Source organism: Triticum dicoccoides, chromosome 2B, assembly GCF_002162155.2.
Source record: "Triticum dicoccoides isolate Atlit2015 ecotype Zavitan chromosome 2B, WEW_v2.0, whole genome shotgun sequence".
NCBI classification, from domain to species: domain Eukaryota; kingdom Viridiplantae; phylum Streptophyta; class Magnoliopsida; order Poales; family Poaceae; genus Triticum; species Triticum dicoccoides.
In genome coordinates, this window is record NC_041383.1 from 51,351,831 (window position 1) to 51,423,919 (window position 72,089).

At 46.7% G+C, this 72,089-nt stretch overlaps 2 protein-coding genes and 1 long non-coding RNA gene across 4 annotated transcripts; 2 read left to right on the forward strand and 1 right to left on the reverse strand.

Annotated features, from left to right (window-relative positions):
* The first annotated feature begins 21,707 nt into the window (after positions 1-21,707).
* Positions 21,708-24,028, forward strand: LOC119362071. 2 transcript variants are annotated; one of them, XR_005173106.1, is made up of 4 exons: positions 21,708-22,043; positions 22,622-22,895; positions 22,972-23,566; positions 23,640-24,028. It is a non-coding gene; the product is annotated as an uncharacterized LOC119362071 (long non-coding RNA). The 2 variants fall into 2 exon arrangements; XR_005173105.1 differs by having other exon boundaries at positions 22,622-23,566.
* A 14,356-nt stretch (positions 24,029-38,384) lies between these two features.
* On the forward strand, positions 38,385-39,528 carry LOC119362072 (expansin-A1-like). Its single transcript, XM_037627242.1, has 2 exons — positions 38,385-38,576; positions 38,654-39,528. The coding sequence occupies exons 1-2, from the start codon at positions 38,420-38,422 to the stop codon at positions 39,283-39,285; spliced, it is 789 nt and encodes a 262-aa protein (XP_037483139.1). The 5' UTR covers positions 38,385-38,419; the 3' UTR covers positions 39,286-39,528.
* A 30,447-nt stretch (positions 39,529-69,975) lies between these two features.
* On the reverse strand, positions 69,976-70,879 carry LOC119362073 (ribulose bisphosphate carboxylase small chain PWS4.3, chloroplastic-like). Its single transcript, XM_037627243.1, has 2 exons — positions 70,684-70,879; positions 69,976-70,576 (listed from the first exon to the last, which is right to left on the reverse strand). Exons 1-2 carry the CDS (start codon positions 70,825-70,827, stop codon positions 70,196-70,198), a joined length of 525 nt encoding a protein of 174 aa, XP_037483140.1. The 5' UTR covers positions 70,828-70,879; the 3' UTR covers positions 69,976-70,195.
* Positions 70,880-72,089: the final 1,210 nt, after the last annotated feature.

The following is a 72,089-nucleotide window of genomic DNA, read 5'->3' on the forward strand; positions in this document are numbered from 1 at the left end:
AGATATTCATGAGAATAACCATCAACATGTGATTTAGAGGTGAGTCTAAAATTATTAAAATTGGGATGCCACTCAATCTACTAGAAACTGCTCATTTCTAGCATTTGTCCAATGAATATATATTTTCCATACCACCATCATAAAAAAATTATTCTAATCTTTGTTTATATTAGAATACCTTTGTAGGTCATAAAAACTGATGGATTTGATTGTGCTTCGGAGATGTCGACTGACAAAGACCCTGATGTAACGATGATGGAGGGGGCTAAGAATTCAACGAGTTTTACACAACCAAAAGAGGTGCATGCAAATAATTGTTCTTCTTTGTATGTATGTTGCACATGATATAATACTCAAAAGGTATATTTCTATATATATTTAATTTGGTAGAATATGAGAGAGATGAAGATGGATTATGTCGGGATTAAAAAAACCATTCAGAGGGTTTTTGGGGCGACCTCATTGGAAGGGGACAAAAATTCACCATGTTTTATACAACAAAAAGATGTGCAAGTGATGATATCTCACAACAACGACGCACTCAAAATAAAGCAAACCGGCTGGAATTACAAAATGTTTATGACAACATTTATTCCCAACTGGTATTCCGATGAGTAAATATTTCAAAAGCCCGTAGCAACGCACGGGCATTCTACTAGTATGGATAAAAATCAGCATAGTATCTAGCTCTAGTTTTGACAACATGGCAAACCGATCTACCAAGAAAATAAATATCACAGGGTGAATTTTTCCTTGCAGCGGCGTCGTCTTTTTTTTTGAAAGAAAAAATTCATTGCTTAATCATGATGATTACAATCGTTTTGAGTCAGCACACATGAATTTCTTGAGGAACATACCTCCACCAAACAGCAGTGTGAGTAGAATTATGCCCCATTTGAGCTAAGCTATGCGCGAACGAATTGCGAGAGCGACGTATCACGGATATGACGTGCTCCCTGCCATGTTCAGTTGGCATTTAATCTCCTCAACCAAGGCTGCCCCTGGCGAACGATCCTTCTCCGTTTGCATAATCACCTGTGCAGCAACTGCGCAGTCAGTCTCAAGAATAAAAGGCATGGAACTCCACTCGAGGGCAAGAGCAATGCCCTCCTGGCACACGGCAAGCTCTGCCTCCCACGCGTTGTGGAATGTGTGCATGTTGCTGGTTAAGATGACGGCGGGTAGTCGAGAAAGTAGTGGATCAAGACGAAATCATGGAAGAAGGGTGGCGCAATCGTGCGAGCATTTCACAAAAAAAAGCATCTGGTTACCTGTGCAGGTCGCCGATCGCAGGGGTACGTTCAAAGAATGTTGTTGTATTGGCGCCCCCTTGGACGGTAGGAAGAGGAGAGGCGAGACTAGGTGGCGGTAGGTATTGACGAGAACTAAAGGATGATGTTTCAAGTGGCGCCTCTAGAGAGAGAGACACCTCCCTCTTATAAGGTTGTATCGATAACTCCTAGGCACAACAACTGCTTTCTCGATGTGATTTTTGGCCGAATAAGTTAGAGCCCTCTCACCAAAGGCAAGGACAACATTGCGAGGGACAATGAGGCGTGCCGTCGCGGTCGAAGAAGAGGAAGGGAGGCCAGAAGGTTGAAGTGGAGAGGCAGAGCGGCTGGAGGATGAAGAAATCTGTCGGCTGGAGGAAGAAGACGACGTGTGAGCGATGGATTTTAATCCAACGGTTCGTAGATTCAACTGACCCTGAATAAACATGCTTCCAAAACATAGTTTTTCAAGTACACCCTACAATGTTTTACCTAATAAATCATGAATATTTTTCAAAATTTTGTGAAGACTTTGCAAAAAAAAAATCATGAATACTTTATTTAGTTACATGACCATTTCTTGAAAATGTGTGAACATTTTTTAAGACTTCATCCATTTTTCGGGAAAAATGCGGAAACACTTTCCATTTAGATAGATAGAGGCATGTAGGTCAAACACGCGTTGCACTGGTGTAGATGGATGTTCTCTTGGCTTGATGATGGGATCTCCTATTCTACGCTCTAAGCGAAGTATCTGCGGTGAAACACACACCCACGCTATATGGGTTGGGCCCAATACTTCCTCAGCCATTGTTTTGCACCGGTTTTTGTACGGTCTTTAAAATCTACACTTTTCATGTTTGGATTTTATATCTTTTTATTTAGGGGATTTAAACAAAATTATAATTATTTTTTTTCAAAATTTCAAAAATGTTGATAAGAAATAATATAACATTTACAAAATTAAATTTCTTGTGGATTACTTAAAAATACTTATGATTTTAAAAACATTTCACGTATTTAAAAAATGTTCATATTTGTTTATAAATATTCATGAAAGTTCTAAATTAAACATGAAGCTAAACTAGAAAATAACTAAGAAATCGATGAAAAAACAGAAATGAAGAAAAATATAAGATAGAAAGGTGGAAAACAAGCTGAAGCTAGAAATTCTACATGTAGCGAAAACTGCCACTAGTAAAGGAAAATTACCCTATAACTGGCCGATGCGAAGCTGATAGAGAGTGCACGAAACCTACTAATATAGGGTGAAGGAGAATTACCCTATAACTGGCCGATGCGAAAATTACCCTACACACACACACACACCACTATACAGTGTGTCAGTAACTTCAAATATTAGTCACTGGATATGCCCATCCAACAATCATGAGATGGTAGATCTGGACATTATCATCCATTGGATAACGTTTTCAACGCATAGTATTCTGCCACGTGGCCTTCTAATTGAACCCCCAACTTGGTTCTTACTCTCTAGAATCCAGGTTGGATCTTGTCCAATACGATTCTAAAAAAGAAAATCCTATTCAAATGTGTTTTCACATGCTTTTTATATATATTTAAATGATGTGGAAAGCACCTACAATTCACTAGTCTCACATAGTGTGAGTACTACTTAGGGGTCATCCGGAGTCTTTCACAGGGCAGCCTGCCGAGCGTGCATTTTTCTGTGGTTTCTTCCCGGCTTTATGTGATTTTTCTCAGAATCCAGTTATAGTGATGTTTTTGTATGGTTTTCTCGGGATTCGGTTCTTTTGGTTGGTTTTGTTCCAGTTTTGATAACTCATTTTCAGTGTTTTTGTTTCTTTTTTCCTGTTTCTTTTCTTATTTCAATATTTCTTTTCTTTATATTATTAGAAGCGGTGAACACCTCTCAAACTAAATGAATAATTTTAAAAAATCATCAATATTTCAGACGTATTCATTTCATTTTTTAAAAATCATCAAGTTTTTAGAAGTAATATTCATGAATACCTTGTGTAACTACATAACCATTTCAAAAAAACGTGTGAACATTTTATAATTTACATGAATATAGCATGAATATCTTTAGTTACATTTAATACCTCACTTAATTACATGAACATTTCTTGAAAATATATTAATTACATATTTTCACAAAAAATGCATGAACACTTTAATTACTTGAATATTTTTGGAAATGCATGTATCCTCTAATTATATGAACATTTCATGCAAGTACTTGTTTCTTTGTATGTGTGAGTATATTTCATAACACACTTTTTAGTGATTTATTTATTAAATTAATTACGTATAAATTAGTGACATGTTTATATTCAAGATCTATATTAAAAAGAATAAGATAATAATAATAGTTGTTCATGGGCTACAACGAGGCCGTGTCAACTCGTGTCTCCAGGAGACGTTCTGCTCGCGCTATAACAAGTTATAAGGGCACATCTAGTAGATTCCTTATTCTAGAAGTCCAAAACATATCCCTTATCCCATTTCTATAATGTTAAGGCATTAAAATTTTCTTCATACTGCAAATCCCCTGAACTTAATCCCCCAAACCAACTCGACCCCACATCAAAGTCTCGCTTCATTTTCTTCTTCCCTCTTTTTCTTTCACGTGGCAAATGACGACTTCTCGCCACGAGACGATGTCCATGAGCTATTTAGGGCTTAGGATAGATGATCAACAAAATTAATTTGATAAAGGATCACCGAGCACAACATACGAAACCCTAAAAAGACATATGTTTTCCCTAATCAGTTGTAGCAAATAGTTAAAATTTGTGTCTAAATTTGTGCAGATTAGTGGAGTGTTCATCTATCTGCATGCCGATTTAAGCTACACATATCAAATCCCCTATGTTTTTGCTATGCATGTGTGTATGTGATGTCTTGTTGCCATGCTTACAACTAGATAATTGCATTGTACAATTTCATGCCAGACCACTTAGATTTGGTTGAGTGCATAAACGAAGAAAATAAAATAAGGAAGAGGAAAATAATTGTTTGACAAAATTGTTTGTTGAAACATGTGCCCTTGCATTATATCTTTTACTACACATGTTATGATCAATTGCGTTTTACTAAACAGAACATCCATGACCTATGCACCATGTTATGAGAGTGATGTGGAATCCATTATAGTGTATATGTAACTGTGGAACAGAAGGTTGCAATGTTCTTGCTTGTAGTTGGTCATAGGGCCGGCCCTGAGCATGCATATGCATCAGGTCCTGCCACACAGGGCCCAGGATGGTTAGGCCCCCCCAGCCAGGTAATATATGTTTGCAAGGTATAGGCTCATTCTCATAGAAAAAACAAACCCTTCCATTTGCACTACATTTATGTCATTTGTTGTGTCACTACTCAGTTTTGCACTAGGAATTTCAACTGCTAAAAAATGCCATCGCTTCGTTAGGCACATGCTCGAAAATGCCACTGGACACCATTATTGTCAGCTCAAATCCTATTTGCCATGTCATAATGACCAAAATACCTATATAACAACATGTCAGCTCTCCCTCTAGCTCACTACAATAACGTGTGGGTTCCACTTGATCCTAATAGCATTCTTATTTTCTCTATAATTATTCACTTGCTTACTCCTGACAAATGCGGTCCAAACTTATCATTGTGAGATAGAGAGAACTGACATGTGGGTATAGGGGTATTTTCATCATATAACATGGTCAACGAGTTTGACCTGAAAATAACGATGTCTAATGGCATTTCTGAGCAAACATCTAATGGGACGATGGCATTTCTGAGATATCTAATGACATTTTTGAGCAAACAGCTCATGAAGCGACGACATTTTTGAGTAGTAGCAATTTCTAATGGCAAAACTGAGTAGTGGGACACAATTAATGGCATAGATGATAAAAACCATTAGAAAAAATATACCTGCTAGGGTGAATCAATTAAGCAATTGGGACTGTACACTTACGACCATTACTTGACCGAGCCAGGAGCTACATGTGGACTAGAACCCAACAATTACACTCCTAGCCCGGCATCAGACACGGAATTTGGGACGGCGCCACCACTGTAGGGGACCCACCCCTGTGACTCAGTCAGTCCTGGTGACCCGAGGGGGGCACAACCCCGTGACTCCTGATGGCCATCATCGAGCACCCTCGCACGACGCCATGTCTGTGGCCCTTGACGCCACACAACTTGATAATGAACGATGTCCTGACCACCACCGACATCTACCATTCCCGCAGCGGGAGGGACCTCATCACCCACGAAAACAACCCATATCGAGCCCAATCTCACCTACCCGAAGCCGCAACTCCGACTCACCTTGGGTCCCCAACAGATCCAGCCGAGTGCGAGCGCCCGATCGCTGCCATGTCATCGGCATAGACCGAGGAGATGAGAGACCGCTACCACCACTCTGCTTTGCCGGTGAAGCAAGACTGCCAAAGAACGGCACCGCCCCCACAGACCCGCACCGCCCACATCCTCGACAGCTCGACACCACGACCTCCACCGTCATCCATGTCGCACCACCACACCGGACCCACACAAAATGCCCACAGCCACCGGAGATGACCAGCCCGCGCCACCACAACCCATGCCACCCGCGAAATGGTGGCCAGAGGAGCCACTTCATACCAGATCAGATTTGGCAGCCCCTCGCCTTCGTCCCGAGCATACTCCGTTGCCACAGCACATCGCCAGTCCTCCCACACCGCAAGCATGACCCACCTCGTCACCAAGGAAGCCGAGGTACCACCGAGCCGCCCCTGGTCCAGCACCGTGCCTCCACGTAAGGTCGCTGGCCCGCGTCGAACTACACCGCGCCAGGGAGAGATAGGACTGTCGGTGTCAAAACCGGCGGATCTCGGGTAGGGGGTCTCGAACTATGCGTCTAAGGCTAATGGTAATAGGAGGCTAGGGACACAATGTTTACCCAGGTTCGGGCCCTCTCGATGGAGGTAATACCCTATTTCCTGCTTGATTGATCTTGATGATATGAGTATTACAAGAGTTGATCTACCACGAGATCGTAGAGGCTAAACCCTAGAAGCTAGCCTATGATTATGATTGTTGTTATCCTACGGGCTAAACCCTCCGGTTTATATAGACACCAGAGGGGGCTAGGGTTACACAGAGTCGGTTATAAAGAAGGAGATCTACATATCCGAATCGCCAAGCTTGCCTTCCACGCAACGGAGAGTCCCATCCGGACACGGGACGAAGTCTTCAATCTTGTATCTTCATAGTCCAACAGTCCGACCAAAGTATATAGTCTGGCTGTCCGGATACCCCCTAATCCAGGACTCCCTCTGTAGCCCTTGAACCAGGCTTCAATGACGATGAGTCCGACACGCAGATTGTCTTCGGCGTTGCAAGGCAGGTTCCTCCTCCGAATACTCCATAGAAGATTTTGAACACAAGGATCGTGTCCGGCTCTGCAAAACAAATTCCACATACCACCGTAGAGAGAACAATATTCCACAAATCTAATCCGCTGATAACTTTTTGTAGAGTGACATCACGCCACGGCCCAGTCATTATTCGAACCGTTTTTCACAACCTTTCACCGCACATATCACGAGGCAGTTTTATCGGCACGTCTTGTCGAAGCAGAGATCATGTCCCCTTATCACGGGATTCTCATCAATACGGGTGTGAGTAACCCAACCGTGCCATCAATCGTAGCGTTTGGAGAATAAGCGAATTTACCGGGCAAGTGGGGAGGTGCAGGATCCCCGCTGCCTTTATAAGGGGATAAGAACTCCCTTTTTCACCCACGCCCTCTTCTTCCTCTGCTCATCCATTCCTTTTCGCTCGAGCCTTAGTGCCTAAGCGTTCATCTTCTCTGCCCACAAAGGCTTCCCGAAAATGTCCGGATCCGGAGCAGGAGGCAAGTGGATGGCCTCTACCGTCCGGGAGAAGGATATCAAAAGGCTTTGGGGGGCCGGGTATTTGGCCAAGAGAATTGGCCACCGCCTTCCGACGGTGGGACAGATCATCCCCACTCCGGAACCCCATGAGAGGGTGGTATTCCTCCCTCATTTTGTCTGTGGGCTAGGGTTTCCCCTTTACCCATTTGTTCGTGGCATCATGTATTATTAAGGGATTGATTTTCATGATCTATCCCCAAATTCCTTCCTCAACATCTCGACATTCATCGTCGTGTGTGAGGCTTTTCTCCGCATCCCGCCACACTTTGGCTTATGGCTGAAGGTGTTTAACGTGAAGCCCAAGGTGGTGAGCAGTGAGCACGCCGAGTGCGGAGGCGCCATGGTGAGCAGGATGCCCAACGTTACATGGCCAGCAAGTACTTTCAATGGTTCCGTCAAGGAGTGGCAGCAGCAGTGGTTTTACGTCACTAAGCCGCGTGGCAAAGAATGGCCCGCTACTCCGGAATTCAGATCTGGAGCCCCTCTGCGCCTCACGTCCTGGCCCAAGAAGGGCTTGGAGTGGGCTTCGTCTAACAAACTATCAACGCTGCAAACGCGCGTTCAAGATATGGAAGACAAGAGCATCAAGCTCGTAAATGTAGTCCAGGTGATGTTGATTCGTCGGATTCTACCTTGTCAACATCGGGCTTGCAATTTGATTATGGGAGTTCGACCCGGCCAAGCACCAGACCCTGCTAGAGCTCTTCGGATCCTCGCACGAGGGCATCTGGAAGGTGCTTTTCAAGTCCGACAAATCGTGGCCGGACTTTGCCGAGGACCGCGGGTACCAACTGTCCTGCCCTGCAAGTTCGGTAAGTAATCGTACGTTGACAATTCATATGTTGTATTGGCATATCCTTAGCAAAATGCCTAATGTATTTCCCACAACTTTCCAAGGGTTGGACGAAGAAGGCGGGGTGGATCTACTATCCGGCCCCGCTGCCAGAAGAACCGGCCGGCCCACTTCTGACGAAGATGCTGGTCCCGGCGCCTTACAAGGCACCGAAGAAGAAGACCGAAGAAGAGGTCAAGAAGACCAGGGGCGGCCTTCGTCGCCGTGGCGCCTCAGACACAAAATTCGAAGACTCCAATGCCCATACTTCCTCCGAAGAGGAGGAGGAGGAGGAGGAGGAAGACGAATCCCCCGTGGGGGGAAGAGAGAAAAGGACGGCCTCCACATACTTGGAGGCCGAGTCTCCCAAGAGGGGAAAAACTCCTCTTCCAGAGGAGTCCACTGCCGCCGCCGATAGCAGCCCAGAGTGGGATCCCAGGGCCCAGCCCCTGGTGAACTCGTGAGTATAAAATCCAAACACGCTTATGCATCCAGACTTGTCGTGGCATAATATTTTAATCTGGGCCATAATTTTTACAGTCCTGTAAGGTCCCGTGCTGAACAATCCTCGTCGGAGGATTCGCTGGGTTCGGATGCTATGGAGAGCGGGACACCCCCGAAGGCCCCTTCCCCCAGTCATGCGAATGACATCGAGGTTTCGTCCTAGAAGGACCCGGGCCACGGAGGAGGGGAGAAGATCGCAAAAGCGACGTCAGGAGGTCAAACTTCGAGGTCGGCACACTCGGGAGAGAAGACTCCCGTGGACGTCGATGGCGGGGGCCATCTTAAATCCGGCCCCCAGCCGGACACGATCCCGGAGATCAATAAGGCCCTAGAATCAGGCAGGCGGCCTCCATTGGTTGGAGGGGGTGTGTCTGTTCCGTCGGCAGCCTCGGTCCAACCAGAGGTACCAGATGCTTTATTGGCGGCGCTAAAGGGCGCCTCCATCATTGATGAACACCATGCCCTTATGGGTGCGGTGATTGAGAAGATTCAGTCTGCTGAGAGTGGACTGAATGAATCCTATGTCAGCCTTATAAAAGGCTTCGAGGTATGTTTTATGAGATTTGGAAGAGTGTCATGGTATAGATAGCAGCTCCTGATACACTGTTCGGTGAAAAGAAGAACCAGACAGAGGATCAAATTTATGTTCGTAGGAGACTCACTTAATGACATCCATCTCTTTGAATAAGCAGGCGTCTGTAGCGACTGCCGCCTCTCATGCTGCAGAAGTATCCGGACTGAGGTGTAGTCTGGAGCAGGCCAAAGAAGAACTTGGCCAAGTGAAGAAACAGCTGGAGTATAACCAAGGTATGCAGAAGCCTTGTTCATTTAGCACAAATGATTAAGTGTGCATGATGAGAATATTTATGATGCTCTCTAGGGGTGACAACCGAAATTGAGGCTCTTAAGAAGGCTGTGGCCGAAGCTGGGAAGAAGGCAGCCTCAGAGCAGGCTCTTTTTGAAAAGCACGAGGCCCGAGCTATTAAAGCTGAGCGAGAGCTTCAAGAGGCCGTGATGAAATGCGAGACCTGGAGTAGAGTTTATCAGGGAAAGAATCCGAACTCTCCCAGGCTCGCCAAGCCGCAAGTGATGCCCGGGGGGAAGCCCAAGGTGCTCTGAAGGAAATCCAGGAAGCGAGGAAGATTGCGGCTGGTAAGGCTTTTTCTATACAAAGTGGGTATTTTGAAAGGAGGAAATCAAGTTTGATAATTCGAATTCTGATTTATCCAGGGGTGTTTGCGGAGTTGCCGCGCAGCATATCTGATGCCGCCCAATTCTACCGAGCCGAAGAAAGGAATACTGCGGATAAGCTCTTCTAGATACAGTATCTGGCGCCAAATTATCTGGTGCCTTTCTCCGATCAACTGAAGCAGCTGAGCAAACTGTATAAGGCGGCCGAAGTAGCCATGAAGGACGTAATTATCTGGCTGTGGCCCGCCGAGCCGATTCCAAGCAGTTACTTCGGGCTCGTGAAGTGGCTTGTGAGTGCCTGCCCTCAACTCGAAGTCATCAAGCGGTCGGTCTGTATAGAGGGTGCGCGAATGGCCTTCGCCCGTGCAAAAGTGCATTGGGGGAAGATGGATGAGGAAAAGCTGATGATCGAGGGACCGCCAGAGGGAAAGGAGCACCGCACCCCTGAAATGTATTATGAAGGTGTCTCGAAAGGAGCCCGCCTTGCAGCGGAGCAATGCACCCATGACATTATATTTCCATGAATACGGTCATGTTTGTCCGTTGTAATGTTTGAACAAGGTCATTTCTATTATTTATTGCATGTCATTTGAAAGTTTTTCCTCTTGTGTGGACGTTTTATATTTTAATCCTGAGAGTTGGCCAGTCGTCGGCTTCCGCCCCCATGCAGTGAGTACCGGAGTGTTCGGGATAAACCTGAGCATTCTTTATCCCAGTTTTGGGTCCTCGAAGGAGGTGTTCAGCACAGCAAACCAGGCAATCAGACTATAGGGCTTTATCACTCTCACTTAGCCATAGGAATTTAAAAGTATGGTAGGCGCAGCCCTGATAAGTCTCCGTCGTATCTATAATTTTTGATTGTTCCATGCCAATATTCTACAACTTTCATATTCCTTTGGCAACTTTTTATACTATTTTTTGGGACTAACATATTGATCCAGTGCCCATTGCCAGTTCCTGTCTGTTGCATGTTTTATGTTTCGCAGAAACCCCATATCAAACGGAGTCCAAACAGGATAAAAACGGACAAAGAATTATTTTGGAACATTTGTGATTTTTGGGTGGAAGAATCAACGCGAGACGATGCCCGACGTGGCCACGAGATATGGGCCCACGCCCACTTAAAGTGGGCGCGCCCCCAGCCTCGTGGGCCACCCGCAAGGAGGTTGATGCCCTTATTTGGCCGCAAGAAAGCTAATTTTTGGAAAACAAGCTGGGCAAAGGTTTCAATCCAATCAGAGTTACGGATCTTCAGATATAAAGGAAATGGTGCCAGGGCAGAATTCTAGAACGCAGAAACAGAGATATAGATCCAATCTCGAAGGGGCTCTCGCCCCTCCCAAGCCATGGGAGCCAAGGACCAGAGGGGAAACCCTTCTCCCATCTAGGGAGGAGGTCAAGGAAGAAGAAGAAGAAGGGGGCCTCTCTCCCCCTTGCTTCCGGTGGCGCCGGAGGGCTGCCGGGGTCCATCATCATCGCCACGATCTTCACCAACACCTCCATCATCTTCACCAACATCTCCATCACCTTCCCCCATCTATATCCAGCGGTCCACTCTCCCGCAATCCGCCGTACCCTCTACTTGAACATGGTGCTTTATGCTTCATATTATTATCCAATGATGTGTTGCCATCCTATGATGTTTGAGTAGATTTTCGTTGTCCTAACGGTGATTGATGAATTGCTATGATTGGTTTAATTTGCTTGTGGTTATGTTGCTGTCCTATTGTGCCCTCCGTGTCGCGCAAGCGTGAGGGATTCCCACTGCAGGGTGTTGCAATACGTTCATGATTCGGTTATAGTGGGTTGCTTGAGTGACAGAAGCATAAACCCGAATAAGGGGATTGTTGCGTATGGGATAAAGGGGACTTGATGCTTTAATGCTATGGTTGGGTTTTACCTTAATGAATCTTTAGTAGTTGCGGACGCTTGCTAGAGTTCCAATCATAAGTGCATATGATCCAAGAAGAGAAAGTATGTTAGCTTATGCCTCTCCCACATAAAACTTGCTATCGATGTAGTAACGTAGTCAATCTCTTAGGGACAATTTCACAACTCCTACCACCACTTTTCCACACTCGCTATATTTACTTTATTGCTTCTTTATCTAAACAACCCCTAGCTTTTATTTACGTGCTCTTTATTATCTTGCAAACCTATCCAACAACATCTACAAAGTACTTCTAGTTCCATACTTGTTCTAGGTAAAGCGAACGTCAAGCGTACGTAGAGTCGTATCAGTGGCCGATAGGACTTGAGAGAGTATTTGTTCTACCTTTAGCTCCTCATTGGGTTCGACACTCTTACTTATCAAAAGAGGCTACAACTATCCCGTATACTTGCGGGTCATCAAGACCTGTTTCTGGCGCCGTTGCCGGGGAGTGATAGCGTGGGGTGAATATTCTCGTGTGTGCTTGTTTGCTTTATCAATAAGTAATTTTTATTTGCTGTTCTTAGTTGTTTTCTATCTTTAGTTATGGGTAGGAAACGCAAAATACCAAAAAATTAGTTGTACCTACTACACCAATGGTTGAAGAACCACTCAAAATCTATCACACTCCTGAAGCTTTTTACTTGGATCATCTTCGATCCATATGTGCTCGTGCTGAAACCCGAACTAGCTTAGTTGAGGGCAAATCTTTAGATGAGCATGCTTGTTATGTGCGACACCGTATATCTGAAAAAGGGAAACTTTTACTGGATCAAATTCATCGTTTGCAATGCTATGCTTGGAATTTATGTGAAATATATGATATCACTTGTTGTTCTGAAAACCCTAAGAAACACCTTCCCTACCAATGTGAGTTTATTGATAATGGGATCGTATATTCGTATGCTAAGGGTGTTTATAATTACTATGATGTTCAACAAATTGAAGAATTTGTTGCTTTCAAGGGTGCTTATGAAATTGCTTCTTTGATTGATAAGTATGATGCTACTCTCTTCAAATCTGAAAAAATTTCCATACTTGAATATTGTTATGATAATTATGCTTCTAATGCCTATGTTAAACTATATATTGAGAAATTCTCCGCTGTCCAAGAAGAGACTAATATTTTGCAGGAAGCTATGGAAGAAGAAATTGATGAAACTGTGAGCTCATTGGATGAAAAAGATGATGAGGAGGGCGAAGAACAAAAGGAGGAAGCGCGAATTGATCACCCATGCCCACCTTCTAATGAGAGTAACTCTTCAACTCATACATTGTTTAATTCCCCTTTGTGCTTACCGAAGGATGATTGTTATGATGATTGCTATGATCCCGTTGATTCTCTTGAAATATCCCTTTTTGATGATGCGTGCTATGCTTGTGGACAAGATGCCAATATGAATTATGCTTATGGAGATGAACTTGCTATAGTTCCTTACGTTAAACATGAAATTGTTGCTATTGCACCCACGCATGATAGTCCTATTATCTTTTTGAATTCTCCCGACTACACTATATCGGAGAAGTTTGTGCTTATTAATGATTATATTGATGGGTTGCCTTTTACCGTTGCACATGATGATTTTGATAGATATAATATGCATGTGCTTGCTTCTCCTACTTGCAATTATTATGAGAGAGGAACTATATCTCCACCTCTCTATGTTTCCAATACGATAGAATTGCAAGAAACTGTTTATACTATGCATTGGCCTTTACTATGTGTGCATGAATTGTTCTTTTATGACATGCCGATGCATAGGAAGAGAGTTAGAATTCGTCATTGCTTGATATATGTTACTTTGTGCTCACTACTAAATTACAAATCATTGTTAAATAAAATTGGCTTTGATATACCTTGGGATCCGGGTGGATTCATTACTTGAGCACTAAATGCCTAGCTTAATGGCTTTAAAGAAAGCGCTGCCAGGGAGACAAGCCGGAAGTAATAGAGAGTCATTTATTTCTGTTGTGTGCTTTTATATAGTTTAAAAACAAAAAAAATAAACAGGGGAACCTAAAAACTTTTCAAAAAGGAAAGTGAAAGTGAGAAAGACAAGCATTGTTGAAGTGGGAGAGCTCCTTGAACTTAGTTCATGCTCACGGAAACTTTGTGAATCTTGATTACAAAAACTTTTCATCAAAAATAATTATCCCCTTGTACAATCCCATTGTATTAAAAAAATAATGTGCCAAGGTTTGCCTTTAGGATGTTTACAATGCTTGTTGGTTTGTACGGTGCAGGACAGAAACTTTGGCTGTAGTGCACGATTTTACATTTTTAACTGGAACCTCAATTGGTTCTGATTATTTTTGCACTGTCTTTATATACAACTTTTTTATTTTTACTAATTGTTGTATAATTTTTGGGGTACCAGAAGTATGGTGAATGTTCATATTGCTACAGACTGTTCTGTTTTTGACAGATTCTGTTTTTGATGCATAGTTTACTTGCTTTGATGAATCTATCAATTTATATTAGTGGATTAAGCCATGGAAAAGTTATATTACTGTAGACACAATGCAAAAACAAAATATGAATTGGTTTGCAATAGTACTTAGAGTGGTGATTTGCTTTATTATACTAACGGATCTTACCGAGTTTTCTGTTGAAGTTTTGTGTGGATGAATTGTCTAAACGAGGAGATCTCGATATGAGGAAAAGGAAGAGAGGAAAGAGCTCAAGCTTGGGGATTCCCGAGGCACCCAAAGTAAATATTCAAGGAGACTCAAGCGTCTAAGCTTGGGGATGCCCCGGAAGGCATCCCCTCTTTCTTCAACAAGTATCGTATGTCTTCGTATTCGTTTCGTTCGTGCGATATGTGCAAGTCTTGGAGCGTCTTTTGCATTTAGTTTTCACTTTTATTTTATGCACCATGCTGGTATGAGATAGTCCTTGGTTGATTTATAGAATGCTCATTGCACTTCACTTATATCTTTTGAGTATGGCTTTATAGAATGCTTCATGTGCTTCACTTATATCATTTGAAGTTTGGATTGCCTGTTTCTCTTCACGTAGAAAAACGCCATTTGTAGAATGCTCTTTTGCTTCACTTATATTTGTTAGAGCGGGGGCATATCTTTTGTAGAAAGAATTAAACTCTCTTGCTTCACTTATATCTATTTAGAGAGATGATAGGAATTGCTCATTCACATGGTTAGTCATAAAATCCTACATAAACTTGTAGATCACTGAATATGATATGTTTGATTCCTTGCAATAGTTTTGTGATATAAAGGTGGTGATATTAGAGTCGTGCTAGTTGAGTAATTGTGAAATTGAGAAATACTTGTGTTGAGGTTTGCAAGTCCCGTAGCATGCACGTATGGTGAACCGTTATGTAACGAAGTTGGAGCATGAAGTGTTTTTTGATTGTCTTCCTTATGAGTGGCAGTCGGGGACGAGCGATGGTCTTTTCCTACCAATCTATCCCCCTAGGGGCATGCATAGTAGTACTTTGCTTCGAGGGCTAAGTAGACTTTTGCAATAAGTATATGAGTTCTTTATGACTAATGTGAGTCCATGGATATGCGCACACTCACCCTTCCACTTTGCTAGCCTCTATTGTGCCGTGCAACTTTCGCCGGTATCATGAACCCATTATTTACCTTCCTCGAAACATCCACCATACCTACCTATTATGGCATTTCCATAGCCATTCCGAGATATATTGCCATGCAACTTTCCACCGTTCTGTTATTATGACATGTTCCATCATTGTCATATTGCTTTGCATGATCGTAAGATAGCTAGCATGATGTTTTCATGGCTTGTCCGTTTTTGATGTCATTGCTATGCTAGATCATTGCACATCCCGGCACACCGCCGGAAGCATTCATATAGAGTCATATCTTTGTTCGAGATATCGAGTTGTAAGTAAATAAAAGTGTGATGATCATCATTATTAGAGCATTGCCCCAGTGAGGAAAGGATGAAGGAGACTATGATTCCCCCACAAGTCGGGATGAGACTCCGGACTTTATGAAAAATAAAAGAGGCCAAAGAAGCCCAAATAAAAAAAGAGGCCAAAGAAGCCCACCAGAAAAAATAAGAGAAAAAGAGAGAAGGGGCAATGTTACTATCCTTTTACCATACTTGTGCTTCAGAGTAGCACCATGTTCTTCATAGAGAGAGTCTCCTATGCTTTCACTTTCATATACTAGTGGGAATTTTTCATTTTAGAACTTGGCTTGTATATTCCAATGATGGGCTTCCTCAAAATGCCCTAGGTCTTCGTGAGCAAGCAAGTTGGATGCACACCCACTTAGTTTCTTTTGTTGAGCTTTCATATATTTACTCTAGTGCATCCGTTGCATGTCAATCCCTACTCACTCACATTGATATCTATTGATGGGCATCTCCATAGCCCGTTGATACGCCTAGTTGATGTGAGACTATCTTCTCCCTTTTTGTCCTCACAACCACCACCATATACCACGATAGTGCCATGTCCATGGCTTGCGCTCATGTATTGCGTAAGAGTTGAAAAAGCTGAAGGACGTTAAAAAGTATGAACCAATTGCTCGACTCGTCATCGGGGTTGTGCATGATTTGAATGCTTTGTGTGATGAAGATGGAGCATAGCCAGACTATATGATTTTGTAGGGATGAGTTTTCTTTGGCTATGTTATTTCGATAAGACATAATTGCTTGGTTGGTATGCTTCAAGTATTATTGATTTTATGTCAAATGATAGACTTTTGCTTTGAATCACTCGTATCTTAATATTCATGCCATGATTAGACACATGATCAAGATTATGCTAGGTAGCATTCCACATAAAAAATATCTTTTTTATCATTTACCTACTCAAGGACGAGCAAGAATTAAGCTTGGGGATGCTGATAGTCTCCGTCGTATCTATAATTTTTGATTGTTCCATGCCAATATTCTACAACTTTCATATTCCTTTGGCAACTTTTTATACTATTTTTTGGGACTAACATATTGATCCAGTGCCCAGTGCCAGTTCCTGTCTGTTGCATGTTTTATGTTTCGCAGAAACCCCATATCAAACGGAGTCCAAACGGGATAAAAACGGACAAAGAATTATTTTGGAACATTTGTGATTTTTGGGTGGAAGAATCAACGCGAGACGATGCCCGACGTGGCCACGAGATATGGGCCCACGCCCACTTAAAGTGGGCGCGCTCCCAGCCTCGCGGGCCACCCGCAAGGAGGTTGATTCCCTTATTTGGCCGCAAGAAAGCTAATTTTTGGAAAACGATCTGCGCAAAGGTTTCAATCCAATCGGAGTTACGGATCTTCAGATATAAAGGAAACGGTGCCAGGGCAGAATTCCAGAACGCAGAAACAGAGAGATAGATCCAATCTCGGAGGGGCTCTCGCCCCTCCCAAGCCATGGGAGCCAAGGACTAGAGGGGAAACCCTTCTCCCATCTAGGGAGGAGGTCAAGGAAGAAGAAGAAGAAGAAGGGGGCCTCTCTCCCCCTTGCTTCCGGTGGCTCCGGAGGGCTGTCGGGGGCCATCATCATCGCCACGATCTTCACCAACACCTCCATCATCTTCACCAACATCTCCATCATCTTCCCCCATCTATATCCAGCGGTCCACTCTCCCGCAATCCGCTGTACCCTCTACTTGAACATGGTGCTTTATGCTTCATATTATTATCCAATGATGTGTTGCCATCCTATGATGTCTGAGTAGATTTTCGTTGTCCTATCGGTGATTGATGAATTGCTATGATTGGTTTAATTTGCTTGTGGTTATGTTGCTGTCCTATTGTGCCCTCTGTGTCGCGCAAGCGTGAGGGATTCCCGCTGTAGGGTGTTGCAATACGTTCATGATTCGCTTATAGTGGGTTGCTTGAGTGACAGAAGCATAAACCCGAGTAAGGGGATTGTTACGTATGGGATAAAGGGGACTTGATGCTTTAATGCTATGGTTGGGTTTTACCTTAATGAATCTTTAGTAGTTGCGGACGCTTGCTAGAGTTCCAATCATAAGTGCATACTAGATCATGATTGGCGCGCGTTGCTGCGCCCATTTAATTTTCAATAGAGTGATAGTAATTTTACAAATAGATAGACATGGAAAAATTGATTTCCTATTTTTAGTGAAAGAACTTATATGCCTATGCTAATATTTATTATTTTATATAGCTATCATCTTGTATATTTTCCGGTCATATTTACCATCCTCTTAGTTCCATGTACAAGTTTTTCCTAGCATCTCATGAATTGGATCATAAATATACAACATAGGCATTTCATGACCATGAATGTTCCAAGAGGTGACCGTACAAGGAAAGTGAACAAATGGCATTCCATAAAACTGATCACTATACTAATCTTGGCAAAGCTTCTCAGCGAAACACGTCGAAATAGTAATAGTGTGACATCCTTACAAAGTGCTAATTTCTCTTAGTTACATATATGTAAGTGACATTGGCAATACAATTAAAGGATGAAGTATCTGATGCAACTAAAGTAGACGTGGATACTGCAATGCTCTCAGTGGATGGATGAGCTCCTTCAACTGTTGGTGCATTCAATACTCCCAATGCTTGTGCCCTGTATATTTGTAGAGGAAAAAAGATCAGTGGAAGTACTACACATACAGATCCAAAATGCAACCGTGACCTTTCTGTTCAGATCAATACAAATGAAATTTTTTATAAATAACAGTGCAAGACAATACAAATACTATTTGGTGAGAAATGTGGCCCCATTTGGTCATGTACATTACAAACTTAACTATATACAAACTATGCAAAGATGAGCGCACATTATTCTTACCAAGGAAGAAGCTACATAATCAATGTCAGCTTTAGTTGGTTCAGTATATGTACAGAAATCACCAGCACTTAGGGTCGCAGCAGCATTGGTCTCGAGTAAAGAATAATATAAATATTTAATAAAAATAAACCCAGTGATGCTCAACCGATCTGTGGATGAATTTATTTGGCTGACATCTAGTAACTACTGTTATTAGCATATACTATCTCCATTGCTAAATATATGACGTTTTGGCAGTTTAAATTAAAATGCCCAAATGTCTTATGTTTAGGAGTTGAGGTAGTACATAGTTAGACACGGTAAATAATAATGAAGCCATTTGTTGTTACTCATATAATTGGAATCACATTTAATAATAGTTCTTTATTTGAGCAAAGGTTAAATGCAAATTATATAAAAAATTCTTAACAACCTTCATCATCTGCGCTGGTTCCACAACATTCTACAAAACACCTATGCTAATTTCTAGGGATGAAAATGCAGCGGAAACGGACAGAACTGAGTGCTACCACATTTGTTTTCATATTCTTTTGCAGAAGCGGAAACGAATACAGAAACCCCGGAAATGAATGCGGAAACAGATACTACCATAAACGGACACGGAGCGAATACAAAGCAGACACGAAAACATAAGTGGGTGTTGACCGGAACTTAAAACCCCTTTGAATCATAGAGAAATACACACAAACACAAACAAATTTACTGAATTGTTAATTAACATGGCTACAAAATAATATCATTGTGTTAACAACTTATGTAGTATTGTAGTAGTACTGGACAATTGCACATAGGATCAAGCTGAGTACATGTGTGGTGGAAGAAGTTGGGCCTCAAATGATCCATTCTACTCATTGTGTCATTGTGTGTTTTTGGTGTGGTTGGGCTACAAAGCAGCCACAGGTCTATGATCAAAACGGAAATTCCATATTCACGGAAACGAAAAGTTCCGTTTCTATGCATGTTCCACCGGAAAACACCGTTCCATTTTTGTTTCCGTTTCCGCATAAAAACATTCCATTTCCACTTCCGTTTTGCAAATTTCCATTTCCGTTTCCATATTTTCCCTCTGTTTCCATTTTTCCTTCGGAAAAACGGAATGTTTCCACTCCACTTTCATCCCTACTAATTTCTTCAAACACGACTAAGATAATCAACTTAGAAGTGAGGCTGTGAGAGGCATGGTTCACCTCGATCGTCCAACATGAGGAAGCCAGGGAGGCGACCACAATCTGGTTGCATGATCATAGTGAAGCACCAGTCACCATGGTGAGTTGTAGCACAAGAGCAGCTGCAGTTACCTATCCACACAAATTTCATACTATATATTGAATTAATCACAGAAAGTTATTTTAATTGTCCAGGCCCAACAGAAATTCATATAGTTTACGTGTCAAAATGGCACACGGCATATGGTAGAAGACACTATGTTACATGGCAATACATGGATCATCATCTCCCTCACATTTGTTTGTAACACTGAAAAACAAATATATATGATTAGCAGTGAGCCAATGACAAGAAATTTATACACACCTAATCATTTTAGGTGGCCATAAGCGCAATAACTAAAGATATGTAATGTATGTGTGCCACTGGAGAAAACACATCCTTACATGCATGGTTAGTACACACATTATAAGACAAAGATATACTTGTGCACTTAAATTACTGTTGTGCTCTTATCTTAGACCATGTGGTTCTGTCAAACTTTCTATATGCTCATAGTGAATTTGCAAAGATAATCCTCGCTGAATTTTGTGTTTTCTTCCTTTATCAATAAATGTCTTATATTAGTCTGCAGACAGTTGTGTTTTGCCATTAGATAGTATTTATGTCTAACAAAATTGGAGAAGCCACACCAAAAGTGAGATAAGAACGTTACCTTCGAACATTTGACTCGGCAACGGGATAGTATCAGTGCAGGTGTTTCAAGCATGCATGAAGTAGTGAGCGAGCAACAACAGCCTCTTCAAACTTTCTTGCGTGAAATTATTCATAATGTAATGAAGGCACTATAATACCGCACAAAAAAATCTTATACAAGATTAAAGGAAAAATTGGGTGAGAGGCTGATAAATGAAACGTCTTAAATTTGATTGCATGGTAATTTCACCATTCAATTTTCACATACAGTAATGTTTTACTTACATATCTAACATGGACAGGATCAAATATGCCAAAAGCAACACCCACTGCCTTGTGAGTGACCTGCAAAGTGGTGCAGAACCTAATTAGTACTCCACTATCTATAAGCACAAGAAGTGCCAAAAGGAACATCCACTGTCTATAAGCAGGTTTGTCTATTAGGAATATATGGCATTAACAGTAGTTACCGTTAACTTGGCCTTATAGACAAACCTGCTTATAATCTCCTACAGAAAATCATTGTTTTGTGTTTGTAGTGGCGCCTCCGATTTCACTGACATATATCAGCAACCCAAGAAGTCAACACTTTCAGAAAGTACAATTTTGAAAGTTACGATCCTAACCTGCAGATTTATAGTACAATGTAAATAGCTACCGTGCATGTAACAACTTCAATCATATACATGGAACCCAGAATTTACCTTCTAAGTGTCATGTGAACTAATGGAAACAGGAGAAGGATAAATTCAGGGAAGATCAATAAAAATGCGGCCAAATCCTGTCAACCAGTGAAAAATCATGAAGTTAATAATTGCTGCAAATGGAAATTGTATAACAAATAGAACAACCTTAATTTAACAACAGAAAAAACGATGCGATGAGCAATAAATCTGTACTCGTAGAGGCGCTAGCAGAGGAGATCCAAAAGAGGGGATTTTCAAAGGAGGGGAGATTGGCAGAATTTAGACAACGAAGGAGATCAGAGCTGAGGAGGAAGACAGACGCACCTGCTCAACGCGCTCCATGGGCGTCAACTCGGGATGCCGCGTTGCGCGTGCGTCCCCGCCGTCGTCGATGCCGGCCAGTGGGCGCATGTCCAGTGGCCCGTCCGCCCGCCCCCGTGCCCCAGGCTCGTCGAATCGAACCCCCTCCGCAACCCAGCACGCACAAATCCCCTCCCTCACTCCCCAGCCTGGCCAGTTCCTCTGTATCGAGCGAAGAGATTTTTTCTGCGGAGACGAAAGGCTTGGGTTGCCATGGGGCACGGTGCAGAGGGGCGGAGGAGATCGTCGCCATTGTTAATGAGCGAGCAAGAGGAGGTAAGGACGCCGCTGCCTGAGGGACTGGGATCAGGTGACATGCCTACGCTGCAACATGCGGCCTCCCATCCGCCCTCCAATCTTCATCCAACGACCCACAGCGATCCAAGGCAAAAAAAATCCTTGGCGATCAGACTTGGACCAAGTCGCGGTGGTTCTGCCCGCTCGGAACCAATTTGTGGCGGAGAAAGGGGAGATTGGCGCCGAGAGTTGCCGCCGCAAAGGATAGGTAGGGTCGCGCCGCCGCCGAGGAGGACCCGCAGGGTCGCGCTGCCGCCGCCCCAGTGAAGCGCTCCGCCTCGCCGCGGCGGTAATCAGCGCCGCCGAGCCCCCGCGGGAACCAGCTCCGCCGAGTCGCCGGGGAACTAGAAGAGCGTCGCTGTGCGCCGGGTAGCAGCAACTTGCCGCCGCGGTCCACGGAGGAGCGCCACCCTGACCACCACGTCCGGTTTCCCAGGTTGTCTCTCCTCTTCCTTCACATCAGTTTGATGCCTGTGTAGTTTGGGTTCAGAGTTAGCACGGTTTGGGTTAGTTTCGTTTCAGAATTAACTGATGATATGTGTAGTTCTATGACTTTGCATCAATATCACCGCTGCACCAAAACAAGTTAAATTACGTGTGCCCTCTCCTAGTATACTGCAGATTACTCCGTAGATTGGAAACACTACACCTTTTTGTGCCCTCTCCTGGACATAGTTGACTGAAGCCTTGGTGTAGCGTCCACTGTAATTAAATCTATCCCTCGGTCTCTTTATTTGTGAAGGAAAAATATATATGTGATATCTGTTTAGCAACGCCACAACAAAAGTTTAAGGATGGATAAACTCTGGATCCATCATTTTTCCTATGTAAACTAGATGGCATACTGAATCATCATATTCAGTGTGAGTGTGAGTAATTTATCTTTTATACATGAGTTGTTGTACCATCCTGACATGTATATACAGATATGTCTTGACATGTTGTACCATCCTTGCTACCGGAACCGATAAGATTGCAGTCCACTAATTTATATACTTTGTTTTCGTTTGGCAGAATTAAGTGTTGTGCAATGGCAGAAATTGGAAAGAGGACACCCAAAGTTGGTATGAGGTTCAGAGAATCGGAAGAGGCTTGGGAGTTTTGGGTAGATTATGGGGGGTCACATCGGCTTTGATGTGAGGAAAAGATCCACAATCAAAAGCAGATGTGATGGTGTGATTACTTCACGCTGGTTTGTTTGTTCCAATGAAGGCCATCGAAGGAAAAACTCCTATGTTGGTGGAAGCAAGCGAAGTATACACTCCGATTATTTTTGAGGCTTTCCAAGGTGAGTATGAAAGATCAACGGCTGCATGTTGTAGAGTATTGGATGGAAATAACAGATTTGTTGTTGCTATTGCGAGGTTGCATGGAGATTTACAGTTTGAGGAGGAGCGCATAGTGGTAGGTGATCCTTTGACCAAAACGGTTTCATGTAGTTGTGGGATGTTCAATAGAACAGGAATCTTGTGTGCACATGGTCTAAAAGTGCTTGATTTGATGAACATAAAGACATTGCCGGCACATTATGTCTTGAAGAGGTGGACTAGAGAAGCTCGCAATGGAAGTATTCAAGATAGACAAGGAAGGAATGTGGTAGAAAATCCAAAAATGGAAGCTGAACTTCGATACAAGGATTTGTCTCATAAATTTCACAAAATGGCACAAAAAGCAGCCAACTCTCCACAATGTTGTATTCTATTGGATAATGCACTTGATTCCGCCGCTCCGCATATACATGATTTACTCAATGCATCCACTAGTGCCATGAATGAACTATGTAAAGACAAAGAGAATGTTGACCCAAATGTGCAGTAAGTAGATGAGTTGCTTAGATCTGCACGGCTGAACAAAAAAGAGGTTCAGTCAAAGAACTTAAGGAGAAAGAAAAATTGGCTTGACAAGTTACTCAAGGGGAAGCACAGAGTAACTAAAGGACCAACAAAACAGGGAGAAAAGGTAAGTTGCAATTGGTACATGATATGTTGTTATTGCTCATTTGTTATCTAATTACAGTGATTTTTGTTCTTAGCCACAAAGGAAGAAGGATGACAACAAAAGAAAAAAGATGGTGTGCAGCCTCAAGTAGAAGTGGAGAAGTATGACAACAACAAAGAAGTAAATTTGGTGCTTCAAGAGTGCAATAATATTATGAGTTTCACCCAACTCTTGACGGCTGACCATGATAATCTGTTCTAGCATGGAAGCTCCTTAGATAATATTTTGTACATGGTGGTGATGATGATGATTATCTGTTCTAGCATGGAACTTGTTAGATACAGTAGTATTTTGGACATGGTTAACTATAGTAGTATGGGGTTAACTATATTATTTTGTAGCCTAAGTGTACAAGCAAGTGGTACTGAATTTGAATGTATTGACCTTTTGAATTACAAGCAAGTGGCACTGAATTTCAATCAAGTGGTACTTAGTTTGTATTGTTAAATTACTGCTGTTTTTGTTGCTATATGACCGTTGTTTGCATACAGTTTTTTTTGTATAGCTAAGTTTGAAATTTAATACTGAATTTCAATCAAGTGGTACTGAATTTGTATTGTTAAATTACTGTTGTTTTTGTTGCTATATTACTGCTGTTTGCATACAGTTTTTTTTGTTTTTTATAGCTAAGTTTGAAATTTAATACTGAATTTCAATCAAGTGGTACTTAATTTGTATTGTTAAATTACTGCTGTTTTTGTTGCTATATAACTGCTGTTTGCATACAATTTTTTTTTGTTTTTTTGTATATCTAAGTTTGAAATTTAATTTATGCAAATTCGGTAAAAAAATATAGCTGCTGTTTTGTAATGTACAATGACTGAAAAGTTGGTGATTCTATTGAACAAACTCTAAAAACAGTAGTTTGATGCATTTCCCCTGTGTAATCTGATCGTCAGGGATTTTTTTTTGCCTTGGATCGCTGTGGAACATTGGACGGAGATTGGAGGGCGGATGGGAGGCCGCATGTTGCAGCGTGACATGCTGTAGGCATGTCACCTGATCCCAGTCCCTGCCTGAGATCCCTTCAGCGGCAGCGGTGTTGGGGAAGGGGACGAGGCGCTGCAAGAATGGGCTGGAAGCCTTTAATGCGGAATGGGTGGAAGCCCAGTTAATCACAGACTTCAGATATTTCTTCCGGAGTAGCTGCCCTTAAGGACGAGTGGCCCAGTTCGCAAAGTTGAGTTGATCGAATGGCCAGAAATGTCCGAACGGCGAGATCTAAAGGCCAAAATCATTGACTACGGAGACGAAAGGCTTGGGTTGCCATGGGGCGCGGTGCAGAGGGGCGGAGGAGATCGTCGCCGGGTTCCGATTGTTAATGAGCGAGCAAGAGGAGGGAAGGGCACTGCTGCCTGAGATCCCTTCAACGGCGACGGTGTCGGGGAAGGGGACGAGACGCTGCGAGAATGGGCTGGAAGCCTGCAATGCGGAATGGGTGGAGGCCCAGTTAACCACAGACTTCAGATATTTCTCCCGGAGTAGCTGCCCTTAAGGACGAGTGGCCCAGTTCACAAAGTTGAGTTGGTCGAACGGCCAGAAATGTCCGAACGGCGAGATCTAAAGGCCAAAATCGTTGACGGCCTGAGCGGGCTGGAAAAGTGCTTAGTTTTAATGTATTTAAATGATACAAGAAGAGAAAGTATATTAGCTTATGCCTCTCCCACATAAAACTTGCTATCGGTATAGTAACGTAGTCAATTTCTTAGGGACAATTTCACAACTCCTACCACCACTTTTCCACACTCGCTATATTTACTTTATTGCTTCTTTATCTAAACAGCCCCTAGCTTTTATTTACGTGCTCTTTATTATCTTGCAAACCTATCCAACAACACCTACAAAGTACTTCTAGTTTCATACTTGTTCTAGGTAAAGCGAACGTCAAGCGTGCATAGAGTCGTATCAGTGGCCCATAGGACTTGAGAGAGTATTTGTTCTACCTTTAGCTCCTCGTTGGGTTCGACACTCTTACTTATCGAAAGAGGCTACAACTATCACGTATACTTGCAGGTCATCAAGCCCCTGGTGTTCGGAAGACCGCACGAGGGGCTCTATAAGTTCCTGATCGAAAGAAAACCCGATCCTTCGCACGCTGCATTGGTTATAGCAATATGCGGAAGAAATCCTTAAAGAATTGACAACCTCTCGAACAGCTGACCAGCTCTTGCTGCATCATGACAATTAGTTTTCGGCTTTCTCTACTGAGGTGCTCGTCCGGAAGAACCGGGACACAATCGCAGTAATTCTCCTAGCGCTACCTTAGCCGATATAGCGGAACGTAAGATACCAAAACATAGGAGCTGGGCAAACCCAACTATTGACCCAAGACATGATTCGGAGCTGATGCATATAATGCTATAAGTTCGGGGTGCCGAACTGCCGCGAAGGTGTTCAGACTTTTTTGCCGTAATATGGGTATAATGAAGCCCCTGGCATACTAAGGCATATCGCGATAAGCAGCTGCCTTATAACAAAAGAGTTTTAATAAGAAATAACAGCAGACTAGCATCATATGAACTCACATGTTGTATTTTGAGTAATACGTCTAAGCGTATGAGTACAGGTAATGTGATAAAAAGAAATATGACTGTGGAACCTCCTGAGACCAGGCGGGAGGAGGTTGTATGCGGATCCGGAGTATATTCGGATGATCAAAGAGGAGAGTATCTGACGATTCCCTTACGTGCTCGCGTTGTTTCAACGCCATCCGTCCTGTCCTACACAAAAAGGTGGACCTGCGAAGAAAATGCAAGAAATGGTTTTTCGCCACCGAGCGGTTGAGCCGCAGTATGTGGCTTGTCTTAAGTTTTGTCGGAGTATTTTTCGTTAAGCTCCGGATGGGCCGGGCTATCCTGCCGCGCAGTAGTTCGGACTTCTTTGACAGAGTCCATGAGCTTGGTCGTCGACTTAAGGCTCGATTGGGAGGTGCCATTCGTTGCTCTTATTGTTAAAGCGGTGGTAGATTCTTCGGCAGTGAGGGGTAGTTCGGCCCTGCCATTAACCGTGATGACGCCGTGCGGACCAGGCATCTTGAGTTTACGGTAGGCATAATGCAGCATTGCGTTGAACCGAGAAAACGCGGTTCGTCTGAGCAAGGCCCGATAGTCACTGCGAAAGGGGACGATCTCGAAGAGTAACTCTTCGGTACGGTGACTGTCCAGAGATCCAAATATCACTTCCAGTGTGACTGAGCCCGTACAACAGGCCTCTACACCTAGCATGACACATTTAAAGTGGTTTTTGTGGGTTTGATCCTCGAGGGATCGATGCCCATTTTGCGCACCGTATCCTAATAGAGCAGGTTCAGGCTGCTGCCACCGTCCATGAGGACTTGTGTGAGGTGGAATCCGTCGATGATGGGGTCGAGGACCAATGCAGTTGAATCGCCATGATGGATACTGGTAGGATGGTCCCTTTGATCGAAAGTGATCGGACAAGAGGACCATGGGTTGAGTTTTGGGCGACTAGCTTTATTGCATAGGTGTCCCTTGGTTCACGCTCCTGCTTCGGAATATAGGTTGCGTGTATCATATTCACCATTTTCACCCGGGGAGGGAATTTCTTCTGTCCTCCCGTTTTCGGTGACCGGGGCTCCTCGTCGTCGTTGTCGCTTTGAGACCCCTTCCCCTTGTTTTCGGCACTTGACCTGCCGGCTTGTCTGAAGACCCAGCATTCTCTGTTGGTATGATTGGCTGGTGTTCCCGGGGTGCCGTGAATTTGGCATGGACGGTCGAGTATGCGGTCCAAACTGGACGGGCCTGAATTGATTTTGTTAAATGGCTTTTTCCGCTGATGGACTTGGAGCCACTGAATCCGGCATTTATTGTCGTGTCTTCGACATTATCACTGTTTTTGCGACGCTTATATTTGTTGCGCCGTGGTTTGTCGTTGCTATCCCTGGCTTTTGATGTGCCAGGATTGCTTGTTGTGTTGTTGCTACGAGCCAACCAGCTATCCTCGCCAGCACAGAAACGGGTCATGAGTGTTGTGAGGGCAGCCATGGAATTTGGCTTTTCTTGGCCGAGATGTCGGGCAAGCCACTCGTCACGCATGTTATGCTTAAAGGCCTCTAGGGCTTCGACATCCGGACAGTCGACAATTTGGTTCTTTTTAGTTAGGAACCGTGTCCAAAATTTCCTGGCTGACTCTCCGGGCTGTTGTGTTATGTGACTTAGGTCATCAGCATCCGGTGGTCGCACATAAGTGCCCTGAAAGTTGTCAAGGAATGCGTCTGCCAGGTTATGCCAGCTCCCGATGGAGTTTGCTGGCAAGCTATTCAGCCAATGCCGAGCTGGTCCCTTGAGTTTTAGTGGGAGGTATTTGATGGCGTGTAGATCGTCTCCGCGGGCCATATGAATATGGAGGAAGAAATCTTCTATCCATACCGCAGGGTCTGTAGTACCATCATATGATTCAATGTTTACGGGTTTAAACCCTTTTGGGAATTCATGATCCATTACTTCGTCAGTGAAGCATTGGGGGTGTGCGGCGGCTCTGTGCCGGGCTACATTGTATTCGGTCCGGCCGAATTTGTTGGTAAATCCGGCGTGACGGTCATCGTCACGCGTTGGGGCACGCCCCCATGATCCGTATATCGATCTTGACTGTCCTGCTTTGTTTTCTAATACGTCTCGCAGGTCCTTCGTGTAGCCCCCGGCCTTCGTGTTTTTGCTTGTTTGGCGACGGGGTGTGGTCTGGACTTCGGGCTTGTACGCCGCTTTGTCTCGGCCACGGGGTGGCCGGTCAGCCGCATCATGCGCTGGTAGTGTGGGCTTTAACGCCTCCTCCTCGAGTTGGGGTAGCAACCTGCGACTTTTGGTAGGGCGCTCGAGTTCGTATTCCTCGGCAGCCAGGACCTCGGTCCATCTATCAGTTATCTTGATCAGCTTGAAGTTGTTGTTGATTTTTCTTCAGGCTTTTTGCAGTGGCCATAAGCCGGCGCTTGAAGCGCTCATGCACGACGGGATCCTCAGGCACGATGAATTCTTTGTCGCCCAGGCTCACTTCGTGTTCGGAGGGAGGCATGTAGTTATCATCCTCTGATTCTCCATCTGTTGCATGTTCCTTAGGGCTAGCTTGCCCATCTTCCTGCTCGGCCTGCTCGAAGCCTGGCTTGGCAGGATTGTTTTCATCTTCGGCACCATCCGGATTGTTGTCATCTCTTGTGCCGGTATCCCTATTTTTGCTGTGGCGGGGCTTAGAGCGGCGCCTATGACACCGGTGCCTAGATTGTTTCTCCTGGGTTTTATCCTCCGTTGCCTCATCGCCATTGCCTTCTTTGGGGGTGTCCACCATATATATATATCATATGATGAGGTGGTTGTCCAGCACCCTATAGGCGGTGGTTCCTGTTCATCTCCCGCATCGTCGTCCATACTGTCGATGTCTTCAGAGTCGAAGTCGAGCATGTCGGTTAAGTCATCGACAGTGGCTATTAAGTGGGTGATGGGTGGGGAACGAATTTCTTCATCGTCCGCTTCCCACTCGAGCCGGATATAATTCGGCCAAGAGTCTCCTGACAAAGAGAGAGACCTTAATGATTTTAGCACATCGCCCAAGGGCGAGCGCTGAAAGATATCCGCGGAGGTGAACTCCATGACCGGTGCCCAATCAGATTCGGTAGGCACGGGTGTACGCGGTTCGGATCCTGTAGCCGGAGACGAGTCCGAGGGTCCAATGGTACCGACCTCTTAGGAGGTGGAATGCATGTTCAGCTCCAAGGCTGATGAGTGTGCGGCCTCCGTGGCGGGGTCCATCCACCCGTCCTTGGATGGTGCAATCTGCTCCGGATTAATTCCCGGGGCAGCCGCAGGCGCGATCCCTCGAATAGTGTCCGATGGCAGATCTAAGTCATGGTCATCGGGACAGTTCGGCGCACCTGACATGGGCTCGAATCCGTCGAAAATCAAGTCTCCGCGGATGCCGGCAGTGTAGTTTAGGCTTCCAAACCTGACCTGGTGGCCAGGGGCGTAGCTATCGATCTGCTCCAGATGGCCATGCGAATTGGCCCGCGGTGCGAAGCCGCTGAATAGGAAGATCTGTCCGGGAGGAAAACCTCCTCCTGGACCTCGTTGTTGAAGATGATTGAAGGAGCCATCAAGCCTTATCGTGACGACACAGTTCAACTCGCAATGAAAGCACCAATGTCGGTGTCAAAACCGACGGATCTCGGGTAGGGGGTCCCTGTCAGCAACACTCCAGCTACAGGCCTGCAAGAGCAGAGTGGCGAGGGCCAGGAAGGGGTACAAAGCCGGCCCGTCCATAACCGGAGGCCCAATACCCGAGTAACAGGCCCTGACTGGGTTAGCGGCCCAACCACCAACAGGCAGAAGACTACTTAAGGCGCAGCCACTACAGGAAACAGATAATTTGCCGTCTGTGGATCACAGATGGCAAAGACCTAAATCTAGACGACAAAGATTTTGCCGTCAGGAAGCAGACGGCAAACTCAGTCGGCAAAGAATACTTTGCCGTCAGCTTTTTATCGGGAAGACGGCAAAGACTTTGCCGTCAGCCAACTATAGATTTGCCGTCTGCCGCAAAAATAACAGACGGCAAAAACGCGTTCTTTGCCGTCAGTCAAAACTTGTTCTTTGCTGTCATCTAGACTAAAGTACAGACGGCAAAGACTGTTTTGCATTTTTTTAAAATGACGTCAGAGCAGAGCTTCTCGCCGGACAAATGAACATCAAATCAAAGAGAGCAAGTTTAGCTCACATAGATTCTGGGTTCGACACGGCCATGCTACCTTTCATTCATTGTAGGTCGAGTTACAGAGAACCTGAAACTTTACACAAAGAACCCTCCGAAAACAACTAATTACAAGGCATAGGCAAAATCTTCACTTGTGTTTACTAGTAGTTTGACAATCAATCGTTCAATAATCTGACAATTATCTATGAACACAAAAATAACCAGATTACACAGGGCTGCCAAGTTCACCCAAAAGCTTGCGCAACCACCTTCGAGCACGACGGGCAGAGGCTGATGCGGTCAGCGGCCGGTGGAGTGAGGCGTCGATGGGGAGGAGGCCTCCGGTGTGCTGCTGCTTGTCGTGTCACGAAGCGTCAAAGGGAGGAGGCCTTGGCCTTCCGAGCATGACGGGGGACAGGACATACTCGTCGGGGGCGACGAGGATGGGTCCGGTCATGCCAGTGGCGCGAGGCATCGATGATGTTTCCTTCTGGCGCATAGAGGCCGCCCGGGTCAGCAGTGACCGGTGGCGTAGGGGGCGACACGGGACCTGGCCGGCTGCAATGAAGGCAACGGGGACAAGCCGGCCGCGCCAAGGCGACTGGTGACAGGGCCGACCATGTCGGGAGGAAGGAGGGAAGGGGCCAGCCGTGCCGGAGGCGACAAGGGAAGAGGCCGGCCGTGCCGGATGCGATGGGGAAGGTGCCAGCTGCGCCGGAGGCGACAAGGGAAGGGGTCGGCTGTGCCGGATGCGATGGGGAAGGGGCTGACCGCGCCGGAGGCGATGGGGAAGGGGCCGGCCGAGCCGGAGGCGATGGGGAAGGGGGATGGGGCGGCCACACCGGGGACGACGGGGGACGTGGCTAGCGGCGCCGGCCGGCGGCCAGAGATGGTGGCACAGGCGAGTAAATCGGGAGGTGGGCGAGTTGGTGGGGGTGGGCTGTGTGCGGTGATAAGGGAGAGAGAGATAACGTGCGATGAACGTGGTGGGGTCGCGGTGGGTGAGAAGACCAGGGAGAGATGAGTGGTGGGGGGGCTGTGATGGTGCCACCTCATCGATCCGTGGGATCGATCCGCGAGATGTGTTTTCTCTTTGCCGTCTGCGTTTTTATTTTATAGACGGCAAAGAGTTTATTTTGCCGTCTGTTAAAAAATAGGCAGACGACAAAGACTGTGATGTCTGTATTTTTTTTAACTGACGACAAAATGACCTCTTTGCCGTCTATAAATAAAAATGCAGACGACAAAGTTTCTTTGCCGTCTATGTTTTTCCCAACAGATGGCAAAGTATGTCTTTACCGTCAGTTGTTCTTTGTCGTCATCACCTTTCGGCAAATTCGATCTTTGCCGTCTTCCCCGATGAAATGCTGACGGCAAAGAGCAGTACTGACGGCAAATCTCCTGTTTCCTGTAGTGAGCAAGGGCTCTGCTAGGGTTCATCCAGAGACGGATCAGAACTGGCGGCGGCGGCTCTCTTTTCCCCTCTTTCCCAACTTCCTTCTTATTCGGCTCTGAGAGCTTGTAACCCGAACCCAATCTTGTACTTGAGTGAGATTTCCACCAGTAGATGCTATCAATTGGTATCTAGAGCCATTTTTCCACCACATCCGCCGCAGATCTGGCCCCGATTTTTCGCTCCATCATCGAGACAAGGAAGGAGAAGCAGAAGAGACTTGCCATGGACGATGAGGCGAAGAAGTTCATGAGGGAACTGATGGGGGAGTTCTGCTCCGACATCAAAGGGTCGATTGGCGATCTCAACGCCAAGGTCGACGCCATCCAAGCCTGGAAACCCGAGCTCGAGGCCCGCATCTCCGACCTGCAGGAGGCGGTGGATGAGCTTCAGAAGGCGGCGCCGACGTACCAGCCCCACGTCGTCATCGACATTCCAGAGGGAGCCGGCAAGGAGGTGGCGAACTCCAAGGCCACCGCACCCATGGCACCATGGAGGCAAGCTTCTGGGCCCGTTGGCCACGACGATCCACCACAAACCCGAGCGCAGTTCCAAGGAACTACCCCGGGCGCAGGTCAGTTGTAGCGGCCAAACCTTCCCCCACCGTCGTCTCCATTTCTGTTTACCAGTCCCCTGTTGGGAAGCGGCTCAGCTTCGTCTTCAGTGGGAGGGAGCCATAGCCATGCCTTTCCGGCTATGGCTTTTCCGCAGTTCGATGGAGAGAATCCGCGGCTGTGGAAGGGGTTATGTGAGCAGTACTTTGCCATGTACGGAGTGGACTGGTCGTTTTGGCTGCCCATGGCGACTCTAAATTTTCCACCACTGCCGTGATCTGGTTGCAGTCCGTCCAGCGCAAGGTCACGGGCCTGGACTGGGAGGGGTTTTGTGAATTCCTATGCAGCAAATTTGGGCGTGATCAGCACCAGCAGTTAATTAGACAGTTATATCATACTAAGCAAGTGGGCTCGGTAGCAGAGTACATAGAACAATTCGATGCTCTTATGAATCATTTACTATCATATTCAGAGGCAGTTCACCCGTTGTATTTCTTGACGAGGTTTGTGGAGGGACTACGCGACGACATCCGAGCGGTCATGCTGATTCAGTGGCCGGTGGATCTCGAAGCGGCGGGGTCCTTGGCTCTTCTGCAAGAGGAACTGACCGAGGGCCTTCGGAGGGACCGACCACGTCGCCTGGAGAGCATGCCGCTGCGTATTACCAAGATGACGGCGGCCCTGCCCGTGGCGACTACTCTTCCTCGCGGAGGAGGGCTGGCCGGGGCGGAAGATCGCCCGGCGCTCGAGGCGGCAAGGCCGGTGCAAGATGCCAACAAGGTCGCAGCTCTTCGCGCCTACCGACGGGCGAAGGGTCTGTGCTTCACGTGCGGGGAGCGGTAGGAACGCGATCACCGCTGCCCAGCCTCCGTGCCTCTCCATGTCATAGAAGAGCTACTGCAAATGCTGGACACCGAGGACAGCACCACACCCGAAGATGACGATCAGCAAGATGGGGAAAAAGCAAATTGTGCAGTGATTTCCTGTCACGTGCTCGATGGCATAGCGTCGCCAAAAGCGTTGCAGTTGTAGGGATGGATCGGGGAAACCCAGGTGCTTGTGCTCGTTGACTCAGGCAGTTCTTCTTATTTTATCAAGCAAGACCTGATCCAGGGAGAACTCAAGGCCACACCATTGGCGCCGCATCTCAGAGTTAAGGTAGCAGATGGGGGTGAGTTGATGTGCACTCATGAAGTGGTTAACTGTGCATGGTGGACTCAAGGTCAGCAATTCTGTAACAATCTGAAGGTGCTGCCATTGGGGAGCTATGATATCATCCTTGGCATGGACTGGTTGGAGAGTCACAGCCCGATGCAAGTGGACTGGGTGAAGCGATACATAGAGTTCAAGCAACAAGGGAGCACAGTCAGATTACAGGGGCTTCCCAACAATGGCCCCCAGTGTGCGCTGATTTAGTCAATGCAGCTACAAGCTTTGTGTAAGGACAATGCCTGCCTCTTAATCATGCAGCTGTATCAATTGGAGCCGACCGAGCAAAAGATGCTGCCACCTCCAGTTAAGGATTTGCTCGATAAGTACAGGGATGTGTTTGCTGAACCCCGGGGCGTGCCGCCAGCCCGAGCTTGCGATCACCGCATTCCCCTGATACCAGGGGCACAACCATTCTCTGTTCGACCGTACTGGTACCCTCCAGCACTCAAAACAGAAATTGAGGAGCAAGTGGCAGAGCTCCTGAAGCAAGGAATCATCCAGCTGAGTCATAGTCCCTTTTCATTCCTAGTTGTGTTGGTCAGAAAGAAGGATCTTACATGGCTATTGTGTGTGGACTACCGTCGACTCAATGCGATAACTTGCAAGACCAAATATCCCTTACCAGTGATCGACGAGCTCCTTGACGAGTTAGCCGGGGCCTGCTGGTTTTCCAAACTCGATCTTCGAGCGGGCTACCACCAAATCAGGCTGGCCAAAGGAGAGGCACCAAAAACAGCGTTCCAGACTCACAGTGGGCACTACGAGTATAAAGTCATGTCGTATGGGCTAGCATATGCACCATACACCTTCCAAGGAGCGATGAATGTCACTCTGTCCCCGGGCCTGCGAGAGTTTATTCTGGTCTTCTTTGACGATATTTTGGTGTTCAGCAAGACGTGGGCAGATCACTTGAAGCACCTCGAGCAAGTTTTAGGATTACTTCGCAAGGATTAATGGCAGGTGAAGGAGTCCAAGTGCTCCTTTGCACAACAACAAATCTCGTATCTGGGCTACCGCATTAGTGCTGAGGGGGTGGCGACTGAACAAGATAAAATTGAAGCAGTTCGTTCGTGGACAACCCCAGTCTATGTCAAGGAACTGCGAGGATTTCTCGGCCTCGCCGGATACTACCGTAAGTTTGTCCGCCACTTTGGAATGATTTGTCGACCCTTGACCCAGCTGCTCCGCAAGGGGACCGTGTTTATCTAGACAGCCGAAACCCAAGAGGCCTTTGAAACTCTCAAGCAGGCACTTATCACAGCGCCAGTCCTAGCCCTGCCCAACTTCGAGAAGGCCTTTGTGGTGGAGACTGATGCCTTTGACAAGGGCATTGGGGCAATGCTGCAGCAGGATGGGCACCCAATTGCCTTCCTCAGCAAGGCCTTGGGCCCCAAGTCAGCTGGCCTCTCTACCTATGAAAAAGAGTGCATGGCCATCCTGCATGCGGTAGATCAGTGGCGCTCATACTTGCAAGTGGCTGAGTTTGAGATCCGAACGGACCAGAAGAGCCTGATACACCTGGAGGAGCAGCGTCTCACCACTGTCTGGCAGCACAAGGCCTTTACTAAGTTGTTGGGTCTTCAGTATAGAATATGTTACAGAAAGGGAGAAGATAACAAAGCAGCAGACGCACTATCTAGGCGGGCTCACGAAACCTGGGAAGAGGCTGCGGCTCTGACTGAATGTAAGGCATCTTGGCTCGAGGAACTGCAAAAAGGCTACGCCACCGACCCTCAGTGTCAGAAGTTAGTTACAAGTTTGGCAGCTGGGGAGCAGCAAGGATTTTTCTCTTTGCACCAAGGAGTATTGCACCACAGAGGAAAAGTTTGGCTGGGGCACAACACCGAGCTGCAGCACAAAATTATCTCAGCCCTGCATGATTCTGCGACGGGAGAACACTCGGGATTCCCTGTTACCTTGGCCCGAATCAAGCAGCATTTTTCTTGGCCGGGAATGCGTCGTTCCGTCAGGGAATATGTGCGCACATGTACCATATGCCAGCAGGCGAAGCCAGATAGAGTGAAGTACCCGGGGCTGCTCCAACCAATTCCCATTCCAGGCGAACCATGGGAGATGGCCACCATGGATTTTATTGGACTTCCTACATCAGGGAGTCACAATTGCATCATGGTGGTGGTGGACAAGCTGACCAAGTATGCCCACTTTGTGCCCTTGATTCACCCCTTCACCGCTCAGACAGTGGCACAACAGTTTATGGACCATGTCTACAAGCATCACGGAATGCCAAAGTACATCATATCCGACCGGGATCCTCTTTTCACAAGCAAGTTTTGGCAGCACCTATTCAAGATCACGGGCAATGAACTTTTCTTAAGTACAGCAAGACATCCGCAAACGGATGGCCAGACCGAAAGGGTCAACCAGTGCCTCGAGACCTTCCTACGCTGCTACTCCCAGGCAACCCCGAAACAATGGTGCAAATGGCTGTCCCTCGCAGAATTTTGGTACAACACGAGTACACACTCCAGTCTGGGCAAGTCGCCGTTTGCTGTTCTGTATGGTAGGGAGCCACACTCACTTGGCCTGGTCTCTACTGACAACTGCCAGCCTTTGGACGTTCGGGCCTGGCTAGAGAGCGCCAACTGATGCTCGACCTGGTCAAGCAACACCTGCATCGGGCACAACAGCGGATGAAAGACCAAGCGGACAAGAAGAGGTCGGACCGTGTCTTTCAACCTGGAGACCGAGTGTTCTTGAAACTACAGCCATATGTACAAACTTCGGTGGCTCAACGGGCATGTCACAAGCTCGCATTTAAATTCTTCGGCCCCTACACCGTGCTGGCCAAAATTGGAGCAGTGGCATATCGTCTCCAGCTACCTGAAGGCTCTTTGGTTCACCCCGTGTTCCGTGTGTCCCAGCTCAAGCCAGCACATCTCCGACCGGAACAGCAACCGACAGCCCTTCCTTCTGACGCAATGGCTTTTCAGGTTCCTCTGGAGGTCCTTCAATACCGCTGGCGCAAGAAGGCCAACAAGATGGTCCGCCAAGACGAGATTCGTTGGACCGGGGCGCAGGCCGACGACACCACCTGGGAGGACTTGGAGGATCTGCACCGGCGCTTTCCGCGTGCCCCAGCTTGGGTACCGCTGCGCGTCCTCCGCCTTCGCGACAAGTAGTCCGGGCGCGGGCCTATTAAGCAAGGTCTCGTGCACTGGTCGCACTCTACCGAAGACAAAGCCGAGTGGGAAGATCTCGACCGCCTTCGACAGTGATTCCCTGATGCACCGGCTTGGGGACAAGCCATTTTTCAAGGAGAGGGGATTGTCAGCAACACTCCAGCTACAGGCCTGCAAGAGCAGAGTGGTGAGGGCCAGGAAGGGGTACAAAGCCGTCCCGTCCGTAACCGGAGGCCCAATACCCGAGTAACAGGCCCTGACTGGGTTAGCGGCCCAACCACCAACAGGCAGAAGACTACTTAAGGCGCAGCAAGGGCTCCGCTAGGGTTCATCCATAGACGGATCAGAACTGGCGGCGGCGGCTCTCTTTTCCCCTCTTTCCCAACTTCCTTCTTATTCGGCTCTGAGAGCTTGTAACCCGAACCCAATCTTGTACTTGAGTGAGATTTCCACCAGTAGATGCTATCAGTCCCGAACTGTGCTTCTAAGGCTAATGGTAACAGGAGGCTAGGGACACGTTGTTTACCCAGGTTCGGGCCCTCTTGATGGAGGTAATATCCTACTTTCTGCTTGATTGATCTTGATGATATGAGTATTACAAGAGTTGATCTACCATGAGATCATAGAGGCTAAACCCTAGAAGCTAGCCTATGATTATGATAGTTGTTGTCCTACGGACTAAACCGTCCGGTTTATATAGACACCGGAGGGGGCTAGGGTTACACAGAGTCGGTTACAGAGAAGAAGATCTACATATCCGAATCGTCAAGCTTGCCTTCCACGCAAAGGAGAGTCCCATCCGGACACGAGACGAAGTCTTCAATCTTGTATCTTCATAGTCCAACAGTCCAGCCAAAGTATATAGTCCGGCTGTCCGAATACCCCCTAATCCAGGACTCCCTCACGGACCTCACCGTCGCCAGCACCTATTGGGCTTTGCCCGGCGGCAGGGAGGGGAGGGGGGAGGAGGCCTAGTAGCCAGCAGCGGCGGGTGCGGCCCCTCGGTCGCTTTCAGGAGCGACACGAGGGAAAGGGGACGTTTTTTCACCAGATGTTAGATCTTTGCCGATACACAGCCCTTCAATACAGACATCCAAACAGAGCGCCATCATTTCTTCGGATTTGATCTTGAACTCAGTGAACCCGGACTATATTAATTCCTGGGGATCTTGTTTGTTTCTCACCGGAAAAAAAGGGCCCTATGAAAATCCAAGGAAGCACTTTCCCCTTGTGTACCCACGGCCAAAACAAGCGCCGAATTTGACTGTGCAGCACAGGGGAATACACGAAGCCCGGATCTACGCGGGGGGAGTGGCGCCGACAGATGCAAATTAAACGCCGCATCTCGCATGCACCCATCCAGCCTCGACCCGACACACGTCAGAGGCGCCCAACAGTTTATTGACCCGGGAACATGGGCAGGGCTCTCCCGTTAGAATCTCCCACGAGCCTCCATGCGTCGGCCTGGGCCAATAATGCCGCTCGCCAGCACCGCCACCGATCGAGCTCGTGTCCCCGTCACCTCAGCTCCCGAAAGAGCACACACTCCAGTGACTCCACCCGCATATGTGCATGCACGCCCACATGCATGCACGGGCACGGCCCCTCGCAAGTTCGCAACGCGCCAGCAGAGCCTCGTCCGGGCTTCCATCCCCCAGGGCGGCCCCAGTGCAGTGCAAGGCATGGCTATTTAAACTCCTAGATCTGCCTGTCATGTGCGGCCATTAGCGATACCACAAGCTTCATTGATCTCTGTAACATGGGGACGTCAGCTGCTGGACCGTCTGCCCGGTTCCTTGGGCTGTTCGCGGTCACGACGTGCCTGCTCTGGAGCAGGGCCTCCGGCTTCTCGGCGTCCGGCGTCAGCAGGGCCTTCGCCACCTTCTACGGCGGCAGCGACGCCTCGGGAACCATGGGTACGTACGCAGGAGTAGTCAACTTCATTCGATCGTGATGAACACACAGAAAGAAGCTGATGATGAGATGCGTGCAGGTGGGGCATGCGGGTACGGGAACCTGTACTCGACGGGGTACGGCACGAGCACGGCGGCGCTGAGCACGGCGCTGTTCAACGACGGCGCCTCCTGCGGGCAGTGCTACCGGATCAGGTGCGACTACGCGGCGGACCCGCGGTTCTGCATCCGCGGCGCGTCGGTGACCATCACGGCCACCAACCTCTGCCCGCCCAACTACGCGCTCCCCAACGACGATGGCGGGTGGTGCAACCCGCCGCGGCAGCACTTCGACATGGCCGAGCCGGCCTGGCTCAACATCGGCGTCTACCGCGGCGGCATCGTGCCGGTCCTCTACCAGCGCGTGCCCTGCGCCAAGAAGGGCGGCGTCAGGTTCACCGTCAACGGCCACGACTACTTCGAGCTCGTGCTCGTCAGCAACGTCGGCGGCGTCGGGTCCATCCGGTCGGTGTCCATCAAGGGGTCCAGGACGGGGTGGATGCCCATGTCCAGGAACTGGGGGGTCAACTGGCAGTCCAACGCGCTGCTCACCGGCCAGAGCCTCTCGTTCCAGGTCACCAGCACCGACGGCCACACGCTCACCTTCCCCAACGCCGCTCCCGCCGGCTGGGGCTTCGGCCAGACCTTCGCCACCAACAAGCAGTTCTCTTAATTAATTAGAGACGATCATAAGTACGAGAAGTTTATTAATTTATACTCCAGTCCTTTTTTTGTGGGGATGTATGTCTTTGATCAGTGATCGGTTTGTAACGTTCGGTCATCGATGTGTCGCGGTGATATCTTCTCCTGACGAGGTATTGTGTCCATCGATGCATTTGCCTCTGCATCCGAGGCTTCATGATGAACAATAAGCCAAAAGTTTCATCAAATTTGAAGCTATGGTTGATTTGATTTATTTTTTTCAAAATTTGAGAGGTTTTAGGATTTTTTTCTGAAAAGGAATATGACACATGTCGTCCTCTGATTGGCCAGAGCTGAATTTCTAATGAAATATAAAGTCAAAAGGCAAATATCATGCCATGTGGCAGCATATGGCATTGGTGGATTTTGAGAAAGTGTTTGACACTATGGAACACGATGCTATCCTGCAAATTTTAAAGTTTAAAGGTTTGATGAGAAATGGAGAGCTTTGGATCAAGGAGATCTTATCCTCTCGAACACCTTACATCCTTTTGAATGGTGTGCCTCGTTAAGCAGTACAATGCAAACATGGGATTCAGTACCACTGTTAACACTTCTATTTGTCTTGCCAGCAGATTTACTTCAATCTGTTCTCGACGACATGTATATTCGTGGGGAGCTGTATTTTCCAACGCCACCTCATGATCCGGACTATCCAATTGCGCAGTATGCTGATGATATGTTGTTGGTTATGCCGGATATTGATTCTTAGCTTCCGGCCCTGAAATAAATGTTACAAACTTTTGCTAAATCCATTCATTTGAAAGTGAATTTTCGTACTCCATGGTGCTTATCAATTTGATTGATGATGAAGCTTCTCATTTGGCCAGTTTGTTTTGAGTGTCAAGTGGGTAAGATGCCTTTCACTTACCTTCGTTTACCCATGGGTACACTATAGGCCCAAGATCCCGGACATAGTGCCGTTGGTTGCTAGAATGGAAAGGAGATTGCTAGCTAGCTCTTCTCTTCTCTCACAAGATGCCATATTGCAAAATTTGAGGTCAGCCATTTCATCTAGGCCAATATACTATCTTTGTGGTCTCTAGACCCCATGATATAATGAGAATTGACCAGTAATGTCTCTAGCATGGCAACGTTGATAGCCCAAAGAAGTCATTGTCGGTATGCCATCTGGTATGTAGACCGACGGGGAACGGTGGTACGGGTATCATTAAGCGCCAGATTCAGAACCAAGCATTGCTTACAAAACACTTGAGTAAATTATATAACAAAGGTTATGTCCCATGGGTATCTTTGATATGGAGTTCTTACTAGAATGGAGTCATTACTCATGGAATTTGTGGTTCTTTCTGCACTACTACAGATCCGAACAACACTGCTCGTTCATTGACCACGCACCAGTGATGAGCTTTATAACCGACCGGCCACTCGTCACTCGTCAGGGATAACAAAATTTGGCTTCGGCTCGATGATTATCACAAACTGGTCTAACTTTGACACGTCATTGATAAGTCGTCCTGATGATCCAGTCGGATCGACTGTAATCACCGCACAACCGTTATATCTGACCCGTTTGTGTAGACGTCTCATGTCTGACCCTATGGTCTTGAAGGCCGCCAGTGTTGTGTTGTACACATCCTGTTATAATCCATCGTCCACTCCCCTTCGCCAATCCCTACAATTACTATCGTCGTCGAGTCCCTCCCTCCCGCCGGCCTTCGACTTATCCTCCCCTTCCTCCACCCGGTAATCTGTGTCGGCCGCCAGGTGCCAGGGTTACTCTGCCCTGCCATCTGCCATGCTGCCCGCCGTGTCTCCCGCTCCTCGGTATTGGGTCCCGGTGGTGGCTGCAACGTTGAGCTCCATTCCTTTATAGTAATGTTACAGTTTCATAAGCTATGCATGTCATGGATGTTCCCTTACAATTGTAGTAGAGCCTTATAGATTTTTTTTTTTGGAAATGGAGGCATGCCCCCGGCCTCTGCATCATGATGATGCATACGGCCCTCTTATTAAAAATCCAGAAAGTAGCGTTATGATTGTCTTACAACTCGCAAACGGAGCAAAACAAAAAAACAAAAACTGGGAAATACAAGCTGGCAAAGACAACCGGAGCGATAAAAATAAGGATAAGCTCTCTAGACTCCTATCCTATTGTGCGAACGCCATCCGAACCGGTTGAATATACCCCGAGCCACCATCTCCCATTGGTTGCACCCAGTAACCAAAGGCTTCCTGGAGTCCATAGGAGTGAGTAAGGACCACGTACGGATCCAAGTTGTAGCTCTGAAGATAACCTGCAAAAAAGTTAAGTTGTGTCGTCTGTTAAAAATCATATCATTTCTGCAGTTTCATATGGCCCATAATAGCGCGCATATTCCAATCCTAATATGAGCTGCCATGTTCTGTTCAATCCCAGCTAACCACGTCCCAAACATAGACGCAATATCTACCGGAGCATTGATATTAAAGGCTATATGAATCGTTCTCCAAAGTAACTTGGCAAGTGGGCAATCAATAAATAAATGTTGTATTGTCTCATCCTGAGCACAAAAACAATACCGTGAGTTTCCTACCCATCGCCGCTTAAGAAGGTTGTCCTTTGTGAGAATAACTTGCTTGTGAACAAACCACATAAAGATTTTGATCCGCAAAGGAACTCTAACCTCCCAAATATGCAAAGACCTTGAGAGGGGTCCAGAATTAATCAAATCCGTATAAAAAGATTTCACAGTAAATATCCCATTTTTAGTTAACTTCCATTTTGTTGAGTCCGGCATGTCGGAGAGTCGAACTTCAATCAACCTCCGAACCAAATGCATCCAGGCTGTCCACCTCTCACCCGCTAACATACGTCTGAACATGATATTTAAGGGGATAGTTTGAAGGATTATACCTACGTACTCCTCCTTTCGTTGCACAATATTATAGAGGGTAGGATATTGTAAGGCCAGAGGCGTCTCTCCTAGCCACGTATCCTCCCAAAATCTTGTTGACATCCCGTTGCCAACCAAGAATTTGACCCTATGAAAGAACATGTCCTTCGCTCTCATAATTCCCTTCCAGAATGGCGAGTCAGTGGGTCTGATGGTAACCTAGGCAAGCGTTTTCGTGTGCAAATACTTATTACGTAAGATTTGAGACCACATGCCCTCCGACTCTGTCTCTAACCTGTATAACCATTTGCTCATAAGGCATTTATTCTTAATTTCCAAGTTCTCAATACCAAGCCCCCCTTGATCTTTTGGTCTACACAAGATATCCCATCGCGCGAGGCGGTATTTCCTCTTGGCCTCATCAGACTGCCAAAAGAAACGAGATCTGAAGAAATCAAGTCGCTTCTGGACCCCTTTCGGAATTTCAAAGAATGAAAGTAAAAACATTGGCATGCTGGTCAGAACTGAGTTAATCAGAACTAGCTGACGGCCATATGACATCAGCTTGCCCTTTCAGCAGCTGAGTTTTTTTTCAATTCGTTCTTCAATACATTTCCATTCTTTATTGGACAGCTTACGGTGATGAATCGGAATACCCAAATAACTGAATGGTAAAGCACCTAAATCACATCCAAACAATTGTCTGTATGTATGTTCCTCGTCTTTGGCCTTCCCAAAGCAGAACACCTCGCTCTTATGAAAATTGATTTTTAAGCCAGACAATTGTTCGAATAGACATAAAATAAGTTTCATATTTCGTGCCTTAGCCAAGTCATGTTCCATGAAAAGAATAGTATCATCAACATATTGTAGAATGGACACCCCTCCATCCACTAGATGAGGAACTAGACCCTCTACATGACCATGCTGCTTAGCCCTGCCAATAATGACGGCCAACATATCTGCCACAATATTGAACAGAAGAGGTGACATGGAATCCCCTTGTCTCAACCCCTTATGCGTCTGGAAGTAGTGACCGATTTCATCGTTCACCTTAATTCCGACACTACCCTTCTGGACTTGAGTATTCACTTGTTTCCTCCAGGTTTCACTAAAACCCTTCATACGCATTGCCTACTGAAGAAAAGGCCATTTTACTTTATCATAGGCCTTCTCGAAATCCACTTTGAAGATAACCCCGTCTAGTTTCTTCGAGTGAATCTCATGAAGCGTTTCATGCAAGACGACCACTCCTTCTAGTATGTGTCGTCCCGGCATGAAAGCTGTTTGATTAGGTTGAACCACTGAGTGAGCAATTTGTGTCAATCTATTGGTCCCTACCTTTGTGAAAATTTTAAAACTCACATTCAGCAGGCAAATGGGTCGGAATTGTTCGATCCGAACCACCTCATTCTTCTTAGGTAACAACGTTATCGTACCAAAGTTGAGGTGAAACAACTCCAAATGGCCATCAAAAAAAATCATGAAACATAGGCATAAGATCATCTTTAATGATATGCCAACATTTCTTATAGAATTCAGCTGGGAACCCATCTGGTCCCGGTGCTTTATTCGGCTTCATTTGGGTTATGGCCAGATGCACTTCCTTTTCAGTAAACGGTGCAGAGAGAACATCGTTCTCTGCTGCCTGCAATTGAGGTATATCATCGATCACAGACTCATCAAGAGATACCGTGGAAGTATTGGGGGGACCAAAGAGTTTTTATAATAGTTGGAAATATACGCTTTCAGATTGTCATGGCCCACAATGGTGCCTTCGTCCTGCTCAAGCTGAATGATCTTCTTCTTCCTATGTTTACCATTTGCAACCATATGGAAGAACTGTGTGTTGTCGTCCCCTTGGACAACCTTAAGAGTTTTCGCACGCAACGCCCATTTGAGCTCCTCCTCTCTCAGGAGAGCTCGTAGGACTTGCTCAGCCTCGGACTTGGTTCGATGCTCATTAACAGAAAGGAGAGTGGTCTCAGCCTTTACTTCCAGGGCCTCAATAAGTTGAGTGAGACGTTCTTTTTCTTGCTTATAAAGTCCGCTCTCGTTTCTGGCCCATCCTCTCAGAAATTGTCGTAGATGTCTAATTTTATTCTGCCATCTCTCGACATGCATCCTTCCCATCACCGGCTTAGCCCACTCACGTGCAATCATTTCCATAAATCCTTCTCGTTCAAACCAGCTTTGCTCGAAGGAGAAGATATTTTTATTTGCAACATGGGTAGCCTCACCCGTATCTAAAAAGAGTGGTGTATGATCCGAGATTGCTCTCTGCATCGCATGAACTGACACCAACGGATATTTTTGTTCTCACTCCACACTAGCAAGTACCCTATCCAACTTTTCATAAGTCGGGATAGGTAGCGAGTTGGCCCACGTAAACTGTCTACCGATGAGCTCAGTTTCTCTCAAGTTGAGGCTCTCGATAATCATGTTAAACATCATAGACCATCGCCCATCAAAATTGTCATTATTCTTTTCTTCTCTCCTCCTAATGATATTAAAATCCCCCCAACTAGTATCGGCAAATTCTCATCTCCACAAATCCACACTAGATCAACCAGAAAATCCGGTTTTAATTCAGGTTGTGCTGCCCCATATACCGCAACAAGCGACCATCGGAACCCATCCAATTTTGATCTTACCCTGAATTTAACCAAAAAATCACCATGAACCACATTAAGCACCTCTAACATTTCACATCGTACGCCTAGTAAAATCCCGCCGGATCGTCCCCTAGGAGGTAAAATGTGCCAGTCAAAATCGATACCACTAGAGAGGGTTTGAAGAAATTGGGATGTGAAATTATCTCGTCCCATTTCTAAAAGTGCTAAAAAAATCTAAGTGATGCTCTAATGTTGTCTCTTCTAAGAATCTTTGTTTAGCCAAGTCTGCTAGACCTCTGCTATTCCAAAAGAGTCCTTTCATAAATCATCATCAATTTTTTTCTTAAGCTTAACTCTAGCACTTCTTCGTACTGCCGAAGTAGGATAAATTTTCCGCTTCCAGGGTCGTTTGGGCTTCTCCTCAACACCATGCGGGATGATATTATTATCAATGCCAGTCAGTGCCTCCTCCATCAAGATAGGCTCTGCCATTTTAGTGATCTCAACATCCTCCTCATCCTCAGCCTCGACAGTAGGCAACATATTATTACAAATATTTGCTAGATCATTAATCCCTAAGTTATTCATGTCATTGTCATTCATAGGCTGGATAGTGGCAAGATTACGAATGATCTCAGAAACCCTCTCCGCTTCTAAGTCTAAGAGATCATTAACGGATTTGACGACCTCGGTTTCATTTGATCCCAAAGAAATACCTAAGTCGATTGCCTTATCAACTATTTCATTCAGAGAAGTGCAAAATTGAACAACTTTTATCAAAAGACGCACCTGCAGTAGTCTCGGCGTGACGGAGCATGGCTGCCCTCTTGGCACGCTCTAGCTGTAAGTCGTCCACATCTGGCTGTCCCTGGATCTGGTTGTTGACACGCCTGCCAGCCGACACCGGATCCGCTATCCCTCCAAAAGCGATGAGCTCCTCTGTCGTCCTCTCGCGAGGAAAACAGTCAGGACTCCCCCGCCCCTCCCTTATCGTCGGTCAAGAAGGGAAGGGCGCAGGAAGGTGGGCCTCCGCAGCCGAGGACAGGGGGAGGTGGGACCGTGGTGACGCCTGCTCACTGGTCACATCCCCCCTCTCTTCCGCGAAAAGCGTCGTCCCACAGCCAGTCTGGTCAGTATAAACCTGTGGTGGGGTTACGACGCAGGACTCCTTCCCGCATCTCACCCCCAGCTCGCCATCTTGGATTGAATGATCCTGTGGAGGGGTTGCAGCACAGGACTCCTTCCCGCACCCGACCCCCAGCTCGACCGAAGACGCCGGAGTGGGAGGAACGCCATAGAGCTCCTGTCCAGGCGCCCCTCCCAGCGAAGATAAGCCAGGTGTAGGTAGCTGGATGCTATGGGCCTCCTGCCCATGGCCCCCATACCCACGGCCGGACCAACATAGTCCCCCTCACACTAGGTGTAGACTCCACGGTCGTCACCTCCCCGGCAAGACTCGGCACTGGTGGTAGCTCAAGTTCCGCCGGGTCGTCAGCCTCGACCCTAGTGCTCCACAACCGACTAGGAGCAGATCCCGGTGCAAAGGAGCCAAAACGGAGCGAGTTCATCGGAGCAGTGGACGGGGGCGCCTCTTTGGTAGAATTATCTACCCTATCTGGACGTGCAGGCCCCTTGTCCGACTCCGACAGTGTATCATCGGCCCCCTTATCATGATCTCCGGTCGCACCGCCTCCCTCAGTTGTATCCATGTCCTGTGTCTCATCCCCATCCTGGGAAACTGCAGTATCCTCGATCTCAAGCTCTAAGACATAAGTGACTCCAGCATATGTCCATCTGACAACATCTGGTATGTGCTCAATACTCGCAACATTGACCAACAACCTTGCTGCTCGATGTGCACAAGTGAATGGCATGTCAACCTTTTCTGTCTTACCAATCATTGCACCCAAACTCCAAGCAATCAAAAAGTGTTTTACCAGTTTAGGTGGCACGCCATAGAAACGTACCCACACCTTCTCTAAAGGTGTACCCTCAGGTTCGTCCCGCTTCCACTCGTCGAAAGCGATAACAATGTTTGTGCTTGCAACTCTGCATAAACCCCACTTAAGAAAATGCATCTGATCCTCTCTAGTGGGAAAGTCTACCTTGTAAGTCTGACCTTCTAACTGCTCCAAATGCCAATGATAATTACCTGGCACTAATTCACGAAGCTGTCTCACAATCTGAGCCTCAGTCAACTATCCATTAGTAACTCTGATTACTACCGAGAAGGAACTCTCAACCATATGCGGTAAAAGGTCCACCTCCGGTGTCTCAAAGAACATCAACTCCTTATAGCAGACCCCAAAAATGTTAATGCCAGGCTTAGGACCGGAAAGGATAGGACAGTCCCCGGTGACATGCTGGGAGCGGAGGCAATAATCACAGAGCTCATTCGTACACTCTGTGACGAAATGACCCAGTTCACCACATCTATAGCAAGGCAATTTTTTCTTCTTAATCACCCACTTTGAGAGTTTTTCTCCCTCCGGTTTCTCCAGACTCACCGGAACCTGCACTGCTGCCAAAGCCCTAACCGTGTCCACTGCCGCCGCGGGTAGTGTGGTTGATTCTCTCACCTCACGCGCGACGTGGTCGATCTCCTCCTCCGCAGTCAACTCCATAGTAGGCGGTGGTGGCGGTGGGTAGTGTCAGGGCGGTGGTGGGCGTCTCCCTCTCCCACCGCAACGATATCCTCCTCTGAACCGATTTCTGGGTCTGGCAACACCTTCAACAAAATTACCGGGCGGACCTTGAAAACGTCCGTTCTCCTCATCATTATACCTATCAGAGCCATGGCCACCATCGGAAGAAGATCCACGGTGTCGTCCCTCACCGTAAGCATCATATCCATCATCTCCCCACTGTCCATACCGGTTATAATTCTGCCCATCTCTGCTGTACCTGATGAAGTCATGTACCTAGGGTAGGGTCATGGACCTGTCCAAGGTACCCTCCCCGAGGACATCTTTTAGAAGAAGCCGTCTTCCAGTCGACCAAGAGGTACTCCACTCGACGGACTAGATGACGCTCGACGAACCTAAAGACACTCGACCATGAAGACTCACTCGACCACCAGGAGTTCAAGATCTACTCTGTATCCAAACGGTCTGTAATTAAGTAGTCTTTATGGTCATGATGACACTTTATGTAGGGCATTACCAGTAACGCCAGGCCTTAATGTACTTTAAACCCTCCGCTACGTGGGCTCGCTGGGGTCTTTGCATCTTCTATATAAGCCACCCCCCTCCACTGGTAGAAGGATTCGCACCCCTATAACTCTCACACATATAATCAAGTCGACCGCCTCCGGGCTCCGAGACGTAGGGCTGTTACTTCTTCCGAGAAGGGCCTGAACTCGTAAAACACTTGTGTGCACAACTACTCCATAGCTAAGATCTTGCCTCTCCATACCTACTCCCTATTCTATTGTTAGACTTAGAACCACGACAGTTGGCGCCCACCTTGGGGCAGGTGTCTTAGCGACTTATTGGAGAAGTTGCAATCTTTTCGATTCCCATCATCATGGTTTCCGGTGGAGTTTTGGTTGAGGGCCGCGAGATCCATCTTGGCGCGCTCACATTCGTCGCCGACGACTCTGCCTGGCTGCAGGAGGCTCCGCTCGACGTGGATGCGCTCCCGGTCCGCGCAGCCACGCACTTTCGAGCATGCATCCGTGGCGTCCTTCTGCGGCAACTGTCGACCCAGTATCGGACGGTTTTTGTGTCATCCTCCCTCCCCGCTTCTCGCCGGCGTAAGCGCTCCGGTCGGTCGAAGCTTGAGTGGTGGGTGAGACACACGGTGGCTCGCCAGTCGACCACCGCCCAAGTCGCGGCAATCGAACCCGACGAATCTCTCTATGGCCTGTTGGACCTGTCGACTGGCTCCGCAGAGACTGCATCCGAGTGCGACAGCAGTGATCCAGCGGCGGAGGTCCTGATGGTCAATGGACCGCACGCTCCCCCCGGCTTTCCTAGCACCGAGGGAGGCAACGGCGGAGGCGATCCGTCGCACGACCACGAGGAATATCTCCCCGAGCCCCTCAATTTGCAACAGAGGGAAGAGCTTCGCCGTCGGAACATGGATGCGCTTCACACTCCGATCGTTGGAGAAACCCCTGAGGCTCGTGCCTTAGAGGACGCGCGCTTGGACAACCTGGCTGAGCGCACTCGACTGGAGAACCTTCAGCAGGCACTCGACGAGCGTGCGCGGCAACGGATTCCAGACTCTAGTCGACGCCAACTCTTTAAACCTCCGACTCAGGTATATCGGACTCCGATTCAGAATTTAGCAGCTGCAACCCGTATAGCAGAGTCGATTCAGCCTTCCCAGTCAGAGGCTGGCAGAGGCTTGATGCAGATCAAAGATTTGCTCCGGGCAGCAGGAGATCAAAATTCAGCTGTATCGCAGTCACGGAACAGGATTCACAGCAGATCCGTGGCAGCGAATACGGTCCAGTCGGCTCATAGCCCCAGATCGCCCCCGAGGCGTGAAGGGCATGGTGACCGGCACGATCAGTACAGGAACTATGAGCAGTATGATCACCGATTCGATCACAATGATCGACATCGTGTGCCCACTCCTCCCCCGAGGGGTGGATCATATGTGCCTCGACAGCAGGATGATAGACGCCAGCACAGTTGCGGGCGAAGGATTCCAGTCGACCCCAGGGAACCAGGCTTTGATGCGAGATCCATCATCGTTCAAGGTTTGGTCGACCGGGACAGGGCCCACAAAGAGGGTAATGACAGAGATGTACCCACCAGCAGCCGAGTGCATGTCTCCGGACCAGAGTGTTTCAGCAGAGCCATCAGAGCCGCGGTGATTCCTCCCAACTTCAGGTTGGCGACTGGAGTCAGCAAGTTCAACGGTGAGTCCAAGCCTGATACTTGGCTTGAGGACTACCGAGTGGTTGTTCAGATCGACGACGGGAATGACGAGGTGGCCATGAAGCATCTGCCTCTTATGTTGGAGGGGTCAGCCAGAGCATGGCTGAATCAGTTGACACCCAGCAACATTTACACATGGGAGGACCTCTCCCGAGTGTTTGTCAGGACGTTCGAAGGGACGTGCAAGCGACCAGCAGGACTGACAGAGCTGCAATCTTGTGTGCAGAAGTCGAATGAGACTCTGAGGGATTACATCCAGAGATGGATCACACTGCATCACACGGTAGAGAATGTATCTGATCACCAGGCAGTTTGCGCCTTCAAGGAGGGTGTAAAATACAGAGAGCTAAGCCTGAAATTCGGTCGAACCGTAGACATGTCTCTGAGTCGAATGATGGAAATAGCCACCAAATATGCCAATGGTGAGGAAGAGGATCGGCTCCGGAGCGGCAAGCACAAGTCAGTCGCCCAGGACACCGGAGGCGGAAATTCCAGTCGGAAGCAAAAGCGTAAAGTCGAGCCAGCCGCTCCTGGAGAAGCCTTGGCCCTGAATCAAGGAAAGTTCAAAGGGAAGCCCAAGGGGCCTTGGAACCCCAAGAAAGTAAAAGATAAGGAAGGAAATGACGTGATGGATTTACCATGTCACATCCACACCAAGAAAGACGAAGAGGGTAATTTCATTTACCCGAAGCATACCACTCGACAGTGTCGACTCCTGATACAGCAGTTCCAAGGGAAGCAGTCCAAGGACAAAGAAAAAGAGTCGGACAAGGTTGAGGGCAAGGAGGACAGTGACGAGGAATATCCATAGGTCAATTCCACCTTGATGATTTTTGCTGACGTTCAGAGCAAAAACCGACTGAAAGTTATAAACCGAGAAGTGAATATGGCTGCTCCGTCAACACCCAATTACCTGAAGTGGTCTCAGACTGCCATTACATTCGACCAATCTGATCACCCGATGCACATAGCCACCCCAGGGAGGCAAGCGTTGGTGGTCGACCCAGTCATCGAGGGCACTCGACTGACCAAAGTGTTGATGGATGGCGGCAGCAGTTTGAATATACTGTACGCTGAGACGCTGAAAGGGATGGGCATTCCGATGTCCAGACTGAGCACAAGCAACATGAGTTTCTATGGAGTCATCCCTGGCAAGAAGGCCGCGTCACTCGGCCAGATTGCTCTTGATGTGCATTTTGGTGATTCAAAGAATTTCTGCAAAGAAAAGCTGACATTTGAGGTTGTGGATTTCCAGAGTGCCTACCATGCTACTTTGGGCAGGCCAGCTTATGCACGCTTTATGGCCCGACCATGTTACGTGTACCTCAAACTAAAGATGCCTGGCCCTAAAGGCGTGATCACTATCACGGTAACCGCAAGAAGGCGGAAGAGTGCTTCCAGAAAGGCTCAAAGATCGCCGATGCTCAGATGGTGGCAGAAGAGTGGCAGGAACACCAGAGGAATGCGGACCCGAGTGATTTGTTGCGAGCCAAAAGACCTGCTACGGAATCAGTGTTCCAGTCGTCCGGTGAGACAAAACCAGTTCACATCCACCCGACCGACCCCAACGCTGCTCCGGCTCATATCTCCACAACACTCGACCCCAAATAGGAAGAAGCGCGCATCCAGTTCCTCCGTGAGAACTGGGACATCTTTGCATGGAAACCTTCTGACATGCCGGGTGTACCCAGGGGACTGGCTGAGCATCGTCTGCGAGTCGATTCGAAGGCAAAACCTGTGAAGGAACATCTGCGACGGTCCGCCGTCCAGAAAAGGAAGGCTATTGGCGAAGAAGTGGCTCGGCTCCTAGCATCGGAGTTTATCCGAGAGATTTACCACTCCGAGTGGCTCGCCAATGTCATCATGGTCCCTCAAAAAGGACAATTCGCTTCGCATGTGCATCGATTTTAAGCATATCAATCGGGCCTGCCCGAAGGATCATTTTCCTCTTCCCCGCATCGACCAAATAGTCGACTCGACTGCGGGATGTGAGAGGCTGTCTTTCTTGGATGCTTATTCCGGGTACCATCAGATCCGTCTGTTTGGACCCGACGAGATCAAAACAGCTTTCATCACCCCATTCGGATGCTTCTGTTATGTCACCATGCCATTCGGCCTCAAGAATGTCTGAGCCACGTTCATGAGGATGATTAAGAAGTGTTTGCTCACTCAAATCAGTCGGAATGTGGAAGCATACATGGATGACATAGTGGTCAAGTCACAGAAAGGTTCCGACCTGCTGACTGACCTCGCTGAAACATTTGCCAACCTCAGGAGGTACGATATCAAGCTTAACCCATCCAAGTGCACATTCGGAGTTCCTGGTGGAAAGTTACTCGGTTTTCTCGTTTCCGAATGAGGAATCCGTGCAAACCCAGGGAAAGTAGGCACTATACTCCGAATGAAATCACCTGTGCGTGTGCACGATGTTCAGAAGCTTACTGGTTGCTTGGCCGCTTTAAATCGATTCATCTATCGTCTCGGTGAGAAGGCATTGCCTCTTTACCGACTGATAAAGAAGTCAGACAAGTTCGAGTGGACTCCTGAAGCTGACGCAGCGTTTGCAAAGTTAAAAACCCTGCTTTCCACCCAGCCGGTGCTTGCTGCCCCGATCAGCAAAGAGCCTTTGCTGCTTTACATTGCAGCCACAGGACAAGTCGTCAGTACTGTACTTACGGTCGAGCGGGAAGAAGAAGGGAAAGCCTTCAAAGTTCAGCGCCCAGTATATTACACTTCCGAAGTCCTGACCCCATCCAACAACGATATCCTCATTATCAGAAGCTTGTATGTGGGATTTATATGACCACGAAGAAAGTTGCTGACTACTTCTCTGACCATATCATCACAGTCGTCACCGACGCCCTCTTATCAGAGATTCAGCACAACAGAGACGCAATTGGTCGAGTGGCAAAATGGACGATTGAACTTCTTCCCCTAGATATCAAATTTGAGGCAAAGAAAGCTATCAAGTCCCAAGCAATAGCAGATTTCCTCGCCGAGTGGACTGAACAGCAGTTACCGACTCAAGTTCACTCGGAGCACTGGACTATGTTCCCCGAGTGACTAAAGAAAAAAAATTAGTGTTTCTAAGACTACAGCTGAATCTAAACATTCAACTGTAGTCTCGGGGACTACACCCAGTGGGTGCACTCAGCGTGCCCCCACTAGTTCTATCAGCTAGACTCAAAGTCGATCAGTCGACCGGAAACAGCTAACTGTCAGCAGTTAGACACACACACAAAAGAAATAAAGAATTACTTAGACCATAGCCAACTGCCAGCAGTCGACCACGGTCTCAGGGACTACACCCAGTGGGTGCACTCAGCGTGCCCCCACCGGTTCCATGATTCCACTCGACCAGTTCGAGTGAAACAAGTAAAAATGAGAAAGTTCAAGGCTTAAAGACTACAGTCGACTGCAAGTAGTCCACCGTAGTCTCGGGGACTACACCCAGTGGGTGCACTCAGCATGCCCTCACTAATACAGACATTCCAATTGACACACCTAGTGGGTGGATGACAAACACTAAGATTTTCAGTCGGTGTTCAACTAACCTGGACATTGATCTGAAGAGCTGAACTCGCGTCGTAAGCTGCTTGGCTGGCGACTCGGATTGCCTTCACCTGCTCCATCATGATCCCCGCTTGGCGTATGGCTTCCTTGGCAGCGCCTGCCTGGTCCTCCGGGACGTGGTATGTAGAGAAGAGAGAAGGGGGATCAGCACTCGACGATGGAGGACGGGCACTTGTCAACGGATCCACAAAAGACACAGTAGCCCGAGCAACATTGCTCCCCTCCGAAACCAATGGTTCAGGTGCTGACGCAACCTGAGCAGTCTTGCCAGCAGTCGACTTCCTGCTCCTCCTTTGCCTCAGCGGCGCTTTCATCATCGTCAGGGAGATCGATGATAACGCTAGGTGGAGCTGCAGAAAAGGTTCAAAGTCAAAAATAAAGATCCAATCGACCGAAAGCAAAACTGCGCAGATCATACCAGGATGAGAAGTAGCAGCATCTTCCATTTCTTGATCCTCATGCCTGGCTGAAGTTTCAGAAGTAGCAGCACTGCGATTTCAAAAATCAGTCGATCATCGATCAAGTCGACAAAGAATATATCCATGATAAAAGGAAAAAACATGAGTTATGCTGTTACCCAGAAACAGTCGGGATCTCCATCCTCATCTTCGGTAGGGCCTTCGCTGGCTTTGTCGGGGCCGCTCGGGGTTGCTTTGACGCCTTCTCAGTCGGCGCCGGTGAAGTCGTCCGAGGGCGTTTCATCGATTGCCCAGCAGGCATGACTCCCTTGCCGCGTTCGACCGCAGGGTCGTGGGCGAGCTTGGACCTTCTTTCAGAACAGGGAGGCAAAACTTCCTCCTCCTCTTCTTCCTCCTCCTCCTCATCGGAGTCTACATCCTCATCATCCTCATCGCCGACCGACTCCCACTCCTCTTGACTTTCGCCTCCGCTCCCTTCCGCCTCCTCGGTCTGTGCTTGCGCCACGTTGGGCATCGAATACAACTCAGTGGTGGCCTGAAAGACAACAAACAAGACAAAAGTCGATCGACTGACCTATATCAAAACAGAATGGACGAAGCATGATTACAATCGGAGATAAGTGGTCATACCTTGTCTGTCTCATAAGATTGGTCGAGTGGCGGGATCCTCCTGGCTCCACGAGGGTTGTCCTTGTTCCCCGTAATGGCAGTCATCCACCTCTCCAGTGTCACATCGTCGACTTCTTCTGGGTGGACCCGAGTGGTGTCTTCAGTACCAGAGTACAACCACATCGGGTGAACCCGGTACTGGAGTGGCTGGATACGCCGTCGAAGGAAAACCTCCAGAAGATCCATGCCAGTCACGCCATCGCAAATAAGTTGGACTACCCGCTCCATCAGCATTTTAACCTGAGCCCTCTCCTCCGGAATCACTTTCAGAGAAGATGGCTTGTCACTCGACTCATGGTGAAGGGAGGGAGCCCAGTCGACTGCCCTGGCGTCGACCGGTCTTGGCAGTAGAACCAGGTCGACTGCCACCCTTTAACTGACTCGGGAAGGGTCATAGCTGGAAAGGCACTCTTACTCCTCATCTGGACCCCAAGACCCCCACACATCTGGATTACTTGGGTTCTCTCATCATTCGGATTGGCCTTCTTGACCGTCTGAGAGCGGCAAGTGAATATGTGTTTGAAAAGGCCCCAATGCAGCCGATAACCCAAGAAGTTTTCGCACAGAGACACGAAAGCGGCGAGATAGGCAATAGAATTGGGTGTGAAGTGATGGAGCTGAGCCCCGAAGAAGTTTAGAAACACCCGAAAGAAGAGATGCGGCGGCAAAGAAAACCCACGATCGACATGAGTCGCTAGGAGGACACACTCACCCACCTGAGGCTGCGGCTGCCACTCCGTCCCCGGAAGCCTCGCTGCTCCATGCTCGATCAGCCCCTTGTTGGCCAGGTCGTCGAGATCCTTCTTGGTGATGGTCGAACGGATCCAATCCCCTTAGATCCAACCTTGTGGCAGGCGGGACCGCGACGAGGATCCACCCCGACTGGTCGCTCTCCCCTTCGCCTGCGCCGTCGCCTTCTTCGCCCGCTCCGAAGCCGCTGTTTTCTCCTTCACCATTGTCACCGACGAGGCTGGAACGGAGCAGCGGCGCTGGGCAGTTGGCGAGCGCAGCGGATGAATCTGGAGACGAGGGAGGGGAAAATGAGGAGGCATTGTTCAAAAAACCTCCGCCCGGTTCCTTATATGGAGTCACTTCTGAGTGGCTGACAGGTAGGCCCAGGCAATCCTGTCAAATCCCGAAACAGTCGCAAAAGCGATATGTGGCGAAAAAGACGGCGCAGGAATTGAGGCATCCCTGCCTTATCCCATCCGAGTACCGCGGTCTTCTCCGCTTCGCGCGCTTCCCAAAATTCAGATCCCACTAAATCCGCTAACCGCAGGATAACTTGTCAGACGGAAGATCTCCTGCGATCCGTCGCTCGAAAATCTCCAAGTCCGTAAAGTTCACTCGATAGATGTAAAGAATAGATCAAGGCGACTGAAAGAAAGTTGACATCCTCACTTGAAAGTCATTGATCCAGAGCAAAACACCTTTACAACACCAGAAAGCAGGTCGGAAAGATTGCCAACTCCTTCCTCACTCAAACCTCGATCCATTCGGGGGCTAATGATGAAGTCATGTACCTAGGGTAGGGTCATGGACCTGTCCAAGGTACCCTCCCCGAGGACATCTTTTAGAAGAAGCCATCTTCCAGTCGACCAAGAGGTACTCCACTCGACGGACTAGAGGACGCTCGACGAACCTAAAGACACTCGACCATGAAGACTCACTCGACCACCAGGAGTTCAAGCTCTACTCTGTATCCAAACGGTCTGTAATTAAGTAGTCTTTATGGTCATGATTACACTTTATGTAGGGCGTTACCAGTAACGCCAGGCCTTAATGTACTTTAAACCCTCCTCTACGTGGGTTGGCTGGGGTCTTGGCATCCTCTATATAAGCCACCCCCCTCCACTGGCAGAAGGGTTCGCACCCGTGTAACTCTCACACATATAATCCAGTCGACCGCCTCCGGGCTCCGAGACGTAGGGCTGTTACTTCTTCCGAGAAGGGCCTGAACTCGTAAAACACTTGTGTGCACAACTACTCCATAGCTAAGATCTTGCCTCTCCATACCTACCCCCTATTCTACTGTCAAACTTAGAACCACGACAGTACCCACTGTAGCCACCACGCCCTTGCGCACTGCGATCCCTTCCTAGTGCCTGTGCCTTGGCTGCTGGTTGCAGCTGCGGTTCCTCCGGCAGACGCGCATTCGCCCTAGCCGGCAGGCCGGTGTGTCCAACAGTGGAGCCACGGCCTGTACCACCAGCCGCGACAGGCGGGGTGCCACGACCGGTTCCGACCACTGCGGCGGCACCCAGGACGCCTCGACCGACCGCGAGTTGTGGTGCAGGAGGCTACCTCGCTGAAGGAGTGCCACGTCCAGTCCCTGCTGCGATCGTTGCGGCAGGCTTGGCGGGCGGCGGCTGCCTCGCGGGAGGAGGAGGGGCACCACGGCCAGCCCCAGCGGCGGGAGGAGGAGCGGCACCACGGCCAGCCCCAGCGGCGGGAGGAGGAGCTCCATGGCCGGCCATCATGCCGGCGACGAAGATCCTGGTCGCCCTGCCCGGCCCGAGTGAAGGAAACCCAGGCGATCGAGAAACCCTAGCCGAAACGACGTGAATCGGCCCGGGCCTCGACGCTACATGCATGCACGAAGGCAGAACGGCCGACTCGGCTTGGGCCTCTGGCTGGGCCGTATGCCCCACTTCCAGAGAGCCCACGACCGCTGTCGGTGCATCGTCCACATCGAGACCGAGAAGCGAATTTAAACGCGCCTTCCTGGCCGCTCGAATCACGCACACCGAGGTCGCCATCGGCGATCGCTGCGGCGTCGGCCTCAATAACTTCCCTTTCTTGCCTTTCTTTTTCCTAGTGACTAATGTACAAGACTCCGGAATAAAATCTGACAATGTAACAGGTTCCCGAGATACCTTAGGAAGTGGGCCAATCCAAGGTTTAACCATTTTCTTCAACACCGGAGCTTTTGATCGAGGCCGCTCCGTTGGACGTTGAGATTCCGGCGATCTCTCCGGTGCCGACGTAAACACTGGCAACTGCTCGGCCTGTCCGATCACTCCCTCAACTTCATCATCGCTGTCGATTAGAACCCAGAACCGCCCTCCCGGTCGATCCCAGCTTGTGATGTTCATCGTGTTCGTCAGATCAACCAATTCCACTGCCGTGATCTGATCAACCTGCACACATTGACCAACAATGACAACATAGTCATCTAACGAGAAACGAAATCATACCTCAATCTGTTCTCCGTCCGGGAGGTAATCCCCAGCCTTGATGTCATTCTCCAGATCCAACAAAACCATCCATCTAGATGATGGAGTGAATCGGAGACGCCCCGTGATCCAATTATCAGGATCAGCCTCAAGAGCAAAAAGGGCCTGCCACTGCCTCCGTTATGACTTCTCTTGCCCGATCTCGCCATCTGACTTGGCACGGAGATCTGCTGTCACCGCCATCTCTGGATCTGCCCCTCCCTCTAATGGCGCCGCCGCGCGAATGGGAGAAGAGGTCGGATCCCCCGCCGCAGACTCCCCTGAAGACGCACCGATGGAGATACAGGTCTTGTCCGCGATAGAGGCGGGCGGCGAAGATCGACCAGCCGGCGACCGGTCGTCGGGCGGTCTCATGCCTCGATCCCGGGTCGTCGTGTCCTAATTGTTATGCTAATGTATGTTTTTATCTATACAAAGTAGGGAATGTGTCCTTAAAATGGGAGAGATTTTCACTTCCCGGCCTCTGCACCAACCAGGGATGCATATGGCCATTTTAGTATGATTACTAAGATAAACATGATCCTTAGAATTTTAGTAGAGCCTTATAGATGATCATGGACTCACTCCATTGATCAAGACTACCTACATACTTGTCTTTAGTTCTAATCTTGACCCTGTTTAAGATAGATAACAAGTATTATTTCGATTCAGATACCCATTTTAGTTGCATTGCACTAAATAAGATTGGCACGGAATCTGATACAACATGCACATAGTTCATCTATGGATGATGAGCAAGGTCAAGTAGATAGACGATGAGTCATTTTAGTTGAGCTGCACAAAATAAGATTGCATCAGGGTTCCACAAATGATGGGAGGCTTACAATCATGAGCAGTTTTAACATGCTCCCTCTCACCTCCTCTTTTCACATGAGAAGTAAGAGTATATAATAGATCTGAGCCGTTGAGCATATTAATTAGTGGTATGATTAGCTCTTACCTTCTTACCTCACATGTAAAAAGAAGGGGTCAGAGGGAGCATATTAAAATTCTCCATCAATCACAATGATTGAGCCTACAGTACTCTCATCCATGATGCACCATTCGTAAGTTGTCGACGTGTTAACTTGCAATTCCTTATTACACACTACATCCTTATAAAAAATATTTGTATTACATGTTTAATATAAAGTCATTGCCTTTCCTCGAATGTAAGATGAGAGCCATATTTGGACTCTTGAGTGCTTATCGAAGAATGGATATCATTCCCAAGAGTTGACAGACTCGATACTATTCTCCTCGGTAGTGCTCCCAAGAGGATATCATTCCCAAGAGTTTCTAAATTTAGGTAGCTTTAGTTTAAGTCAATGTTAGATGACATATCAGTTATATATGCGAATAGAATTGTATTGGATTGTACAAGATATACATGTCTTTGTGTATGTGATGTCGTATGAAAATGCAATGTTTATACATGCTTCTTGTGTATTACCTGTGTAGTTTGTGTCATGTTGTGTGGTGTACTTTTTATACCTAGGCAGTGGACAGTCATTGATATCCCTATTTCTCTAGTCCTCTTGATAGGTACCACTAACGGGCCAGCCGATCAGTGACGAAGACATCATTACTAACCCCGATGCACTCACCGGCAATTCTTGCGTTAGTTATGATATTATTTGGCCGGTCAGTGCTATTCAGGTTTGTTGTAGTCCTGGTGGAGCGATATTTGAAGCTTACTGATTACTACAAGGCAAGCTCTTCAATCGGGAGAAGGGGTGCCCCCTCACAAAAGGTGGTCGCAGTGACTCCCGGGAGACTGTTTACCAACAACGTAGGTCGCCGCAAAGTCATATACAGGCGACTCGGTCCGATTGCTGTTTGATGCCTAGTTGATTGAGGGATCTTCTCGGCCACTTCGGCATTGTTTAGGCTCGTTTCCTTTCCTTGGATGAAAAAGTTTCTGTCAAAATTTTTAGGGAACCCCTGACCAGGCCAGTCTGTTGCACCTTCCAATTTCTACTGAGGCGATGGATGAATTGCCACCTCTGGAGGGTTGGTTACTTAACATAACCCAACCGTGCCTGATGTTTGTTCTTGGCCAGGTTAATTTTGAATGTTGTTACCATCTAGTTCAGTTAGATACTAATTATCCAAAATTGTAGACAAAAATGTTTTTAGTAAGGGCCTCTAACAAGAATATGTTTCATCCATTTCTGACTAGCAAAAACCGATGGAGAAGATGGTAGTGACATGGAAAATAAACTACCTTTCGTATTGATAAGTAAAGAAACTAAAATTTGTAACAACCAGCCAGGGGATCCTTATGTAAAATACTAAATTCTTCCACTCACCAACTGTGAGACATATCCATTGCAGTGCAAAAAGAATGAAACTTTTTTGAGAATTAGCAGCAAGACAATAGTTCGGTTGTTGTATATAATAAATATCACGCGGGTGTTGTATATGTGTAGTCGGTGCTAGAATTTACACATGCATGCTCCACAGCCAATGTTCGCACATACACAAATCATACATAACAAAAAATATGCTCTGGTAGGCAGCAGAGTCGTGGAGAAAAGTGAAGTTCACAAAAGACCTTCATACATAGGCCATTGTTTCACTCGTAGTCTAGGCCTTGCCGGACTCCTTGGAACCTGGTAGCCTGAAGGTAATGAAACTGACGTAATACACCTGGCACAGGTTGTCGAAGCCGTTGATAATGACATAGGCACCAGGGTAATCCTTCTTGACCTCCTCCACCTCCTTGAGCACCTATCCGGTGTCGGTGCACCCGAACATAGGAAACTTCCACTTTGTCTGGTATCCTCCATCGTAGTACCCGGGGGAGCTATTGTGCTCACAGAAGACGAAGCCAACCTTGCCGAACTCGAGTCAGGGCACCCACTTGGAGCGGATGAGGTAGTCGACCTGCTTAAGGAGGGACTCTATGGAGAGGGGTGGCAAGTAAGATAGGGTCTCGAACTTCTTGATGCCCTTGATCAGCCAAATCCAACTAGATGGATTTAACACAATTGATCAATGCTTAAATCTTAAAATAATTATACTGTCAATTTAAGAAAGACCTAGCCATAAGGAAAAAATTACTCCTTATAGGCATTTCTGCGTTAGTCAACCACTCAACTACCAATGCAGATCTAAGTGCAAGCCTATGTCTTGCACTTAAAAGGAAAATAGAATAATCATTAGGGTTTGAGAAGTCAAGAACAAAGAAAGTCTTGCATCAATGTAGTTGACCATTAGGCAATGGAGAAGGCCTTAATATCAATGATACCACAAGGAGTAGGGATTGACATGCAACTAGGATGCACACAGACCTATGAATAAATGAAAGCTCTCCCAAGGACTAAGGGGAGGGGGGATGGGGGGTGGGGGTGCGTCCAACTTGCTTGCTCATGACACTACAAGAAATATGTCAACTTATGACCACCACTATTGGTCACTGAAAGGTCACAAATTTCCATTTATGACCTTTTTGTGACCAAAAACATAAGGTTAAAAGTTGGGCGTCGTAAACTGACTATAGCGACCTTTCTTCTGGAATGGTTGCAAACGTTTATGACCAAAATACGTCTACTGTGGCGTTTTGGTCACTAGCAACCTCCCCAGGCCATGTAGGCATCCAGCGTGGCAATCTGACGTGGCACAAGATTCAGCCCGGTCCAATTCGGTGTTTATATGGGCCGAGCCCATTAATTCAGCCCATTTATATTTTTTTCCTCTGTGCTTTGATTGGCTAAATGGGCCTGGCCCAACAATTAGAATTTTTTTTCTAAGATGCAGTCTTTTACAATCCATTTTTTTTGGGCCTCAACCTTTTTAGAATCTGAAAGTTATATTGCTCTTTTTAGAAACAAGTCCAACATAGTTTGGGCAATGTCCTTTTTAGAGCCCAAGTATTGAGTGCAATATAAATTCTGGACATGGCCTTTTTACAATCCAATAGTGGGCCAAGCCCTCTTTTATTTACAGCCAATATTCTCAAATCAGTATAGTAATAGTACTTCTTTCCCACAATAATAACACAAGTATAGAAAACTTTCTCACACAACTTTATCTCGCATAACATTAGACAAACGAACACATATCAATAACTTATCTCCTATGTTCACAAATACATAACTTTTGGAATAGCGGCACAAGCTGCGGCAATACAAGCATTCAAAAAGCAGAAGCCAGCAAGCAATATCCATCAGGAGGTGCCTTGCATACTGCCTCCTTCGAGCCGGCGAGAGAAAAAACAAGGTGAAGGTCAGTACGCATCAAGGATGCTGCTGTTCTGGGTCAAGCCAAGTCAAGCGCATAAGAGAATTTAGTCAACAAAAAGTAATACACTACAAAACAAGGGATCTCTCAAACCATACATCCTTGATTCTATTAATACACTACAAAACAAGGGAACTCCACAGCAAAACAAGGGAGCAATTCAGGGAAAGGAATACTACAGTTGCTTGAGACATGTGCTACTCGCTCGAAAGTAATCAGTAACCAACGAGTCAATAAAAGTGTGCAAGTAGGCCACTCTACCCAGTGAGATTAATACACTACAGAATCTATCTAAGACAAGACCACCACTGACATTAAACTGTACTATATTTCTGGAAAGCAAACTAAATAGACGGCTGCTCTCAAACCATACATCCAAACGAAGCAAACGAGTACTCAACGGAAACCTTAGAGCATGCTTTACAACTCATATGTAGAGGCCAACTTGAAATTATGAGCATAACAAACTCGTTTTTCAGTTAGAAGCTCGCTTCCCAAAACTGTCAGGTAGTGCAGTTTTTTAACTGAACCAAATTTAGTTTACGGAACGGCCAGAGAAATCCAATTCTACAGGAGACATGATCATATTCCTAATCATCATGCATTTGCCATGCAGATCAACCAATTCTTCTTGAAAAATGAAAATTACAGCAGTGATTCTGAAATGGCATTTACCTTCCATATCAAAGATGAAGCGTTCCCTTCTTTTAACTTCTTCAACCTAGAGCTCCTGTAGAAGAATGAAAATGACCGTTATCATGGCCGCCAATTCAAAATGAAAGCAATACCTTCCAACAGAGAACAACTAGGAAAAGAATAATTAACAGAATAATAAATAGATACACAAGCAGCTAGGAGTCGATCTTGAAGCATGAGGGCATGGATAACAGTAGCAACCATGAGGAGTAAATAGTAGCAAATATTATATTGGTGGAAAAAGGTAAATACCAGCAAGCTCTAAGAAGACTCCAAGAGCTTGATGGCTCACAATACAATCATGTTTTCGATAACAAATACTATTAGAATTAAGGCACTGAACATATTCTAAGAAGTATCAACATCATGGCAGTAAACATTAGTAGTAGCAGCTAGCAGGACATCAATCGAACACAATGTAATTATCATTTGAACAATACCGGTCACAACAAGTAATCAGAATACAGCAGCGAGTGGGTGCAAACACCAACCATAACCAGGAATACTGGAGAACTACAAGTTAAATGTACTCAAAGAAACCACCAAAATCTCTCAATACCGGTCACAACAAGTAATCAGAATATAGCAGCAACAAGTACCAGGAATAAATCACGTTAGTAACTAGAACAGAGAAAGAAAATGTAGAAGTGGCACGAGTCATGAATGGTGTCTTGAGTTACTGCTGCATCGTCCGTAACAGAGGCCGAGGAACTCGCTGTGATGGGTTGCAGCATCTATGCTGATGCAGTCTCAGCCACAGGCTCTTCCTCACACCTGAAGTGAAACACGCAGGTTGGTCAGCAGAACTACAACAGTTTAGCTTTTGGAGATGACAAATAACTCAAATTACCCTTGATATCTGTTTCAAAAAAATTAACCTTCTAGTATGGCCATGTTAATACATAAAATTAACCTTTTCCCTTTTACTTTCTATGAAAAATGTAAGAGACCAGAATTCTACATGTAGCTTCTGTAGACATAAATCCTAGAGAAATACAACTCTGTACGAGAATCACCCCAAATATGAACAGAACAATTCGGTATCGCCTAGACAAGGAATTGAAAATGCATGAGCTGATGCTATTGTATGATACAGTTATATACTCCCATAAAAGAAGTGTTTTTTAAGTACACTCTCTTCTCTTTATTCCATCTATTAAGTATATACTCCCATAATAGATAAAAGAAGTATATACTCCCATAAAAGACTTCCAGCTGCCTTTCAGTGCCTATGTACAGTGCTTTGCAGTCAGGTTTAGGACTAGCACAGTGAAAACAAAACTATCTACTTGTTGTACTTGTTATGTTAAACCATCGAAATCAATCTGGTGTGACACAGGTGGGTTATGCTATCCACGACACGAGCACTGCATTTGTTAATATCGACTGCAGTAAAGAGGGACTGTTCAATGCTACAATTCAACCACGGAGTAAACTCAAATGAGCATGGAAGAAGAGCTCACCTTGTTGAAGGCGAGGATCTGGCCGTAGCTCTTCTTCACGCATTCTCGAGAGGCTTCCGAATTTGAATCATGTCCTCCCCAGAACTTGGACTTGGCGTGGATCTCGCTGGTGGCCCAGAGCTTCATGCGGTAGATCCTGGGATGCTCCTCGATCGGTGTCGGCAGGCCCCTCCCGATAACCTCGTACTGGTGGAACTGCACGAGTGCGAGCGCCAAATGGTCAGTTCAGATCACACGACAAGAACTAATCCCCATGATAATGGTGCGTACGTGTAAGAGGGGCTCACCCTGACCGTGACCATCCTGGCCGGAGTTGCTGAGGTCGCCGTGCATCGGTCTGGGGCGATGGGATTGCTGTTGTGCGATGTTGCGACGGGCTTCTGTTCGCGGGAGCCGCGCCATCCCAGGGCCCCGTCGGTGATCTCCGACGAGGGGAGGGGGGAGGGAGGCGACCCCCATCACCATGGCTGCCAAATCCCTTCCTCCGGATCGAGGCTGTGTCCGCCAGATCGGTGTGGCCAAGGCTGCCAATCCGCCTCGCCTGCTCGAACTGGGCCTCGAGGAGAGGAGGTGGTGGCCATCGACGGTGGGGATGGGGGGCGACGGCGGCGGCGGTGTCCATCTCCGCCTGGATCATGCGCGTGGGGGTATGGGGAGGGGAGGGGAATTGGCTCGCGAGATTTGTTCGCGAGGGGGCGACTCGGACAGGAGGGGTGGTGGAAGGAAGGATGGCCGGTGCTGGGGGTGATGAGGAGGTCGGCGGCGGCGGGGGTGGGGGAGGCCGGCGGCGGGGTTGGGATGGCAGAGAGAGGGAGGTCTGGGTCGGGGACAGGGGGATCTGGGAGGAGGTGGCGGCGGTGAGGAGCTGAGGGAGGAGGAGTGTGGGTGTGGGTTACGGTTTGGGCTGCGGATGGATGGCTGGATGGAGAGGTGGAGAGTTGGACGGATGGATGGGCGCCATGTCATCGGTCCGTGTGGCAACTAAACCCACCAATGAGAATAGAGCACATATAATTGTGTTTTTCCTTTTGTTTTTCTTCTACTTTTACACATGAAAAAAATCAAAAAATGGTCTCACATTATGCACAAGTTTGTATCTTGAATGAAAAATAGTGTTGCCTAAGAAATTTTTCATTTTCGTTGCATGAAATATTCATTTTCCATTTCTCGAGTGCTCAAAATGAGTTTTTTTGTAAAGAACATACCAAATATTTGTTGCAAAATTGTATCAAATCATTTTTCTAAAATACTAGACCATATTTAATGTACAAATAACCAAATGGTTGGGTGTCAAAACTTTTAATCTACCTCTCGTGAAAAAGACAAATTTCCGCCGATTCAGCTGGAAGCGGGTCAAATTTGAACTACAGTTGCCTCATAGTTTGCTATTTATTTTTTCCAAAAATCATTTCTAGGTACATAAGTATCTATTTAATCAGACAAACATCAAAAGTTTTCCAAGATTCAACCACTAGGTAGGAACGGTCAAGCCCGCCGTTTTGACCGCATTTTGAAACGTGCATAAAAAATTCAAAAAAAATCAAAAAATTGGAAAACCTTCGCATTGTGTCATCATATGTGGCCAAGTTCCTAGGAAAAATAACAAACTTGTAATACGGCAATTATTTTAAAAAAGTGTTCTCAGAAACGAGCTATCATGTGTGGAGATCAATGGCTTTCAAGCCAAATGATCAATCTTATGGCCACATCCATGTCATAGTTTGTTCAAATGGTCTCATAATGTGCACAAGGGTGCATATTGGAATGGCAAACAATGTTGCCTAAGGAAGTTTTCATTTTCGTTGGACGAAAAAACCATTTTCCATTTTTCGAGTGCCCGAAAGGAGGTTTTTTTGTGAAGGAACTACCAAATAATTGTTGCAAAATTGGACCAAATCATTTTTATAAAATACTAGGACATATTTAATGCACAATTGACAAAATGATCTGGTGTAAAAAATTTTGATCCACCTCTCGTGAAAAAGACAAATTTCCGCCGATTCAGCTGGAAACGGGTCAAATTTGAATTGCAGCTGCCTCATAGTTTGCTATTTATTTTTTCCAAAAATCATTTATAGTTACATAAGTATCTATTTAATCATAGAAACACCAAAAAAATTCCAAGATTCAACCACTAGCTAGGAACGGTCAAGCGCGCAGTTTTGACCGCATTTTCAAACGGGCATAAAAAATTCAAAAAAATCAAAAAATTGGGAAACCTTCGCATTGTGTCATCATATGTGGCCAGGTTTCCAGGAAAAATAATAAACTTTTAATATGGTAATTATTTTAAAAAAAGTGTTCTCAGAAATGAGCTATCAAGTGTGAAGATTCATGGCTTTCAAGCCAAATGATCAATGTTATGGCCACATTCATGGCATAGTTTGTTCAAATGATCTCATATTGTGCACAAGGGTGCATATTGGAGTAGCAAACAATGTTGCCTAAGGAAGTTTTCATTTTCGTTGGACGAAAAAACCATTTTCCATTTTTCGAGTGCCCGAAAGGAGGTTTTTTTGTGAAGGAACTACCAAATAATTGTTGCAAAATTGGACCAAATCATTTTTATAAAATACTAGGCAATATTTAATGCACAATTGACAAAATGGTCTGGTGTAAAAAAATTGATCCACCTCTCGTGAAAAAGACAAATTTCTGCCGATTCAGTTGGAAGCGGGTCAAATTTGAACTGCAGCTGCCTCATAGTTTGTTATTTATTTTTTCCAAAAATCATTTCTAGTTACATAAGGACCTATTTAATCATAAATACATGGTTTGGTGGCGATACGTCGAGGTTTGGGCGGTGGCCGAGGGCCCCAACTCTAGAGCGCGTAAACTCGGATGCCCGCCGCGTGGTCACCGCGTGACCGTGGCGTTGCCATGTGTTCTGGGCAGCCTAGGCATGTCTAGTGGGTTGGGCACTCCCCAGGTTGGTGCTAGGAAGAAAATTACAACATAAGATTCTCACGAGGAGACCAATCGATGCTCAAACATGAATTAGCAGCCAAGTGTTTGATTAGCTGCACGGGAAATGTACACGGCTAATGGGCGTGAGTTTTGGCTGAGGATGATCAGTTACTAAGAAGACCGTTTTCACAAATTTTCAGCTCAAAAGGAGGAGCCTAGGTGGTACTTGCTTTGCAAACTACCACACTGGACATAACTACGAATGTTGAAGCTCGGCTCAAAATAATGAATGGATTGAGCTGGCATTTGGTGGAGGATGGTTATTTGGGCATAGGAAAGCACTGTAGAAAATGGATGCTATTTGGACATGCCAAAGTGGTACTTCCTTCACAAACTGTTACTCTGAACAGAATAGGAAAATGAATATTTTTTAATTATTTTTGAACTAGGCAAGGAAGATTTTTACATATTTGATGAAGATATGACCCAAAGAGTTTATGAGATTTTTTGGGAATTTTGGGAATGATAGAAATATAGGTTGCTTCACAACCTAGGGCAAAAACTGCCACATGGACATGACACATAGGCAAAACTGATGAGATGGCGCCTAGTCATCACAACCCACCACAATCTACAAGGTTATGACCATCTATATTGGTCATTAACAACTAGAAATAAGGCAGCGGACTAGCACTGTTTGCTTTGTGACCATTTCGTGTAAGGAAATTACGACCTTTCTGACCAAAATGGTCGCAATGGTTTAGGGTTTGAAGCCCCCTGAACAGCTTTTGACCAATTGGTCTAAAATGGTCATAAATTTATGACCAATTCTTCGAGGGTCACTGACAGAAGGTCATAAGTTGACATATTTCTTGTAGTGTGAAGACCTCGAGCATTTGAGGAATCTCGTCATCAAGACATAGAGGGAAAGTTCTATAATATCAATTCTCCACCTAGTATAAAACATAAAGCTCATGAAACTTTAATTAGATGCTAATTACCTAGACCAACAAAAGTTCTTTAGTAAGGGTCTCTGACAAGAATATGCTTCATCCTATTTTACTAGCAGAAACCGATAGAGATGATAGTAGTGACATGGAAAACAAACCATTATTTGTATTTATATGTAAAGAAACTGAAATTTGTAACTGCCAATCAGGCGATATTAATGTCAAATACTGAATTCTTACACCCACTACCTGCGAGACATGTCCATTGCAGTGCCAAATAAAGAATCTTTTTTGAGAATTAACAGCAAGACAATGGTCCGCTTGTTGTATATAATAATTATCGCACAAGTGTTGTATATGTAGCCGGTGCTAGAATTTACATATCCATGCTCCACAACCTATGTTGTACATACACAGATCATATAGAACGAAAGTTATGCTTAGGTCGGAAAGCAGAGCCGTGTAGAAAAGTGAAGTTCACAAAAGACCTTCATACGTAGGCCATTGTTTTAACTCGTAGTAAGGCCTTGACGGACTCACAACCAGGTAGCGCGAAGGTGATGAAGCTGATGCACTGCACCTAGCACAGGTTGTCGAAGCCAATGATTCGGACATAGGCGTCAGGGTAGTCCTCCTTGACCTCCTCCACCTCCTTGAGCACCTTCTTGGCATTGGTGCACCTGAAGATAGGTTTTTTCGATAAAGGGTGATTTTATTAACTAAAAAATGTAGCATCAAGTGGATACAAAGCATTATGAGCAACACCCGACCTCTGCATAACTAGGATGCACACAGCCGAAACACCAAAAGTCTGACAACCAGAAGAAAACAAAAACCGACAAATCGATTATAGTAGAGTCCTATAGACCGACACGGTGCCTATGTCGAAAGGTGAGATGGCCTGATCCGGAGGTTATGCTGCCACCCATGTTGGGTAAAAACCCCCGTAGCCACCTGCTCCAACCACGTACACACCGCCTTGAATAGCGGTTGGACCTCCGCTCGTTGTCTGCACCTGAAGATAGGTAGCTTCCACATTGTCTAGTATCCTCGGTCATAGTATCTAGGGGACATGTTGTGCTTAAGGAAGAAGAAGCCAACCTTGCTGAACTCGAGGCAGGGCATGCACTTGGAGGGGATTAGGTAGTCGACCTGCTTGAGGAGGGCCTCCATGGAGAGGGGTGGCAAGTGACAGGATCTCGAACTTCTTGATGCCATCGATGGGCCAAACCTGATTAGATGGAATGAACACAATTTAGATCCTATTGCTTTATCAGTTGAACGCTCGGAACATGCTTCTTAGAAGGCACTGTCATTCTCCTTGAGATGAAACCCATTGTGCTCACATGAGAAAAGAGATCACTTATTTTTCTCCTATAATTTGAGTCAAAGGATTTGGACTTATTTGTAGATTGATTGGAGCCCTTGACGAAACACTAGACAATGTATTGATGCTGCATGTAAACGATTTGGACACACTTTGTTTCTTTGAAGTGGTGTTCTCTTGGAACTAATATTTATACTATTAGAAATGACAAGATCTTCGTAGTGGAGAGGCCAACCTTTCCTGCTTGGTTTTGTTAATTTGTACATGACATCTCTTCTTACACATAGAGTTAAGGCTTGTATCGAACCAAAGCTCCTCGTTTGGATTAGTAACCTCCATTAGATAAATAGGTAAGTAGGTAAGTGTTGTTTTTCCTATTTCCTTGGTTTCTTTTGTAAATATTTTTGCTTCCTTTTGTTTTCATGGAGTAAATGAATGTAGAGCTGTTGCTCCATAGTAGTGACACAAATCCGAGATTTTTCTTGATTTTCACTAGTATAATTACAATCCTTCACAAATAGCTCACGCAAAAGTTCCATAATAAGTTTTGAATGCTGTGGCTATATCGAGTTCAGTTAGATGCTTATTATACTGACCAACAAAAGTTCTTTGGTAAGGGTCTGTGAGAAGAATATGTTTCATTCTATTCTACTAGCAAAAACCAATGACGAAGATGGTAGTTACATGGAAAAGAAACCACAATTTTTTTGTATTTTTTTTAACTCAATTTTTTGAATTGATATAAGTAAAGGAACTGAAATTTTTAATTGCCAATAAGGAAATCTTAATGTCAAATACTGAATTCTTCCACCAACTAGGTGTGAGACATATCCATCGCAGCGCCAAATAAAGAAAGTTTTCCGAGAATTAACAGCAGGACAATGGTCCGCTTGTTGTATATAATAAATATCACACTGGTGTTGTATATGTGTAGCCGTGCATGCTCCACAACCTATGTTCGTACAAACACAGATCATATGGAACGAGAAATATGCTCTGGTCGGAAAGCAGAGTCGTGGACAAAAGTGAAGTTCACAAATGACCATCATACATAGGCCATTGTTTCAACTTGTAGTTTAGGCCTTGCCGGACTCCTCGCAACCTGGTGGCCTGAAGGCGATGAAGCTGACGCACTGCACCTGGCGCAGGTTGTCGAAGCCGATGACACGGACATAGGCATCAGGGTACTCCTTCTTGACCTCCTCCACCTCGTTGAGCACCTGCGTGGCGTCGGTGCACCCGAACATAGGCAGCTTCCACATTGTCCAGTATCGACCGTCGTAGTACCCGGGAGAGCTGTTGTGCTCACGGAAGACGAATCCAACCTTACTGAACTCGAGGCAGGGCACCCACTTGGAGCGGATCAGGTAGTCTACCTGCTTTAGGAGGGCCTCTGTGGAGAGGGGTGGCAAGTAAGACAGGGTCTCGAACTTCTTGATACCCTCAATCGGCCACACCTGAATGGATGGAAATTATGGAATGCACACAACTGCTTAACACTTGGTGCTAGTAAATTGTACGTACTGAGGAAGAAACTCATATCAGTTTTGTGCCTCTGACATACCTGCATGCACCTGATCCTTCCGCCATTGCTGACGCGGCCGAGGCTGCCGCTGGAGCGGCGGCTGACGGGCAGACCGGCTGTGGACTTGAGCCCCTGGAAGGGTGCGACGGTGGTAGCCGACGAAGCCATCACGGCGGGGGCCATGGTATTGTATTATCGGAGGAGAGGAGGATGCCGGCTACAGGTGAGGCCCCCATTGCTCGGTCACTACGGTATATATAGCCAGACACTTAGCGCCGTTTCTTTGGTACAGATGTGGTTGGGGTGGCTGACGTTCTCTGGTTGCCTCGTTTCCTTATCTTCTCCGGATCAGTGGAAGAAGCATGGCCGTCGGATGCATTGTGTGTGCTGGAAATTTCAGTCCTTCATGTCATTGGGTGGCTGCCACACAACCTTTTTCCAGCTTTTCTTGTTTTTGGTTTCATTTGAAGCCAAAAGTTTCTTGAGTACAAATTTTCTGAGATGCGACTTGAGTGGTGGTGTGGGCAAAATATTTTACATTTTATCATAAGATCTGATGGCTCACTCCCTTGAAAGTATGCCTATAGGCATAGAGTGTGCGTGTGTGCATTTATAGGGGGTGTTATACATGCGCGTATGCGAATGTCTACTTTTGTACACCGTTTCTCAAAATAAAATATATGTTTTGTTGGTACAATTAATTGACCTAGCATAGTAACCTCCACACGTAGAACAAGTTCTTTCCCCTCTCGCAAGGTAACTATTGAAAGCTTTCCACCCCTCTATATCCGCCAGTGAGCCTGTGGATCCGCCTCCCCTCTGCGGGAAGGGGGATTCCTGGTGCCTCAGCTCTGGCTAATAGACAAGTAGGATTTTAGTCCTCATGGGTGAGGTGCTTGGACGGATGGCGGTCTTTCTTCTTCGAGCCAATCTTTCGGGATCCGATCCTCTTTAAGTTCCTCTGTCTGGGGAGCTCCGACGTAGACTCCTGCCAGTTCCACAGGCGATGAGGTTAGGATTTCTCATCATGCGTACGCACAATGAGATTTGGTGTTAGGTTCTTTAGATCGATTCACGGATTCAATAGCGATGACTGCGGCTCCAGAGCACTGGTCCTTAAGGGCATGTGCATGAAGACTTCCTGACTGTCATCGACAAAGTCAATGTAGCTCTAGAGTGGGAGCAATGACAACGGTGCGTTAGTGGCTCGTCTCTGTGCGTAGGAACGAAAAGAAAGGCCTATATCTCAAATTTTTGACAACTCTCCGGCCGTGACAATGGGCATAACTTGTTTTAAACATCAATGGGTAGGAACGAAAAGCTCTATATGTCAACTATTAACACGTATGGCTAAATATGTACCTTGCATTATAGGATATGGCAATCGATCAAAAAGGTAGGCAGTCTCTCACATAACATTGTCTCTCAAGTACGGCTGCAAATGA

Bases quoted from the DNA above. Each gene is read 5' to 3' on its own strand.
- LOC119362072 (XM_037627242.1), top strand. From the start codon at position 38,420: ATGGGGACGTCAGCTGCTGGACCGTCTGCCCGGTTCCTTGGGCTGTTC. The intron at 38,577-38,653 runs GTACGTACGCAG...AGATGCGTGCAG, and splicing joins CGACGCCTCGGGAACCATGG to GTGGGGCATGCGGGTACGGG.
- LOC119362073 (XM_037627243.1), bottom strand. From the start codon at position 70,827: ATGGCCCCCGCCGTGATGGCTTCGTCGGCTACCACCGTCGCACCCTTC. The intron at 70,577-70,683 runs GTATGTCAGAGG...CCATCCATTCAG, and splicing joins GAAGGATCAGGTGCATGCAG to GTGTGGCCGATTGAGGGTAT.